Below are 72,089 nucleotides of genomic sequence, written 5' to 3'. Positions count from 1 at the left end.
AGTATGTCCTCATAATGTATACATTATTTCTTGTACAATGATATGAAATAATATGGGAAATATTCATGATAAATTATTAAGTAAACAGTGCAAGTTAAAAACAATAGTTTCATATTTTTTCCCCACCCCCCCTTTCCCGAGTCAGCACCTTCAAGTGTTACCACTCCCCAAACGGTGCAGAATGCACTCATTGTGTAGGCATACCCCCATCCCCTCCCCCACCCCCCACCTCAGTCTGATGTCCAATTGGTGTCGTTCCCAGATTTGTATTTAGGTGATGATCAGGGAAACCAATTTTCTGGTGAGTACATGTGATGCTTGTTTTTCCATTCTTGGGATACTTCACTTAATATAATGGGTTCCAACTCTCTCCAGGAGAACCATAGAGATGTCGTATCTTCATCATTCCTTATAGCTGAGTAATATTCCATGGCATACATATACCACAGTTTACTAATCCAATCATGTATTGATGGGCATTTGGGTTGTTTCCACATCTTTGCTATTGTGAATTGTGCTGCTATAAACATTTGGGTACATGTGCCTTTGTTACAGAATGACCTTTTTTCCTTTGGGTATATGCCCAGTAGTGGGATTGCTGGGTCAAATGGCAGGTCTACTTGAATCTGTTTAAGATACCTCCATAATGCTTTCCACAGGGGTTGCACTAGTTTGCAGTCCCACCAGCAGTGTATTAGTGTTCCTGTCTCTCCACACCCACGCCAACATGTGTTGTTTTGGGTTTTTTTGATAAAGGCCATTCTCACTGGGGTTAAGTGATATCTCATTGTGGTTTTGATTTGCATTTCCCTGATGATTAGAGATGTTGAACACTTTTTCATATGTTTGTTAGCCATTTTTATATCTTCTTTTGAAAAATTTCTATTCATGTCTTTTGCCCACTTTTTGATAGGGTTGCTTGATTTTTTCTTGCTGATTTTCCTGAGTTCTAAATAGATTCTTGTTATCAGTCCTTTATCTGATGTGTAGTATGCAAAAATTTTTTCCCATTCTATAGGTGGTCTGTTTATTCTCTGGACTGTTTCTTTGGCTGTGCAGAAGCTTTTTAATTTAATCATGTCTCATTCATTTATTTTTGTTGCTGCTGTGATTGCCTTGGGGGTCTTCTTCATAAATTCTTTGCCTAGGCCAATGTCTGTAGGAGTCTTTCCCACATTTTCTTCTAGAATTCTGATTGTATCATGCCTAAGGTTTAAGTCTGTTATCCACCGTGATTTGATTTTTGTGAGAGGTGAAAGCTGTGGGTCCTGTTTCAGTCTTCTACAAGTGGCTAACCAATTCTCCCAGCACCATTTGTTGAATAGGGATTCTTGTCCCCAGAGTATATTCTTTCCCGCTTTGTCAAAAATTAGGTGACTATATGAGGATGGTTCTATATTTGGATTTTCTGTTGTGTTCCACTGGTCTGTGTCCCTGCACTTGTGCCAATACCAGGCTGTTTTAAGATCCACGGGCTTGCAGTATTGTTTGAGGTCTGGCAAATTAATACCTCCCATTTTGTTTTTGTTGCTTAAAATTGCTTTTGCTATACGGGGTCTTCTTTGATTCCATCCAAAGTGTATAATTATTTTCTCTATGTCTGTAAAGAATGATGTTGGTAATTTAATAGGGATTGCATTGAATCTGTAGATCACTTTGGGTAGTATAGACATTTTAACAATGTTGATTCTTCCGATCCACGAGCATGGTATATTTTTCCACCTATTTGCAAGTTCTGCTATTTCTTTTCTCAGTGTTTCATAGTTTTCCTTATAGAGGTCCTTTACCTCTTTAGTTAGATATATACCTAGATATTTTATTTTCTTTGTTGCTATTTTGAAGGGCATTGAGTCTTTAATTTGGTTTTCCGATTGACTGTTATTGGCATATATAAATGCCTCTGATTTGTGTATATTAATTTTGTAGCCTGAGACTTTGCTGTATTCGTTAATCAATTCCAGGAGTCTCTTGGTTGAATCCTGGGGGTTTTCCAGATATAACATCATATCATCAGCAAAAAGTGAGAGTTTGATCTCTTCCTTCCCTATTTGGACTCCCTTGATTCTGCTCTCTTGCCTGATAGCTCTCGCAAGGACTTCCAATACTATGTTGAAAAGTAATGGAGACAATGGGCAGCCCTGTCTGGTTCCAGTTCTAAGTGGGAGTGCTTTCAGTTTTTCCCCATTCAGTATGATGTTGGCTGTGGGTTTGTCATATATGGCTTGTATCATTTTTAGGTAGGTTCCATCAATGCCTATTTTGTTAAGCGTTTTTATCATAAAAGGGTGTTGAATTTTGTCAAATGCTTTTTCTGCATCTAATGAGAGTATCATATGGTTTTTGTTTTTGCTTCTATTTATGTGGTGAATTACATTTATAGATTTACGTATGTTGAACCACCCCTGCATCTCTGGGATGAAGCCCACTTGGTCGTGGTGGATTACTTTTTTGATAAGTACTTGGATTCGATTTGCTAGTATTTTATTGAAAATTTTTGCATCTATATTCATGAGGGAAATTGGTCTGTAGTTCTCTATTTTTGTTGTGTCCTTTCCAGGTTTTGGTATTAATGTTATATTGGCTTGGTAGAACGTGTTGGGGAGAACTCCATCCTTCTCAATATTGGAGAATAGTTTATGTAGGATGGGCACCAGTTCTTCTTTGTATGTATGGTAAAATTCAGGTGTGAACCCATCTGGACCAGGGCTTTTCTTTTTGGGAAGGTTTTTTATTGCTGTTTCGATTTCAGATCTTGATATTGGTCTGTTCAGGTACTCTATTTCTTCCTGGTTGAGCCTGGGAAGACTATGTGTTTCTAAAAATTTGTCCATTTCCTTCACGTTCTCCAGTTTGTGTGCATAAAGATTTTTGTAGAATTCATAGATGATATCTTGTATCTCTGTAGCATCGGTTGTGATTTCTCCTTTCATGTTCCTAATGGAGGTTATTAGAGATTTTACTTTTGTGCTCTTGGTTAGTCTAGCCAGAGGTGTGTCTATTTTGTTTATCTTTTCAAAGAACCAACTTTTTGTTTTATTAATTTCCCTTATGGCTTCTTTGTTGTCCTTTTCATTTAGTTCTGATTTGATCTTAGTAATTTCTCGCCTTCTGCTGGGTTTGGGATTGTTCTGTTCTTCTTTCTCCAGCTCTTTGAGTCTATTCGTTAGGTTGTCTATTTGCATGTTTTCTGTGTTTTTGATATAGGCATTTATGGATATGAATTTTCCTCTCAGGACTGCTTTAGCTGCATCCCATAGATTTTGATAGGTTGTATCTCCATTGTCATTTAATTCAAAGAAATTTTTGATTTCCATCTTGATTTCTTCTTTTATAGAATAATTATTCAGGAGAAGGTTATTTAGCTTCCATGACTTTGAGTAAGAGTGAGAGTTTCTGTTTGTGATCATTGTTACTTTTATTCCACTGTGATCTGAGAAGATGCATGGTATAATTTCTATTTTTTTGAATTTTTGAAGACATGATTTATGTCCTAGGACATGGTCAATCTTAGAGAATGTCCCGTGAGCTGATGAGAAGAATGTATATTCTGTGGACTTTGGGTAGAATGTCCTATAGATGTCAGCCATGCTCATTTGTTCTAGCATTCTATTTAGGTCCATTATGTCTTTGTTTATTTTCTGTTTAGAGGATCTGTCCTGTACTGTCAGTGGGGTGTTAAAGTCTCCAGCTATTACAGTATTGTTATCTATCATTTGGTTGAGATCTAGTAGGGTTTGCTTTATGAATCTAGGTGCACCTAGGTTGGGTGTATATATATTGAGTATAGTCATGGCTTCTTGATGAATTGTGCCTTTAATCAGTATGTAGTAGCCATCTTTGTCTTTTATTATTTTTGTTGGTTTGAAAGCTAAGTTATTGGAAATTAAGATTGCCACACCAGCTTTCTTTTGGTTACCATTTGCTTGAAATATCGATTTCCATCCTTTTATTTTCAGTCTAAATGCATCTTTGCTGGTTAGGTGAGTTTCTTGAAGACAGCAGATAGTTGGATTGTATTTTTTTATCCATTGGGCCAGTCTATGTCTCTTGAGCGGGGAGTTCAAGCCATTCACATTTATTGAGAAAACTGATAAGTGAGACAGTTTTTTGTTCAGCTTGTTGGGTAGAACTTCATTGTGATGTTTTCTCTCCTGGGCCATTGTGGTATCTGGAATTTGATCTTTAGCTCTTGAGTAGTTTTACATTCGTGGATCTTTCTTGTGCTGATCCGTGTGTAATTCTCTTTTGAGTACTTCTTGGAGGGCTGTTCTGGTCTTGGTGAATTCCCTCAACCTTTGTTTATCTGAGAATGTCTTGATTTCTCCTTCGTATAGAAAACTTAGCTTAGCTGGGTACAAGATTCTAGGCTGGGCATTATTCTGTTTCAGAAGCGTGAAAATGGGGCCCCAACCTCTTCTTGCTTGTAAGGTTTCAGCTGAGAAATCTGGCGTAATTCTGATGGGTTTTCCTTTGTAAGTTACTTGTTTCTTTCTCCTTACAGCTCGGAGAAGGGACTCTTTAGTGGATATTTTGGTCAGCCTGATGACTACGTGGCGTGGTGTTTTCCTATTTGCTATGAATCTCCCAGGGGTCCTTTGAGCTTCTTGAATCTGTATGTCTAGAGTATTGGCAAGGCCTGGAAAATTTTCCTCCATTATGTCTTCAAATACCTTGTCCAACCCTTGCTTATTATCTTCTTCACCCTCAGGAATGCCAATAACTCTCAAGTTAGGTTTCTTCACATAATCCCACATTTCTTGAAGACTCAGATCATTTCTCTTACTTTTTCGATCTATCTCTGTGACTGACTTATTTAGTTGGAAGAAGTTATCTTCAATTTCTGAGATTCTTTCCTCTGTTTGATCTACCCTGCTCTTGAGACTTTCCACAGTGTTTTGTAGCTCTCTGAGTGAATTCTTCACTTCTAGGAGTTCAGTTTGGTTTTTCTTCAATATTTCAATTTCTTTAGTGAATTTTTCCTCCAAATCCTGTATTTTTTTTGTGTTTTCCTTGTGTTGTTTATCCATTGATTCTTGTATATTATTCAGCTTGTTTATAATCCATAATTGGAATTCTTCCTGTGACATGTTTTTGTTTTGAGTCTGGTTTGTGTCAAATGGTTGGGAGCTGGTATTTCTCTTTGGGGATGAGCTTTCCATTTGATTCTTTGTGCTCTCCGTGTTTTTTCGCTGGGCCCTTCCCATCTAGATTTATCGTTGGATCTTTACTTATAGATTTAGTCTGGTTAACAGGACTCTTTGTGCTCTATTCTTAGGCTGTGAAACAGTCTAGGTATGTTGCTTCTTTTGGCAAGAGGGGGAGACTGTTGTGTATTGTTTAGAGATTTTTCTGTTTCCGTTGGGGGACTGCTTCCGATGGGTCCAATCCTAGAGGATTGGAGTGATCCAAGACCGCTTTGGTGAGTTAGAACACTGTGTTGTGGTCTTTCAGAAGGCGGGCAGGGTCCACACTAATAGTAGACCGAAATTCTCTTTGTTTGTTTGTTTCCCTTTGGTTCTTCCTCTATAGGGAAGGTTTCTGACTCTATCTGCAGGCAAGATACTAGCTATGGGGAGAGGACGGTGACCTCGCTTGCTCAGCGCCCCAGTTGCTGTAGCTCCCACGGGCAAAAGTCTATCTTGGCCCAATGTCCCCAGGGATCAGGTTCCACACTCTCGCTTCTGGAGAAGTATGCAGTGTTTACACTTGGGCGGGGATCCTATATAAGGTCCGTGGACCAGGGGAGAGGGCCGTCCAGGGAGCCTCTTGGTACCCTATTGCTCCGTAGTGACTTCGCTGTGGGCCCTAGAATGGCGATTGTGTGCCCGCAGATCCCCGGCCCTGGGGGTGACTGCTCAGGATCCGGTATGTACCAGAGCCAGGGACCTGGCTCGTTCCGAAGCTCACCGTGGGTCCCCAGTTAGAAGGCGAAAAGAGAGGAGAAAGAGAAGGAAAAAGAAAAAAAAAAAAAAAGAAAAAAGAAAAAAGAAAAGGAAAGAAAGAAAAGAAAGAGGAGAAAACGAAAGAGAAAAGAAAAAAAAGAAGAAAAAGAAAGAAAAAGAAAAAAAAAAAAGAAAAGAAACGCAAAAAGCCAAACCAAAAAACACCAAAAACGCCAACAAAAATGAACAAAAACAAACTACATAGCACCTCACCACACCGCAAGGCAGAAAGATACACAAATCTGAAGTATATAATTCAGCGACTCAATGTTTTTTTGTTTGTTTGTTTGTTTTACGCCTTAGCACAGCTCCGCCCCTTCACTTCCGCTTGGCTGGGTCCGGAGCGGCCATTAGATGTTTTTGTTTTTACGCCTTAGCACAGCTGCGCCCCTTCACGCCCGCCCGGCTGGGTCCCGGGCGGTTTCGCAGTGGATTTCAAGATGGCGTCTGCGCGCCCGCACAGCTCCGAGGGTGGTGGGGATCCAACCTCCCCGCTCAAAAAGGCGCGGCAGCCAGAGGCCCAGAGGGCAAAGGTGCCCGCCGAGGCTGTCCGGCTCGTGAGCCGACGGAAAAAAAAAGAAAAAGAAAAGAAAAGGAAAAAAAAACAAAAAAACAAAAAAAACAAACACAAACACAAACAAACAAAACCCAGAAGAAATTTACCAAGAATAAAATATACAGTTCGGCGAGCCTATTCTTCTTGTTCGTGTTTTTTTTTTTTTTTTTTTTTTTGCCTTAGCGCAGCTCTGCCCCTTCACCCCGAGCGCGGCCCCGGCATATCCCGCACTCCTGGCGTTGGTTCAGAGACCAGCGGAGGGCGCTGGGCAGAGAGAGCCGCTCGGCACTTTATGGCTCCCTAGCGGTTTCGCCCTCGCTTTCAAGATCGCGCCTGCCGAGCTCCGGGGCTGGAGGGGGCCGGCTCCCCAGCAGGCAGAGACCGCCACTGCCCAAGGGCTGGCGAGCAAGGACACGCACCGGGGGGTCACCGGCTGGAGAACCGCCGAAAAAGGCAGCACGGGCAGAAAGAGCCGCTGGGCACTTTTTGGCTCCCGAGCCGTTTCACCCTCGCTTTCAAGATGGCGCCTGCCGAGCTCCGGGGCTGGAGGGGACCTGCTCCCCGGCAGGCAGAGACCGCCACTGCCCAGGGGCTGGCCAGCAAGGACACGCACCGGGGGTGACCGGCTGGAGAACTGCCGAAAAAGGCAGCACGGGGTACAACGCTATTTGCTGTCCGGGAGTCTTTTGTGTTTTTCCGCCCTGGGGCAGATCCATCCCTCCTCGCCAAGCGCTGTCTCAGCTGAGATCCCCCAGGTTCTAAGGTAATTTCGCAAAAAAGCCTCCTGTCTCCAATGTGCCACGTATCCCTCAGTGATTCTGTGCTGGCCTGGGTCAGAGCTCTATTCAATTGGGAGCAGAGGGCTAGCCGCTTTCCCGAGAGGCTGCACCCACCCCGGCTGGGGGCGGGTGTATCCGACCCGCGCTCTGCTGGCTAGTGTCTGTCCCGCATTCCCAATTTTCGTTCACCTCAGACCTCACTCGCTCTGTTTGTCCCACGCTGATTCTCCGTGGATTCACACCGCTGTTCCTGTGTGGGAGCGGTCCTCTAGCGTTGTGGTAGGTCCGGATCGATGCCTTCCTTCCCGGGAGCGCAGATTCAGGCCGTCACCACCACTCTGCCATCTTTGATCTCTCTGTCTACCAAACTTTCTTTCAGGAGAACTTCACTGGTCCATAAATGTAGATGACACTTGAGAATGCATGTTCTTATAAGTTCAAAGACGATTTCAGGCTCAGTATGACAGAGTTCTCCAAATACAAGTCTTGGTAGGCAAACAGGAATTGAAGAGGAATCAAGAAATAGAGACCAGCCAAGTTCTCTCTCAACTGAGATGCTGGAAAAACAGCATCAACCTTAATTTAGGCAGAGAAGGCCATAGAATATGTTTCTACAGAAGAGGTTAATATTCTTCTACTTAGGCTGAAACTTCAGCTGTCAATATTATGGTGGTACAGCCTTTCTGACAGTTTTCTTATCTTCACCAAAGCTTGAAATTTTCTGTGGCGCGGAAGTGCTCCCCAGCTCCTACTCCCTGAATCCTCCTCCTCCTCCCCTCCTCTTTCTCTCTCTCTCCCTCAGTCTGCCGGGCGCTCGCGGAACCGGCCGGGCCCGGCCCGACCCGAAAAAGAACGCCCCCTAGCTTTTTGAAACTATATATTATTGTTAACTACTGTCATTCTACAGTGCTATAGAACACTAGGGTGTATTCCTCCTATCTAGCTGTAATTTTGCATCCTTTAACAAATCTCTTCTTTCCCCCCTCCCCCCTACTCTTCCCAGCCTCTAGCATCCTCTGTTTTACTTTTTACATCTATGAGATCAACTTTTTTTAAGCTTCTACATATGAGAGAGAACACGTGGTGGTGTTTAACTTTCTGTTCCAGACTTGTTTGTTTTAACATAATATCCTCCAATTCCACCTATGTTGCTGCAAATGATAGGACTTCATTCTTTTTATGGCTGATTAGTATTCCATGGTGTATATATCCCACATTTTCTTTATCCACTCATCTGTTGTTGGACACCTAGGTTAATACCATGTCTTAGCTATTGTGAATAGTGCTGCAATAAACATGGGGGTGCAGATGTAAGACATTCCTTAATGTCTTTCTTTCTAGCTCCTTTATCCCTTCCCCTGAACCCCCCACACCATTTCACCACCACAACCTGCACTATCCCTTCTTTTTGAAAATGTCTGACGCTGCATAGAGAGCGCCTCAGAGAACACTGTGGCTGGGAATTCCAGGCACTCAACCTACAAATATAAAGGAACCAAGCATCAGAAGCTGGATTTGAAGGCACTATAAGGAAGGCATTTTTTTGCAGAGTAATCCATAGATGAAATTGAATCTCTAGGATGTGATGAACCTTGACCATTGAGTTTGTTGCAGCTGAGACTGGGAGTCCACTAGTAATATAAACAGGGGCTGAGGGGTGGATGATTGGTCAGATTATCATCTCTACTAGTTTGTAATTAGTTTCTAATCTGAATTTAAATTACAAAGGAAAGCAAAGGCTTTTCAGCAGAAAAATAAGTGTATCAACAGTGCCTACAAGTCCCAACAAGCCATTCCGTGTTTTATCTAAATCCCGTTTCCTTTAAGGAGCTGGAAAGTGCTACCAGACAAAGGAGGATGTTCTGTACCTCTGTGCCTTGAGGCTATAGACTCTTGTATTAGAAGAAATATGTGGTTAACCATCTAATCTTCCCTTTTTCCTGGAATCCAGGCTCTTCTTTCAGGATCACGTGACATTCTAGTTACTCTATAAAAATCTGCTAGCCTCCCTAATAAAGGTAAATAGATGAGATACAAATTCCTGGGAAGAAGAAGTTGCCCTTGAGCAGAAGGGAATGTGAAGACAGTCTGGGAAAGAGGCTGTGAACAAAAGACAAATCATCCATTTTCAGGAAGGACAGATAACATTACTGAACAAGGTAAGCTGGGAGAAGAGCTGCAGAAGAAGGATCAAAGTTCCATGGCTAGGCCTTGGGGGGGATGAGCAAGGGAGGGGACAGCTGTATATATTAAGGGAGGTGACTTACAGGGAGGGAGGTGATGGGTGTTTGCTGCTGTACCTGGAGCTGGCCAGCAGGTTTACAGACATGGACTTCAGCAGATTGATTCTGAAATCTCGGGGCAATGTTGTGAATTGATCCTTCCATCATGGTGGATGGATTTCAATGGGATGTATCATAGGAAAAAGTTCTTTTTCAGCCTAGAATGACATGATTCTCTGACTCTAAAAGTAGAAGTTAAAAAGCAAGTAAGAGTATTTGAGGCCCTCTAATAGCCCTGTTCTAGTCAAAATGGTAAATAGTACTTACCCTTCTCTTTGCATTCTCTTCAATAATAAGGTTTCTGGAAAAGATGAATTTTGCCGCTCATTTATGAGTCTTAAAGCACTAGGTCTGCAGCACATTCTTACTCGCCCACACCTTGCATAAGTCTACCCTTGGAGATTCTTTCAAGAGAAGGCACGACTGACTATAAGCTTTCTCTACAGCCCATTCTGGAAAACTTTTCTTCACTTCTAGTCAGAAGCTCTTAAAGCCTCCTTTTCTCGACTTTAATGATAGACTACAAATTTGGTTTTTGCTGAAGATATTTTGAGATTTTTATCTACAGAGCCAGTTCCACGGAAATAAATTAAATGTACCTTTGCTTTGGGACAGAAAGACACAAACTTGCATGTCACAGACTTGATTTTAAATCCTAGCTCCACTATTTATTGGCTGTGTTTGTACCTGAGGATTATTGTGCTTGCTGTTCCTTTTCTCCGAAATTTTGGCTGAATCTCTCCTGCATGTCATGTAGGTCTCCATCCACTCCCGAGTTTCCTACCCTGCTTAGTTTTCTTCATAGCTCTTAAAATAACCTATTGTATTATTTGCTGGTCTGGTTGTTTTTTTTCATGGGAGTATTCTTTCATTGTCTGTCCCTTCAGTAGAGTTATATCTGTCGTGGAGCAGGCAGTCAATAAATATTTATTAAATGGATGAATGAACGAATGAATGAATTAGTGAATTTGGGCAACTTAATTTCTCTGAAGATGTTGCTTTTTTTCCATTAAAAAAGGTAACTAAATTTTCCTCAAAGAGTTGCAGTAAAGATTAAATAACAGTATGTACAACACACCTAGTACAGTGCCTGCCACATAAAACTCATTCAGGACTTCTGGATTTTTCTTTTTGTGGGAATAAAGAATTCCTTTATAATATTCATCTAACGAATGCTTCGGGATCTGTACCATTGAGAGATAATAAAGTTGGTATCTGATGATTACAAAGGATGAAAAAAACCAATACTTTTAATGGGTTATGAGACAACAGGAGGAAAAGAACTTAATGAAAACTGACAAAGAATATTTTGTAAGACTTGATTGCCAGGGGAGAGCTTAAGGTCTTTGGATTTCTGCTCCTCCTGTTATGGATAAGATAAAAGAAGGATAGGGAGGGTGGGCCACTCATCCTGGTAACCATAGCAGAGCTGGGGCTGGAACCCAGACGTTTGAGTCTTGGTTTGTGCTCTAACCTCCTACACTTCACTTGCCTCCAAACACAAATTGGTTCAAACCAGTTTCAGAGTTTAGAGGCTCAACAAATGGAAACTATTAATCATTTTGGTTTCAGATTCTTGGCTGTTTTCTGGAAGTTAAGTAGCTTTCTAACTCTTTAGTTATAAATGTCTCTTAACCTTTGTCATAATAGCACTTTAATAAAAGTAAAGACATTTTTTTCTATCTTGCTAAATTTGGTGACCACTCCAAAAATTGCTTTGTCTCTAGGCCTAAAATTATATTGTAGAAAAGTTAATAAAGAAGACATACAAAAATAAAGGAAATGTATGCAAGATGAAAATAACAGACCAAATTGCTGGAAACACTTTAGGATCCTTGTCAAACTTAGTGTCAAATCAAAGACTAATAGCCTGAAAATACCAACACCAATCAGTAAATGTGAAAATATGAGGCAAAGCTATAAATATAACCTTAAACTGTGATAGAAAATAAGTTCAATAATTTAAAAAAAGTATCATTTAAAAATCTCACTTTCAATTTTTAGGCAGGGGCAATCTTGTAAGCAATTTGGTTTGTTTTATAATAAAAATTTATAAGATTTAAAATAATTAGATGTGTTTTATACTATATCACCTTTATAGAAAAATTAAAAATAACATATATATTAAACCATAGTTCCTATTCAGCCTTTTCTTTTTGAAATCATAACAGCTATTTTGATAACACCAGCTCTTAAGCAGCTAAATTTTTGTCTAATGGGCTTCTAATAACTTTGCTGGTTTAGTTACATTTTGATGGCATTCCCCAAGAACAAGTTTAGTCATTAATTTCTTCCCTCCCTTCTTTTCCTTTTCCCTTGATGACCTTGAAATTTTGTTTTGATGGATGCATGGGAATTAGAAGACAAGGATAAAGCCTAAGGTTGGTCTAAGGTGGGGATCTAATAAGAAACCCATACATAAAACTGGGATACCAAAGAGCTATGTCCTCAGTTTAAGGTTAAACTCGAAACAAATCTGTCCTGTAGAATGGGACAACCAGGAAACCCATCTGACTTGACCTAAGTGTTGAGTGGAAGGGAAAAAGTATCCTTTGAGAATTGAATAGCCAGAACCCAGTCCTCTCAGAGGTCTGAGCATGAATGGAAAATCTGAGATGCAAGAAGAAATGGTGAGAGAATATGTAATTAAATATAAGCAAACATTGACTCTGTAAAATAAAAACAATGATTATAATGCCTAATTGGTGGGAAAAATCAAAACAAGATAGAACCAAAACACTATACCGCTGTAGCTTACAAGTACACAAAGGGAATTACAACTCAGCGGAGAGCAACTGGGAGGGAGGGGGGTCAGGGAATAAACCAACCTAATGGATATTCTGAACACTATTTGGGTGACAAGTACACCTATAGCCAGGACTCACGCATTACAAAGTGGATCCATGTAACCTAAAACATTTGCACCCCCTTAATATTTTGAAATAAAAAAAAGTTTAGGGAGTGATACTGATTAGAGTTAAACATTCTAAGCTCCTTATAATGTCTGAGAGAAGGGTAAAAAATGTTTATGGAATTTAGAGCTTGTTAAGTATGCATGCTAAGAAAAACTATTAATAGGTTAACCACTAAAAGACTAGACATAACAAGCTTTCCCTTTCCTAAATATCTTTTGAGTTCTTCTCAGGTATGATGACTTGCAACTTAAGTAGCATTATGCAAGTCCCTGCAGTTAGGTCATAAAGGGAGGTAAAATTTTTACAATATAAAATATTCACTAATGAACTGGCTAATAATGAAGTTAGTTCTCACAAAAACATCTTCCCCATCTTTTCCAAGTCCATTTGAGTGCAAAATAAATTCAGTAATGAGTAAAATTGCAAATCTTGCAAGAGTCAAGATATGAGGAAGTCAATGAAATATAATTGGAGGAATGCTTAAATTACGTTTAAAGCTTTTGAAAAAGGAGGCTCTGGCAGATTCAGATCAGTTAACAACTTAAGAAGAGAGAATCAACAAAGATGACAACATGATTAGATGGTTCAAAGGAGGATGACTTTGAAACACAAAGATAAAGAGAGCCCTTGAGAAGACTGATGAATCTTTGTCTAATTGTATTAATTATATTAATAGAAAAAGCTAAGGTGCTGAAAAAGAGACTCCGAAATTCAGTGACTTAAAGAAGACAGGAGTTTATGTCTTTCTTATGTAACCATCTAGCTCTGTGAGGTCAATCATGGGTCTAGGTTTCTCATGTCTCTACCTTCTCCTAGGGAATGATGCTCATCTGCATAATCGAAGCCAAATCATGTGGCATACCCATGTTTTAGTTCAAAGGAAGGGAAAAGAGAGGAAGTCTAGGGCAAGCAATTTCCTTTTGAGAAGATGAGATAGAAGGTGTAGACATATCACTTCCCCTCACACTGCACTGGAGAGATATAAATCACGTGACCACATCTAACTGCCAGTGGATCTGGGCAATGTAGTTTCTACGACCATTGAATGACAAAGGGCCTAAGAATATGAGAATAGGTTTTGAGGGACAACTAATAATCTGCCCCAAGATTATTTACAAAAAATTAATTGTTTAATCATGTTTTAAAAAAAATGAAGAAAAGGATGACGTACATATAATTAGGTCTGATAAATTATGCCCACCCAAATCAATACCTGATTCATTCTTTAACTTAAGAGAGATCCCACATATCATTATTCACATTTTGTAAATTCAGATAAAATAAATTTATTTTTAAAAATACATAAAGCAAAGTGAGGGTTTACTAGATTATTACAAGGTGCTTAATTGCCTTTGTTTTGTGCTTTTGTGTTCTAGTCAATGGCTAGAAAATTCTCATTTCTCTTCCACATCTGTAGTAGATATGATTCTCCATCCATGATCTCTGTGTTCAAGAATTATAACCAACCTAATTTCATCTTTCTATTTCTATTTTTAATCTCCACGTATTTTGGCCTGAGTGGTAGCAATTTCACTCCAATTCATGGTTCCTCTTTTTACTCAGGTTGCACCTAAGTTCTGGGGGCTTACATAGCACTTAGGAATTATTAGGGGGAAGCTAGTCCTCAGTACTATTTGTCGAACCTAGTATTTGCTGAGATAGCCATTAGAAATTTGGGCTTTATTTATGTAAAGAATAATTAAAACACCTACATATGCCAGGCACTGAGAATTGAGTGTTGGTCAAGAGAAACGCTTCAGTCTCTCCTCCTGTGGAACCTAACAGCAAGTGAACTTTGGAGCGTTGCAAAGAATCCTGGCTCAAGAGCAAGGTCGATCATGCACATGTGTAGAGAGAGAAAAGTCATTTTAAAAGTTTGTTTTGAAATGAGGAGGAAGAAAATTAATTACCAAAGGAGAATTTGTAAATTTTTTATGATTTTCCATTTTTAATGAAATTTTTATTTCATCATAACCTATGAAAATTGAGAGTTGGTGATATTTAGGAGTCAGAAAAGACTTAGAGAAGATGTGTATGTGTGAGAAAGAGTAACTTCTGTTTCTCCTGAGTAATTCCTCTTTCCGTGTTAGGGTAGGGGGAGGAGGGCCTCTGTAAACATTCATCCTAATCCAGTAGTAGTTAACCAACCTCTTACCGCACAGCCTTCACTTCCTGGTTGCTGTGGATAAGGGGAGTAAGAGCTATAGTTCTGAACGTTGCTTAGAGTCTCTATGCAAAGAAAAATTATAACCAGGACAAGTAGGAAACAGAACTGTACTAATAAAACACTGTGGCAGAAATAAAGCCAAATCATGAAGAAGACTAGTTTGTGGGTAGACAGAGAGGAAGGGGAGATGATTGTAAGATGGGAGAGCAGTGTGGTCAATTAATTGCAAAGATGTGGCAAAGAACATGGTGGGCAGAGGGTGTGGGTGGTGGGGGGGGGGGGACAGGCTTGGCTGGAGCCAAGGTTTGGGTGGGCAAGTTTGCTCCTGTGGCCATGCTCTCTCCATCCGCTCACCCTGCCCAGCATCTCGAGTCCGCTGCCATGCACCTGGTGTAATCGCATTCCTCTTCACTACAGCCTAATGAGTGAGAACTCTGGCTTTGTAGCCAGACACACCTGAGTTTGAATTTTGGCCCTGCTACTTACTAGTGTCTCACCTTGGGGAAGTTACTTAACTTCTCTGAACTTCAGTTTACTCATTGTCTTGCAGGTTTTTGATGATTTAATGAGCTACCATATACAAAGTGTTCAGCAAGAGTTTTCAAAGCACTCAGTAAGAGGCGCTATTATCATTATGGCCTCCTCATGAGGAGATGAGTGCTGGAACCAGGGTGGTGGCATGGGGCACAAAAAAAATGATGTGTTTTAGCTTCAGTCAGCCCTGAGTTCACATCCCAGTGACATCACTTCTCCTCAAATTAAATGAGATCATGAATGTCAAGTGCTCAACACAGGCTGGTATACTGATAGTGCTTTTTAAAAAACATGTTTGTTTCCTTCCGGATCACTTATTCACCTTTGTTTGTTTCTTTGTTCCCAGCATACATCTAGTCTTCTAGTATTGTGTTTCTGCATAGGGCAGGGCAACAGACACTGACTGTGGTGTCTTGGATATTCTGGTGTAGCCTTTTGGCTCAGCATTATTATAAATAATCTTCCCTTTCACTCTCAAGCTGTTCTGGGTTTGGACAATAAATTACCCTAGTACTGCTTAGGGCTTTCTACCCTCTAGTTTAGTGGTCTGGTGTGATCCCAGGCTGCCTTTTCTGAGGAGGAAATCACCTGGGGGCTTTGGGATGGAGCTTGCCCTTGCAGAGTCACCATGGGGGACGCGGGGGACAGGCATCCCCCAGGCAACCCCCTCGTTTATGTCTTCTTCATCATCTGGGGGTCCCCAGGATTAACTGGCCTGCTCTCTGCTCTTGGCCACCACCTATTCTTTCCCCTGGGATTTCTCTCCTCTGCCTGGAGCTCTTTCTGAGACAAGATACAGACATGATAGAGTTTCCCTTTGCTATCTGTGTTATATACAACAATACACTGTTTTTCTGGTTGTCTAGGTTTCTAGGATATGTCTGGAAAAAGGAGGACAGGAGAACAAAATAATAAACAAGGGGAAGTCACAACTCTTTATGACGTATAAAAGTTATCCTGACCTCCACAGGCATTTGAATAGAAGTAGGACTGGCCTTTCTCAGCCCTCTTTACTGATTCATCTCTTCCAGTGAACTAAAATCTGCCTATACCTAATCTTCTTCTTCTTCTTCTTCTTCTTCTTCTTCTTCTTCTTCTTCTTCTTCTTCTCTCTCTCTCTCTCTCTCTTCATTTTTGGAACTTTATGCCATGGTTTCCTTCACTATTTTCTTTAGCTAACATTTTTTTGGGGACTTAGGTACTCAGCAAATATTCTTTTCTAGAGTGGTGGTAAGCAACAGAAATGGATTGCAATGGAACAAAGTTGTGACTGAGAGTTGTAAAAAGAAGTTCAAGCCCCCTAAGAAAGAAACCCTGGTCTAACCAGAAGGAAACTCCAGATGGTAATGTAACAAGAGTAAATGCTTGTTCAGAGCTGTGTGCCAGGTACTATACGTGCATTATCTCGTCATCTCACGGCAACCTTGTGAAGTTAGGTATCAGATACAGTCATTGTACTCTTTTCCACATTTATTAATGAGGAAACCAAGGCTTTAAAAAGTTAAATAAGTTGCCCAGTTACTCCAACACTTTTTCCATTGTGGCCAAAAAGCTTGAGGCAAGCTGGGATTCTGATTCAGGCAGCCTGACACCAGAGCTCTTGCTCTTAACCATTATGTTAGACGACCTCCCCGGCCTGCAGGAGCCGGAGACTCCACTTCCTCCATGGCAGGAAGCCTGCTGGCACTGAGCTGAGTTTGGGGTGGCCATGGGCCCTGCATTTCTGAAAGGAGGCATTACACTCTGATGATCCATGTCTGCGTGCCTCACCACGGACTTGCTTTTACTGTTTCCTCTGATAGCTTTTCATACCAGTTTTAATGATATTCTCATATTACCTTTAAATGTTATTGAAAAGGCACCATTTTGGTGACTGTTCAGAAGGATCATTCTCCCCCCAGCCTTGGTTGGCATTGATTTTTTTCTTTATTTTTATAGTTTAGGGTGCAGATTTGTTACACTGTCGTTCATTCTTACCCACAGATACACCACGACAGAGAAGGGGCTTGATCACTAAAGGTGTACACCTTAAGGTGTACTTTAGCATGATGGAGGAGGCTGCTGCTGCACCTGTGTGGGCTCAGGAAAGGAATTCTCCAGGCATGTAAGCTAAAACCTCTCAACCTTCCTCTCAGTCTTGCTAATGTTGAACCAGTTCTTCCTCTGATGTCAGTCTAGGGGCAATGCTCTTGAGTACTCCTCACCTTTGGTTTTCCAGTATCAGGATCTCAATTGCCTGATTGTATTGTATGTGTCTTTTTTTTTTTAATTGATGCAACTAATCCCTGATTAAGCTTGGGACTTTTTCTCTTTGGTCATTTCAGATCCTCTTGATGAAGTTTTGTATCTTGTCTTTTGCCTCTGATCTTTCCTTTATTTAGTCAGGCTTTATTTCAGGTTTCACTTAGTACTCCCCTCCCACCCACCCATCATAGGCAGTCGGGTTCTCATTCTGGTCTGCAGTCCTAACAATGAGAAATAAGACTAGGACCACATGTTGGAGGCCAATTGGAAAGAGAAAATACACATCTCCTACGTGGGTTCTTGTAGTTGGAGTTATTCCAGGATCATAATGCCACTGTATTACTAGCGTTGGAGATGACCAACTGTACTAATAGCTACCATTTATTGAACATTTATTGTATGCTATGTCATGCATGTTGCCTACCTTGTCTCACTGGACTCTCACATAAACCCTGAGGAGGAAAATCAAAGCTTAGAGAAATTAAGTGCATTGTCAAAGGGTCACACAACTAGTAAATGGTGGTCCTGAGGTTAGAATTCAGCAATCTTAACCTCTACGCTGCTGTGTAAAGGAAAATATCACACGGAATGAGTTAGCTAAGGGACCTTGGCCAAGTTGCATAACCTCTCTGTGTTTTAGTTTCCTTGTCTGTAAAATGGGGAAAAGAAAATGATTCTTGCAGAATTATGGTGGTGCTTAAATGAGGAGCTGTGCAAAACAGAGCTCTGGATTTGCAAACTGCCTCTCCCTGTCTGCCCCTCCTCAGTCTTCCCTTTAATCTCAGTAATGGCACCACCACATAGCCTTTGATTCCTTGATTTCCTTCACTGGCCATATCTAATCCAGCAGGTCTTATTGCTCTACCTCCAAAGCATATCTCAAATTTGATAATTTATCACCATCTCTGTCACCACACCCTAGAAGTCAAAGCACTTTACATATCATCTGGACTACTGTGACAGACTCTTAACTTGTCTCCCTGCTTTAATTCCTGCACCGCTGGGGTCTGTTTGCCACACAAACCAGGGTCAGCCAGCTTTTCAAAATGCAAATCTGGTATCACTTGTCTATTTGAAATCACTGCCCTGTTGCAAACTTTCCAATGGATTTCCATGAAATCCATGATGGAAGTGCTCTATTCAGTCTAGCCCCTGACTACCTGTTAATGCTATGATCTTTCAGTCGCTTGCCATTCAGACCTGCCTTACTTTGCCATAGTCACTTTCTTTTCTTCAGGCATGCCAAACTTGCTTTTATCTTGGGGCTTTTAGACTTACAGGTACTGCTGCTTAGAGTGCACTTCCCCTGGCTCTTTCCATGGCTGACCCATGTGGAGGATTTGCTCAACCATCACCTCCTTGGCAGGCCTTTAATGGCACCATTGCCAAAGCGATGCCTCTTCTTGTTGCTGTCTATATCATCATCCTGTGGGTTTGGGGGTTTTTTGGTGTGTGTGTGTATGTGGGTCACAGCATTTAGTCACTACCTAAATGTCTTAGTTCAGGCTGCTATAGCAGACTACCATAGACTGGGTGGTTTAAACAATAAACATTTATTTCTCATAATTCTGGAGACTGAGAAGTCCAAGATCAAGGTGCCAGCAAATTCATTGTCTGGTGAGGGCCCTCGTCCTGGTTTGCAGATGGCCACCTTCTTGCTGTATTCCCACAAGGTCTAGGGATATCTTTCTTTTGTCTCTTCTTATGAGGGCACTAATCCCATCATGGGGGTTCCACCCTCATGACCTAATTACCTAAGGTTCCACCTCCAAATACCATCAAATTGGGGATTAAAGCTTCAATATATGAATTTTGGGAGGATATAAACATACACTCCATAGCGCTAAAATTATTTACTATGTCTATGCACACATTTATTATCTGTTTTCTTCAACAGGAATATAAAGTATAAGAGGGCAGAAACTGTATATGCTCTTTACTAGGAACTAAATAAATAGTTTATAAGAATGAATACATTTGTAAATGAGCAAAGCAAGCAAAATTCAAATTGTGTGCAGCACCTACCTTATGTTTTAATTTTCTTTATCTTTTATCTATTCTTTGGGTTTTTGCTAAAAGGAATATTGAGTTCTGAGATCCAATCCAGGTAAAGAAGTTTTATCTGGGTGTCCAATGTAGCAGAAGAAATTTTGCTTTTTTTTTTAAACTTTATTTTCCCTAAGAGAACAATATTTGAAGGTTTCTGGCAGTTTCTTCTGCAAAGAAGAGTCAATTTGAAGGAAACCCCTTTGTTTTGGGTAACCAGATGGTCTTCAAAGGTACGTAGTCACTAATTTACTTCGGGAAACCCAAGTGTTGTGAAATGGTCTAAAAAGAAATATTTCTTAGTGGGCTCTTGAGGATTCTATTTAAGTCATTAAAACCCTGAGGTAACTACCCTTATGCAGTGATAAAGGATTTGGTTATAATACAACTGGCTCCCAATCCTTATTGCCCAGGGAACCTGTGCAGCTAAAGTTCTTATCTTTTGGTGGGAGGGGAAGAAGGAGGGAGGTTAGAAAGTGTTTACTTGGGACTTCCTCAGTTTAGTATATGGTCTATTATATATGTTATATGTTTCTTACTGCTTATATAAGTTTTTAGTGTTAATCAATCTCCTATATAAGTAACAAAAGAAATAAAATCTTCTCCCTTTTATTTTTCTAAGCAGTAACTAAAAGACCAATGAAAAAATAATATTAATAATTATTATTATTTTTTTTTGCTAACCTGGCAATAACCCTGCATTTTATACATCATGGAGGAGCTTCAACATAATGTAAGGGTTAGAGGTAACGGCAGCTGGGAAACATCAAAGGGAGGGTTTTCCTTTTCTTAAGTTAGAGGAATTTTGTCCCTTATGTCTGGGCCGGGGATAGAAGATTGAGTCTTAGTAACTGGAGAGAGAGGGTAAAATAAGTGGGCAGTGACCCTGGAAATGGTATGTTGGGCTCTTGGGTGCTGAAAGTAGTTATTTCTAGTAGTGGTGGAAAAGACCTAACCCACAGCAAACAGGAACAGGCAAACTGAGAGGTCAGTTAGGTGTGTCAGGCTATTGCATCATGCAAGCAGCCGGGAGACTCAGGAAGAACAATGGTTCAGAGAGAGAACTGCTGACAGCTATGGCAAGCATCAGCCTGGACTAACCTGAGGAACCTGTGAGCTCTCCCAGGGGATCTCATTGAGAGGTGTGACGGGATTGTCCTACCACATGGGTTAGGATCTATCTGGCCCAGCACTGTCCAATATAAATATTACAATGTAATGTAAACAGTTTTAGCAGTCACATAACAAAAACTAAAAAGAAACAGGCAAAATTAATGTTAGTAATGTTTTATTTACTTACTAGATCCAAAATATTATCATTTCAATATGTGCCACTAGCCTAGTCATGCACTGATAAAGTAGCTTTCTCAAAAAAGTCTCAATCTGTTGTGTTTACCAATTTCCATGGTGGAAATACTTTCACTATGGTCAATTTCAATCTATGATAATGATACTAATAATAACTAACAATTATTGAATGCTAATATGTATCAGACACTGTTTCTTTCTCTCTCTCTGTGTTATCTATCTTCTACCTATCTATCATTTAAAGTAGATGACTAAATGAAGGATTTGAGGTTAAATAACTTGTCTAATGAAAAGCAGCAAAGCTTTGATTTGCAGACAGATTCTTTTGACTTTTGCCCAGAGTGTCAAGAATAAATGCAAGATGGGATCAAAGAAGAGTGGGGAGCCATGGAGCTGGAAGGGCAGAAGAGAAAGATAGAAACTCTGAAGAAAACTGGAATAAATTTATTGCCCACAATCCAGTCTGATTCTGTTCATGTATTGAGCACGGCCATGGATCAGTGCTGGGGATGAGCAGGGGCATATGAAGATGGATGGGGCTTGGAGTCTCTCCACTAAGGGGTGGCGGGCACATATGTGCATAACCTGGCACAGGGGAGAATGTGATCTGTGCTAGGAGAAGGGCCTGATCCATCTTCCCCAGACTGAGCCTAGAGCAGACCGAAGGTGGTGTGGTGGAGAACAGGGTTGAATATTGGGGAGAAGGATTTGAGGGACCTGGAGTCCCTCTAGGCAACTCCTAGAAGGACATCCTTTGGGACTTCTGGGTCAGTGATGAAGCAGGAAACTGAGATCTCTTTGAAGTTTAACCAGGACAAGTTGAAAACTTTGAGCCAATATAGGAAGAATAAAGGTAAGAACAGCAGGAAGCACCAAGGAATGTAGAAGAAAGTAGGAAGGAGAAGCCTAGAAGAATTCCCTGAGCCAGTTTGTATAAAGCTGCAGGGTGTTTGTGTGTGTGTGATATTTGTAGAGAGCACATACCCCAAAGATGTCTAAGCACAGTTTTGGGAGGTAGAAATGAGTGAACAAACCATATACATCAGTCCTGAGTGGGGAAATAGGGAATACTACCTGAAAAAAGAGGGAGGAAAAAATCATGGCTCGTTGGTCTCCATCTGTCCTCAGTCTCTGATCATAAGGAACCATTTCATGGGGTTCTTTATGTGGTAGGGAAATATTTAAAATTAATAATCTATTTTTTCCTGACTGTTTCCTTTTACTTCCTGCCTCCATTTAGTTAGCTTGTCTATGTTAATTACCTTGGGGGAAGGAATGTGGTGGCACAAAGCAGAGAAAATGATTCCTCTGACTTTTGAGTTTTGACAGCTCAGGCCTGGAGGGGAGCAGAAAATACCTGATGAGTTAGTGGAAAGCTTTCTTGCCACCCAGATGAAGTAAAGGTCTCCTGGATGAGAGAAAGATGGGGACTAAGGGGATGAGTTGGCTGCATAGATGAAGGTAGATCCTTGAATAAGGGGAGATCTGTCCCTGCTGAAGCCTGGGGTGGGGATGGGGTTTGGCCAGACCCCAGGTATGTTTTAAGATGTAAGATGTTGTTCTGGAAGGAAGTTTCTAGTGGCTTGCTAGGGGCCTGCCCTCAGCCTTCTTATTCTTCATCAATTCTCTCTCTTTTCTCTTTCTTTCTGTTAATGCTTTAGCTAAGTGTAGATTTCATGTAGATACTAATCTTCTTAAAATACAGATTGTGGGCCGGGCACGGTGGCTCATGCCTGTAATCCTAGCACTCTGGGAGGCCGAGGCGGGTGGATCGCTCGAGGTCAGGAGTTCGAGACCAGCCTGAGCAAGAGTGAGACCCCGTCTCTACTAAAAATAGAAAGAAATTATATGGACAACTAAAATATATATATACAAAAAATTAGCCGGGCATGGTGGCGCATGTCTGTAGTCCCAGCTACTCGGGAGGCTGAGGCAGTAGGATCGCTTAAGCCCAGGAGTTTGAGGTTGCTGTGAGCTAGACTGACGCCACGGCACTCACTCTAGCCCGGGCAACAGAGTGAGACTCTGTCTCAAAAAAAAAAAAAAAAAAAAATACAGATTGTGAATCTGTAGGTCTGAGGTGGGGCCCAGGATTCTGCTTTTCTGACAAGCTCCTGGGTGAAGGTGATGCTGCCAGTCCACAGACCACATTTCTTATTGGGCACCTTCTGTGTAAGACACAGTGCTGACAGTGTAAGCATTTCCCCACATAAACCCTGTAGCAACCCTGAGAGGTAAATCTCATTGCCCCATTTAAAATTGAGGAAATTAAATCTGATTGAGGTTCAGTGTCTCATCCTATGATTTGGATAAGGGTATTGATGACTGCTGATTGGAACTGCAGAAGGCTTCAAGAGATGGTTAATGCAACATGTCAGTGAAAGGGTAAACCCCGAAAAGGCTTTACAGGTTTTTAAAAAGCAATAACACAATAACATTTGCTTAGAGCCTACTCTGTCAAGACATATTGCTTGTTATATTATATATTGATAGATTATTTTATTCTAGTTCCAAAATTGGCAAGACATTTTTTTAAAAAAAAGAACCTTTTGAAGACATTGAAGATGACACAATAAAACTCATATAATCACAGACTGGATATATCTGAAGGTGGAAACAAGAGAGAGTTCAAGAAACAATGCTCTTTCGGTACAACTTTTATAATTTCCAGCTGTCTTAGTCTTTTTGGGCTTCGGTAACACAATACCATAGACTTAGTGCTTAAACAACAAGAATTTATTTTCTCACAGTTCTGGAGGCTGGAGCTCTGAGTTCAGGATGCCAGCCAGGTCAGAGCCTGGCGAGGGCTCTCTTCCTGTCTTGCAAATGGCCACCTTCTTGCTGTGTCCTCCCTTGGCGGAGAGATAGGCAGTGCAAAGTCTCTGGTGTGTCTTTCTATAAAGGCACTAAATCCTGCCAGACCAGGGCTTTGCTCTCATGACCTAATTACTTCCCAAAGTCCCCATCTCCAAATACAATCACATTGGAGGTAGGGCTTCAACATATGAATTTGGGGTGGGGAGGACCCAGACATTCAGTTCATAACATCAGCTTTTGGGTGCTTTGGTACAGTTAAACAAACAGACAAACCCAGATGATCTTGGTTTAAATCCCAACACTTGTGGTTAAGTTACTCTGAGATTCTGGTTCCTTGTGTTAAAGATGTGGTTAGTAATAACCACACACAGTGCTCCCGGGAGGATTGAATGAAAGAAGGCTTTTGTGCCTGGCACACAGAAGGCACGCAATAAGGGAAGGATAGATTCCCATTCACCAATAATTTGGAAAAAATAAAAAGATCTAATTGAAAGAAGAAAGTTATTTTCTCTTATTGGATTAGTAGCTGTGTGCATTTGTCATGTTGCTATCTGCTTAGATGAGTTGACTGTTGACTGGGAGTCTAGACCAGAGAGAGAGCTGATAGTTTCATTAACAAAGAATCAACAGTATCAAACAGTTTAAGAACAGACTCTGGAGTAACAGAAGCTGGAGTCAGTTCTGTTATGCCTTAATTGGATGACCTTAGCCAAGTTAACTCATCTCTCTAAGCCTCTGTTTCTCTCAACTATAAAGTGGGGAGAAAAATAATATCCTTCTCATGGTTTGGTTGTAGAGCAGTGGAGAGAGATTTCAGACAGGACAGTAAGCATATTCAAAGACTCAGAGAGTGAATATTGTATTTTCTCATTCCTGGTCAATTATGTGCATGGATGCATCTATACCAGGGTTTCTCAACCTCAGCGCTATTGACATTTTAAGATGGTAATCTTTTGTTGGTTGGTGCAGGGGGGGGGCTTATTCTGTGTGTCCTGTGTGGGATGCTTATTAACAGCTCTAGCCTCTATTCACTAGATACTAATAGCACCCTACCCCTTAGACAAGACAACGAAAAATGTCTCTAGATATTTCCAAATGAACCCTGGGGGGAAAATCCACCCACAGTTGAGAACTACTAGTTTACACCATTCCAATTTATTCTCAATTAAATATATTTTAGAAAGAAGAGGGTATTAGTGTCTCAGGTACTCAGTAAAGATGTGCTTTTGGAAGGATTTTCATTTAAAGAAAATTATCTTTTGAAGATGAAGAAAGGTTCTATATCTTGATTGTGATGGTGGTTTCATGAGTGTATACAACTGTCAAACTCATCAAATTGTACACTTTAAATAGATGCAGTTTGTTGTCTAGAATTATACTTCAATAAAGTTGATTTTTTAAAAAGTAAAATTTCTTATATTCTATTATGAATTGAAAAATCTAGTCGGTCTAGATATTTGCTTTCCGTAATATTGTGGTTCTTCATGTGCATAGTTCCATACAGAGAAAAATTTCTGTGGCTGTTTCATGCCACTAAGTTTTAGAATCTGTCATTATGCCTTGAAATAACTGCCAGTGGTCAAATCAGGATTTAAAAAAAGTACCCAGCAACATAAAAATTAAAAGGGAAAATTGGGACTAGAAGAAGAGGGGTTGACAAGTGTGGGATTAATGAGTCTGAAACCTAAATAGAAGGTTATCATACGAATTCACATTTGTATTTGAACTAATGGTGTATATCCAGTTTCAATGAAAACTACACATTTCAGGTTTTCTAATCTTTCACATCTAAAATCAAAGTCCAGCTACCAGAAGACTTCTGTATTTAATAGTGCATTTAATAGTGAGTTTTACTCTGTTAGTTCTGCCAGAGCTGGTCGAGTAGCCTGAGGCCCTCACCAGATGCAGATGTCCAATCCTGAATGTTCCAGCCATCAGAATCATGAGTCAAATGATTTTTTTTCTTTATAAATTACACATTGGTATTTATAGCAATAGGAAACCAGACTAGGACACCTACCAAATAAGAATTTCTAGAGTGAAAACATTAGGAATCTGAATCTTTCAAAAGCTCTTCTAGTGATTCTGATGATCAATGAAGCTTTGGGAACCACTGATCCTAGCAGACTTCTACTCAGTGGTGGAATTTCCTGAACAGTATTTCTTCAAAGTTCTTCTCTAGCATCTTCTGGAATACTGCAAGCTCATTACCTCACAAGGCAGACCTTCATGGGGAAGTGGGCAGTGTGTAGGGTTTCAATGGTCAGAGGTGGAGGGTAAGGATATTTGAGGCAGTGTGAATATTAGAAATAATCAGGAAATGGAGATACATTTCAAGAGGAAACTTGGGCTCCATCATGCAGTGACTTAAGTGTCCAGCTAAAGAATTTCAGTGTTATCCTCTATGTGATGGAAGCCCTTGGTGGGATCATGATCTCATTGAGTTTGAAGTCTGCCCAATGGATTGGAGATCAAAGGGAATGGAAATAGGGAGAACAGCTGGAAGTTTAATTCAAGAGTACAAGTGGGGAGTCATAAGGACTTGGATCAGCAGCAGCAGGAAAGGCAAAGAGGAGGAAAGTATGAGCTGCATTGCAGGGCTAGCCCTATGCAGTTTGCTCATTGGTGCAAGGAAGAGTCCAGGTTAATTCTAGAGTTTTGAGGTCCTGTGGAGGCAAAAATATTTAGCCTGTCAATATTAGCATAGTGACATTAGGACCAAGAATAGATTGAGAAGGCAGGTGGCAAATCAGATTTTTGACATTTGAAAATGCATTTGTTTCCATCACCTCCCACATCATTCTGTCCCAGGGCAGAGCTCAGCTATGACTCCCTGTTTATGCTCAGAGATTGGCACAGAGTGTACCCTCACAATGTTTGGTGACTGAAGAGCCACTGTAAATATCCTCTTCTCTCTTCATCCTTCCTGATTTAGTTTAGGACCTTATTATTTTTCATTGGAATAATTGCAAGACCAAAGGCCCTAGCTCATACCACTGTCTTTGAGAGTTTTAGCACAAGGAACACTCTCTGGATTTATGAATTAGAAAAAGAGCCTTTATCTTCATGAATGCAGCCATTTGTTCAGGGCTTGGGAAGCAAAGCACACCTTTGGGGGAGGATAAAGCTGCCCCTTCCTGAAGGAGGAAACCTCCCACACCAGGATGAAGGGCTTGGAGAGCTGAGTGTAGAGGTGGGATTTTAGACTTCACTCATTTCCTCAGCGGGCACAGAGCACCTTGAAATGTCTCCCAACTGGTCACCTTGATCCCATCCTGCCATTTCTATTGCACTCAGAGTGATTTTTTCTAAAACGTAATCATAATTACATTCTGCTTCAAACCTTGCCATGTTTCCCTACTGCCTGCAGGATGAAGTCCAAAATCCTCAACTTGTAACACAAGTCCAATCGTGACAGCTTCTTCTCAGCCTCCTCCCCAGTGGCCACTCTCCTTCACCATCCTCTGCTCTAGCTGCAGCTCCCTGAATGGACACTGTACAAGCAGGCTTTGATCAAGCTTCATTGCCCTCATTCTTGTCCTAGCAACTGCTGCCCCACCCTGATCTCCCAGATGGCCAGATTGTTTCTAATTTCTCCAAGATTAACTTGGCTCATCTCAAGGAAACTGTCTCTGGCCTTTCTAATTCCAGTCTAGACTAGAACCTGTCCCCGTGCAACCTTCCCTCCTGCACTAAAACCTAGGACTTTCCAGGGTGTGGACATCCTGCCTTCCTATCTGTGACATCCTTGAGGACTAAGCATATGTTTCATCTATGTTTTTTTCCCCCAGCATCTGGCTCAGGCTCATTCAATGGACAAATGACAACTTGACTTAGAGATGAATGAAAAGTGCAGATTTTACCACCAAAAAACCCAAACCCAAACTCAAAAAATGAACAAAACCAAACAACAATAAAACCCCCCAGGCCAAAAAATAAACCCCAAAAGTTTTTGTGTCTTTTTGAACACAAGTTATTCCATCAGTGGTCAAAAAACATTTTTCTTTTCCACACTTTTCTGTAATCTTGAAATGGTTATCTATTTAGGAAGTTAATGATCTGTGAGATGATAATTATTTTGATTTATTTTGCTTCCTATGGCTTTATTCCAAGGCCAGTGTGTTCTGGTGTGTGTATGTAGTTGATATTTGTGAGATACTTTAAGAAAAATTGTCCATAGATTTGGTGATATGCTTGAACCTTTTAAAAACATTTCAACTTTGTTTTTTAGAAACATTTTCAGAATGGAGGACACTGCCCATTTGTCTGAGACTGAAATGCCATCAGTGATATCTCTGATGGTGATTTCATTCATCCAAATGCTAGACCAGCCCAATAGCGAACTTTGAAATACTTATATAGCCTATCAAGAGATCTCCCCCAGAACTTCCAGCCCAATTTGTGTGTGTGTGTGTGTGTGTGTGTGTGTGTGTGTCCATGTGCATATCTTCTCTTCCTACAAAGAATGTAAAGAAGCTGTAAGAATGTGTTCAAAGAAAAAGAAACAATTAAGTGTAAAATATCACTTAAACTTCAGCAAAAATTACAATTAGGCAAAATGTGGTAGTAGGAGGCCAAGACAAGGAAAATGAGAGACGTGCCGTCAATGTGCAGGCCTAAATGTGGGTAGAGTTGGCTCTGTGCAGAGATTTTTCTTCCTAAAAGCCATGATGTTAACAGTGAGAAGGAATGCCGCTCATGGCACATGTTATTTATAAATGTTTATTTTTTTTCATTCCTTTGACAGTCATTTAAAAATATTCTCTATGATTTTCAGTGTGCATAGTTTTTACTGTTTCTAATTTATTTCTAGTTTCCAATAGTATTAATGGTCTTTTTGGCTGACTTTTTGGGTCATTTTTTCAAAATAGATGAGTAAATAGTTACTGATTTTAATGCCCATCTATTACATAAGAATTGGGCTTTACACACTGATTTTTCTTTCAGTTATTTTTCTCCACACCCTGTATATAACACATTTTTTGTGCATGGGAATAACTATTACAGATAAGCTTCGATGGAAATTGAATTCTTGTTTTGCCTTGAAGTCTATGATATTGTGCCTTAGTTACCTTATCTTTCAGGTAAAAACTTGACCTTCTGAAGACCCATGTGTTCTCTAAATGCAAGGCATAATTACTGTAATGAAGGTATTGAATCATAGTTTAATTGATTGATACTCTAATAAATGTACTTTCCATTTCCCACAAACTGTTTCTCTTTTGAATATGCCTCATATCCATGTTCTGTAAAATGAAGTTGCACATGACATCTTATATTGGTGATATTCAAAATATTCCTCCTACCCTTCATGGAGCACTCAGAGAGACATACTTGCCCACAGAAGAGACAGAATTCTGTCTCAAACAGATCCTCCCAGCATTCCTATGGCATCCGTACAGCACCAGGCTCATATTATGTACTCAGTAACTATTTGCCAACTCGAACTTGACATTATAAATAATTTTGTCATTTATTTCATTTTGTTGATTTCTGTGGTAAAGGAGAACTAATAAAGGGTACTCTTACTTTCAAGTTCTGAGTCCAGCCATGACCTCAAAGAAAGGAACAACCTTTAAGGCTATTTGAATCTATTCATTTGTTCATTCATGAAAAAACTATGTATGGGGAAAATGTAAAGTAGAAGGAAGAAGAGAAAGCTGGTATACTTTTCTGTATCTTTTCTGGTATGTAGAAAATGAATCATGTGCACATTTACTGAATTTACCCAAAAATGAGAAAAAGATCACATAGCAAGATTGTCTAAACACAGTGTCTGACACAGTAGATGCTCAAAAATGATAGTTTATTTATTTTAATGTCACGGATTATGACTAGAGGGCCTCATGCCTTTATTTCTACATGATCCACCATCCTATTTTCTTTTTTATCTTTTTCACTTCAAGGATGGTCTGTGTGTGCTTTATTTCTGAATCTAGAAAAGGGGTTCAATGTTAGTTACATAATAAAGTGCAGACAAGAACCTTAGGCCAACATTTTCCTTAATTGTCTCCTGTGATTTATGACACCTTGGAGACGGGGTCTATGAGCTCCTACATCAACGGATGATGACTTTTTATCTTTATCAAGTGACCCACAATTTGTTACTGGTGCAATGAGAAATTAAGAAAATAGCACACTTTTATGACTGTCATTTCACAGTCACTCAAATCAGAACTGGAATGCCACAAAAACAACTCCCTGTTAGCCCAGAGAAAAAAAAAGAAAGAAAGTAAAGGGGAAATTCAGATTAGTCACAAAGAAGTTCCCCCGCCTGCCTGCAAAAGTTGCAGCGTTAAAACTGAGAGAGTCCGCTGTGCTCTTTCAATTGCCTTTTATCTCTGGTCCTGGGACCTTTGCCTATTTTCTAATTAATAGGCTTTGTTTTGCCTTTATCTCCTCCTTTGTGGGGAAGACTAACGTCTTCCCCCAGGTTTCCCTTTGCGGCATCTTCATCTCCCCTGCATACAGACTGTGAAGATGGAAGGGGTCCAACCCCTGGACCAGAATGTGGGAAACACACCCAGGCCAAGATTCGAGAAGAACAAGCTATTGCTGGTGTCCTCTGCAATCCAGGGACTGGGGCTGCTCCTGTGCCTCACATATATCTGCCTGCACTTGTTTGCTCCTCAGGTAAGATGCACCACTGGGCGCTTTTTTCCTTTCAGCTCATGCTGATGGCAGCTGCAACTGTTGCAAACAGTCACTTGGAAATAATCTGATGCCATTATTGTTTAGCTTCCCATACCCCCTTCTGCCCCCCAGAGATTGTAAAGTGTGGTTAAACACCCTTCTGTCTCTCCTTTCCTTCCTTCTTTTCAGCAGTAGCGGAGGTGGGGCAGAGTGGAGGTAGGGCAGAGGCACTGCTTCTAGATTTTTTTCTTTTTCTTTGCAATGCAAGAATCCTGGTAGTCCTTTATGAGCCGTCCCTTTGAAGCGTTGAGTCCCTGGTATACTTCTATCCATCCTGCTAGTCATGTGTCTGATCAGAGAATTAATATAAAAAGGAAATAGGAAAGAGACCAGTTCCACTTTCCCTTCATATTCATAAACTCTATAGACATACAAAGAGATTTGCTTTTTAAAGAATGCTGAAGGTATCAATATTAAGTTCTTTTAAAATAGCTAACCTTGCATTTTAAGGGCAGCAATGTGTGTGTGCACGTGTGTAAGGCTGTGTGTCCATCCACTTACCCCAATGATTTACTCAGATATTGGTTCTCATAGTGTGTTCCTACCAAACATAACTTAAAGACATCACTTTGTCTTTTCCCCACTATATTCAATACATCATGTAGTAGGTGATCATCTTTCTAGTCTTTTCCCCACTTCATTAAAATATTCTTTCCAGTTTTTGTTCTCTTTATTCTTCTCCCACGGCTTTCTCTTTTACATTTTTTTTTCTTATTCACTTGCTCAGATATACAAACATGGTTAGGTGTTTAAGGATATTCTTCACTGCAGGAGATGCCACTGAGAAGAAAATAAGTCTATACTCTCCCAGCATTCCTGTGTTGGTGCTAATCTGATTCTTGTTTTCCTGGCTGGTTGCTTTGGGTTAGAAAAAGCTCTCCCTGATAATGATCAGATAGTAGGAACTTTTATTTCTGATGGCCATTTCAGAGACTGGGTACCTCAAGTTAAACCAGGATGAATAGTCCTGGCAAATGCCTGGGCTTGTTTCTGCCTACAGGAAATAGGGGTTTTTGGTGCAGGGAGGCTGGTGGGAGTGTGTGTGGTTGTGATCACTGTACCGCAGAGAGTAGTCGTGTCCCCAAATTCCAGAAGTGTAGCTGGTGTCACGCTCAGGTCTGCAGACCAGTTAGTACAACAACACACCCATCCTCCCCTCCCCACATCACAAGTTCGCTTCTCCATGCAGAACCCTTTGGGTGAAATTAAAGTAGGCGATTTGGGGAGAGGAGGTGGGGGCGGAGTAACGTGTCCATGGCAGGATGCCCAAGACATAGAAGAGAATTAGGCTCTTCCAAGAAGAAAACAAAGAAAGTAACCAAAAATAGAACTGTTGAGTGCATTCACCACATCTGGGATCCCTGAGAGTGCTTTTTCAAACAACCACAGTGTTACATATTTCCTTACACTGTAGGATGATAAAAAGACAGAACACATGGTCCCAGTCAAGGCCAACCAATTGCACAAGGGCTCTGAGGAGGAGACAGCAAAAGGCGAAACAGAAATGTTTCTAAGGCTGGGGCCACCTTAGACTGTCAATACCCAAGGGGTGTTGAGAAGAGGGGTCCTTTCTGGAAAGTCACCCAGCAACTCTGGGACAGAAGGAAAGCTGTGGGAAGGAAAGCTCAGTGCTGGTTTCTAGGACTCGGACTCACAGTGAGCTGATCTCTGGGAGAGAATTAGCTTTCTGTAGTCCTAGAGCAAAAATAGAAGCAAAGACATAAAAGGTATGTTCGAGCTGTTTGCTTGAGAAACATGCTCCCATATACTCTGGATACAGAAACTTTGTTTGGCTCAAATATTTGAAATTCTTTACTTGACATTAATTTTATTTCTTTTCTTATTTATAGCTAGACTATTTTAGCTAATGTAATCTCTTATATTGTTGTAAGACCTGGGACAGCACAATGGGTCCTTACATTTAATTTTATATTTATTATTTACACTTTATTATGGGAAGGATAGCATAGACAGGTTGTGGGTTGTGTGTGTTTTCCCCAGAACCTGATCAAATAGTGTTTGTGGTAGTGGTGGCAGTGGCATGTGTCTGTGTGTCAGAGAGAGAGAGAGAGAGAGAGAGAGAGAGAGACAAGGTTGTAGAGTAGCTATTGAAAAAGTGGACATAGACTAGGAACTTTTTAGAACTCATCTACAAGAATATTTGGAATTATTATTGAAGGATAGGGTAGGTGTTGATGTGTTGATGCAAAATGGGTATTGAAGGTGAAATAGAGCTGAAATGCTTATCATTTATTCAGGTAAATGGGATCTCTTCTATTGCAAGAGAAAGGTATTTGGAAGCTAATCACACTTTTTTCCTTGTTTCTTAGATTTAATTTTTAGCTTTATAAAATAAGTGCATGGATGGCTCTGTAAATACAGACATAGCTATTAAACTTCTTTGGCAGTCAACTTTCCCTTCATTCTAGTTTATTTAGTAGCCTCTGTTTTCTCACCACTGGGTTAAGTCTTGAAAAGTATAAGCTTTTGTTTTTGAGATGCTAGGGAAAAAAGACCTTACCCACTCCTTATATAATTCACTTTCCTCTTTGGGCCTTGATTTTCTTGTCTGTAACATGAGGCAGTTGCATCAGATGATCATAAGATCTCTTCCAGCTGAATATTCCTTGAGTATGTAGTTTATAAATTCATAGAATGGGTATGAAGACTTGAGAAACAAAATGTGAGCTAACGGATTTTTATATTTAAGCTTATGGATTTCCTGCTCGTAAGAAGGGAGTCATGGAAATCACATTTACACATATATACTTATATACTCTATACATATATAAATAACCTATTCTGTGCTATTTAGCAAAATATGTTATTTAGAAAGGGGAAAAATGAATGCTCTAGAAGAATATTCATGACACAGTTGTAAAATTGATTGCTTCGGGCACCAAAACCAATACATGCCGTTTGGATATGTTGGGACTGCCACTTAGAGTGTCAGGTGTCCAGTCTTACCTGGAACTTCACCTAGGGAAAAATGGCAGAAAAATGCTGACCTCGAAGGTGAGAAGCTTTACTGAAGCCTGGCTCTTTCAAGATCTGTATCACCTTTATCACAGCCCTTAATTGTATGAGGGCTTTTAGTGACATGTTTCTAGCAAATCTCACTGTGAAAGGTCTAGACAGTGATTTGACCAGTTCTGTATCAACAGGAGCCAGAATTAGGATTCACAGTTTCTTAATGAAGTTTCAGGCTATAACCTGAACTTTTCATTGTATCGTTTAGTAAGAGAAAGAGGAGTTTGCCTGAAAAATCTTATTTCAGATTAGCTAAATTTAAATGTCTTCATGCAGTCTAACAAGTTTTTAGAAATTCTTTTCATTACGACAGACATGCAAATAAGATAATTTCAAATGCATTTGAGTTTGCTTTTTATAAGCAAATCTTTGAGAATTAAAAGGAAACATCTGAAGTATTGAACTGATTTGTTATAAGGTATTTTGAGGCTCTTAAAGGAGATATTGGTAAAAATATAAAGAATCACTGGATTTTTGAGCAGGTATTAGACAGTCTGTTTACAGATAAGAAAAGAGAAAGCCAGAGAGGGAGGTGAATTGCTCATGATCATTTAGCTAATTAACCAGAAACTCCTGACTCTTTGACTAGGGTTCTTTCTACTGTCAATCAAAGCATCCTTACTCAAATTCATTCCAATGAGTGTTTACTTGTGCCAGGTACCATTTGAGGCACTGGAGATACAAACATTCATTGGAGAAGGTTTTTGAACTCCTTGAGCTCACAGTCAAGATGCAAGGTGGGGGCAAAATAGTGACAGACCTGTAGAGACACACTCAAGGGACAATGGGAAGACGAGAGGAGGAGGAGGGCTGCCTCAGCCTTCTGGGGAGTCAGTTAAACCTGGGAAGAGGTACTGCTTCCGCTGGTGTTAGAAGGAGTAGAAATTCTATAAACAGATGAGAGGGCGGGGGGGGGGGGGGGGGGGGCGGAACTGCGAGTTCAGAATAGCTCAAATTGAGCGTTCATGCGGGAAAGCGGCCGCCATGAGGCTGCAAATCCAGGCAGGGGCAGGTCGCAAAGGGTCTTGTGAATTACGCTGAGGGAACATACTTCATTCCATTCCATGCCAAAGAAAATGCAGGAACAATTACAAAATTGTTGCTCCTCCTATGTGGTCTATATATTGGCAAATATAGAAAGTGAGTCTAGTCTCATCGGCAGTAGGGGGCACCACAGTAAAACTAACCGTTCTCCCATGTCTTTTCAAGAGAGTTTAGCCTCTTTTCCTGAAGAGTCAAGATTACGAAACTGTTCTCAGGCAGTCAAGCGCTCATCCACATATCAGGGAATGAACAATATCAGGTGGCCTAATGTTGTTCACTATTTAAACAGTGAGATTTTCTAAAGGAAAAATTCAGATACATGTTCTGACCCACGTACTCAAAATAGGGCAGAATGATTTGAATGGGGGTCGTGCTGGAAAATATCACAACACGTAAGCACACACAGACACAAATACACACTGAGGAGAGCTGGGAAATGAACAGAAAGGTGTCGGTATCGGCCTTGGGACACAACCTCCTCGTCCCTCCCCGTGACCCCGCTTGCCGAGGGGCTGGCCGCTCTGCGCCTCCAATTCTCTTCTTCAGCGGGAGCTACTTTTGTGCCCTTCACTCTCAGGAACCGCAGCTCTCTCCCCACTTCAGGGGTTCTCCATTCACGGAAAACTAACGTTAATCTGGAGTCATTTGGGTTAGAGGAGCCATGTACAGTGTTGTTATTACTATTTAACAAGTGAAAAAAAAAACACATGGTAGAAAGATTTATTTCCCCACAGTCGCAGATGAAATACGTGGTAGAGTTGGATTGAAACTGAATTCTCCAACATCCTATGCGTTGTATGTTACCTTTGTGGTCACCCGTACTTTTGATAGCCACAGCTTTTCATATGAGGGAATTAAAACACTTCCTTCCACAAAATACAAAACATCAGTTTCAGGTTTTGAGGGGGTCATTGAGACGTAAAAGAGAGTGCTCTGGGCCAGGAACCAGAAGACTGGTTCAGTCCAGACTTTTAGCTCTGTAACTCTGAGGAAATTCCCTGAGCGTCAGTTTAATCATTTCCAAAATTGGAATTTGGCTTTTGTGAGGATTAAATGATACAGAGCTTTGTAAATGCTAAAATTATTATTATTATTTATGTACATGCTTCCATAAGCATAGTGCCACTAAAATGTTTACTAGCACACGTGTGTGCATGCACACATACACACCCCTACTCTAATTTTTAGAATTAAGAAAATCCACCTTATTTTTGAACATAGATTTCTAATTAAGAGGTCATGGCTGCATTGGAGAGCAAATAAAGAAGGGGAGAATTTATGAGGGTATGAAGTGTTAAGTAGTTCAGTGCCTTTCTTAAAGTGGTTTAGAGAGCTAAAATTACACACAGCACATGGCCCAGACTGGTTCTCTTTGCCCTCACTTGGATATATTTCATCCAATTCTCTAGTGACTTGGCTGCTAAATAAGGAAGAAAAGATTTATAAGATGCATGTTGTCTGGTTTACACTACTAGAAACATTGCAGGTATGACTGGCATGACTAAATCTTTTTTGTTTCTTTTCAGTAGACCTTTCATTCTGAAATGCACCTTAGGTGGATTATTAATTTGCATACATTTGTCTAGCTTTGATAAAATGCAAACACCATTTAAGAACACATGCTAACAGAAAGATGGACAAACAGACCTAAACTTTAATTCTTCTAATATTAATTTAATAAAAGCTTATGACTAGAAAGCCCTCATTTCCAAAGTATTGCGTAGGTCAGGAAGTGAGGGCTCCAGGGAATTGAAGTGACATGCCCCCGGGGTGGGCTCCCTGCAGACAGCCAGAGCATGAGCCTAGAAAGTCTGTGAAACAATGTCAAACAAAGATCAGGATGGAAATGACAATTAATATGACAAAAATTTTTAAAGAAGCCTCAAAACAGTCATCAAGGGAAAATATAAAAACCTTGCTGGGTTATAAAATAAGTTGTAAAGTGTCTTTTTTACAGTTTACTGATGTAAAACATATTTTGAATTACTTGTGAGCAGTCAAGATTATCACTGGTGTTGTGTGTGCAATGAAGCTCTGAGCTTCAACTATGGGATGCTAGATAATCCTCAGCATGTGCTTGGATACAAACTGAGTCTGATGACTGGCCAGTTCCTTAAAGAACAGCAGTGAGATGAGGATGATGAATTTCATTTAAGGAGATCAGTCATATTGGACTTAGGGCTCACCTAACTAATTAACTAATTACATCTGCAAAGACCCTATTTCCAAATAAGGTCACATTCTGAAGTTCCACGTGGACATGAATTTTGGGGGGACACTATTCACCCCACTGCAAATTATTTATTCATTTATATATTCAACAATATTTATAGAACATCCATTACCTATTCAGCACTGAGAACACAAAGGTGAGCAAAACAGATTTTGCCCTCCTTACCCTTCCAGGGTGTGCAACCCAATAGGGAAAGGAGGCAGTTAAACAAGCAATAGAGTATGATAAGCCCTGGATAACCAAGTATAGCACGTTTTCCAATAAGAAGTTTCATGGAAACTTCTTCACCTGTTTCAATACTTAATTTCTCAATTGGGATTATAAAATGAACATACTTCTCTTTTGCATTAGGTGCTTGGCTTCTATTCCATTAATTAATAGGCAGCCTTTAGTTTAAAATGATATTGTTATTGTTTCCACCACCATCATTCTCATCTCGCTGCTGTTCTGTGAGGAATTGACCAGTCATCAGTTTCAGTTGGTATCAGAGCACATGCTGAGGATTATCTAGCATCCCATAGTTGAGGCTCGGAGCTTCATTGCACACACAACACTAGTGATAATCTTGATTGCTCGTTAACCTCAGAGGGAGGCACTTGGGGAGCAGGAGTCCTGCTGCTTTTGTTACAGCAAAGGGGTCTATTATGTTGAAAAGATCTTCTGTTCAGAAGGGCTTCTTATCACTCAATTCTTGAGATTTATCTTTTGAATATTGTGATTTGCGTAATCTCTGAAATAGAAATAGAAATATCCTTAGACACTTTATTTCAATCATCTTAATTGAGGTTGAACATCAAGATGAGGATATTAGAAGCTGAGGAAGGGAAAGGACTTCTTCTGGCCCAAGAACAGAACGTAGGTATCCCCACTCTCAGCCCAATTCCTTGTTCACTCTACGAGGTTGACTTCTCAAGACAATATTCCCTCCTTTTCCTATGCCAAATGAGATGGGGAATGAGTGATTTCAAATAGACAGATATTGACCATAATAATTCTGCTACTTTCTTTGTATTCAAGGATGAATGGGACAATTTAAAAAAAAACTTGAGCAATATATGGTGTTGACTAGAGCCAGTGTCAGATATTATGTGATCATGCAGCCACTGGTGAAGGTCTGGACATGGCTTAAGGGACCAAGTTCCACCTTAAATCCTGCAAACATTTATTTACTGAGTGCCATTAGTTTTGGACGTGGTAGGAGGTATGGTAATGCAGTGGGTACATTGTAAACTTACCCTTCTAGTTTAGAAGACTAGTTGCTTAGTGACTAAGCTGATATGGGCACATTATGGGGGAGACTTACCCAATCACTGAGATAAGGGAGGGAGTTCTCACAAATGCTTTGGTAGATCCCTCTGTCAGTGTACTTTAAGGACTTCCTCAGTTAATGTGGAAAGGGAAACTCAGGTATAAGAAAATCTTCCCCTTGAAAATATAAAGAGTTGGTGTATTAGGTTAAACACATAATTTTGAAGGTGTGTTCAGGTCACATGGATGCTTTTGGTTGATTTGGTTGTTTACCTAAGTATCTGAGATGCCTCTTAGATATCTGTCAAATTGCTCAGTATTGGGGATAATAAAACTATAGTTGATGTTCTCTGAGATAGATGGTGGGGGAGCCTTTCTGAGGGAAGACTTATACAGCCATTACTAAGGATATTTGTCAAGAAGAGTAGAAATGGTTAGAGAGAGGAGGCTGTTGGAATATGACACAGGCTGTGTAGTGGGGAGAAAGGTGGAGGGTAAGAGAGAGATTGCAGGGAAAAGGTGCCAGCAAAGACAGTGGGGGGGGGGGGGCATGGAGAAAGAGAAGGTTTTAGATTACAAGTGAAATGGCTTCTCTTTGTGTTCATTAAATCCCAATAAACTCTTTATTCAACAAGGATTTCAAGCCACACTTCTTTATTTCTAAGAAATGTAACTTTTGGGATAAGTTTTTTTGAATATGGAAGACTCCTTGGCCAAAAAACCAGTTTTTGCCCATTTTTCCTCTTCTTCTCTCTGGGTGGGGTTCTGAATGTCTCTGATCAGAAGTAGAGGTGCATCCTTTTGTAAGGGGGCTGTTTCCACTGAGTACATATCACATCTACCAGGATGAAGGTCCACCCTCTCAATCTACTGTAGTGGGCAAATGTGAAAAATTCCACCTTCTTTTTCTGAGATCCCTTGAGCCACACCCTGAGAGTTTGTGAGGTCATGCCTTCATGATCTCTCAGATCGCTGATTGACATGAGACTCAAGGTGGAGGGAGGAGAGGTTCAGGTCCAGTGGAGGTGGTGTGGTGAACTAGAGAGTCCCCATCACTGGTCTGTTTCCCCACCCTCCTCCACTGGCTCACAGCCCACCCCTACTCTCCACCAGAATCTTGACATTGTGGTTTGGTATCAAGTGAGGATGGCAAGGCCCACATAGTGAATGCAGAGCCCACTTCCTGGTGTCATGCTTGATGAGTATCATTCACTCCTGCCACGGATACTCCTCTCCAGGACAAATGCCAAATGAGTATAAGGTAAAAGCCCCATGCCACATCCTAGTGAGTCAGAATTAGAGGTTCACACTCTCCAAAGATGAGCTCTTGAAACAAGTATCACCTTCTTAAAAACACAGTACAGGCTGCTGGATAAACACCAGATAGATATCAGATACTTTGCATCTATGTCTTTGGACAGCCCAGTGTTCAAAGTACTGAGAGCAACCAGTAGAGGACCTAATTCTGACCCTTCTTTGCAGTGTGGCTTGCAGAACCTACTTTGTGCTTGTCCATGGCCTGCATCTGCAGCACCTTGCCAGGACAGTTGCACCTAAGCAGAGCACAACTAATGAATTTGCCAACCTGGCCTATACAGAAAATCCTGTAGGGTTGGTTGAGGAGCTCTTTCTAGAGAAGAATTTCTGGGTATTTTGAGATATATACAAATTTTGACAACTATACAAAAATCAGTATTTAATATTATTCAGTATTAATGAAAATAATTCAAATTCATCTTGGACCCTCAGATAAATGCTTTCCTTGGTGTTCTTTACTCTTAAGATAACATAGGATAAAGAGAAATTATCATGACCCTGGTAGTCAATTAAACTCAGATTAATACATGTGTGTTCCTGAGCAAGTTTTAAACAGCACTGATTGTCATTGTGCTACCTGTAAAATACGGGTAATTATTATCCTTAATTCGTAGGATTATTTTGAGCAGCAAATGAGGTAATGAATTTGAAACAGTGTGTGGCATGTTGTAAGGTCTCAATAAGGTTTTATTATTTTTCTTGAATACACAAAGAATGACCCTGTTTCTAGACCTTTCCTTCAGCTAATTATAGAATGTCTTTTGCTTACTTGAGTCTTCTCTTTCTTTCAAGTCCTAAGTCTATATGTCTTTCCTCCTTGTGCTGCCAAAGCCTACATTGATTTTTCTGTTCTTTGGAACCTTATGACATACATTGCCTGTTGGTGTTTACTCAAACTTTTATACAGAGGAACTATGCATATTTTCCTGACTGACATACAAGTTTGTCAAAAATAAGGATTGTGTGTTCCATCCCTTTATGTTCTGAGGGTTGAGTGTAATGCCTGCTGCATAGTAGGTACTCAGTAATTGTTGATGCTATTTCTAATCGAACCACCAAATAATATGACAAGCACATTATTCATTCAACTACTGAATAATACGGACAGTGGAGCAAATGTTTCTTGAGCAGCAGCTTTGGGACAAGCACGTGTTTTGCACAGGGCATGGTTGGAGATACATTCTCTGTATTTAGCTCTTCAGACATTCACATGCAGTGCTTTTCAAGTTTGAAATTTGGATGCTTGTATTATAAAAATATAGATTCCTGGATCCACCCAGACCTTTTCAATCAGAGTTTTTGGAATAAGCTGGTTGGCCATTTGTACTTTTTTTTTTTTTTAATAACAAATTTCTCTGGAGATTGTAATGCACGTTAGAGTTTAAGAATCACTGGGCTTGCAGACCTTCCTGCTGCATCACGATACTTGTACAGTATTCAGTCAGTTATTCAAATAGTCCATATTTGCCAAGTGGGTACTCAGTTGTTCCTGTTTTTTTTTTTTTTTTTTTTCACTTCACTTGTGGCAGCCCTGAAACCCAGAAGGGAAGTCTGAATGCTGGGCTCTCCCTGTGTGTTCTCATGATGAGGTCATTGCCAATCTGCTGTGTGGCAACTTCTCTTTTCCAAGGATAGTACTGAAGTGGATACAAGGAATGGAATATTAATGAAGTCTTCATACCAGTTTCTCCTAACTTAAAATTCACATGGGAGAAAAAAATTACCTGTGTGGTATAATGAAAATTATACTAGAATTTTATAATCCCTTCACTTCTGTGGGTCTTAATTTCCTCATCTGTAAGACATAATGTTCCAGTAGAAGATAACTTCTTTTATACTCTTTCATGCCTCTAAGACCATTTCATTCAGATTTCATGGATGTACTTCCATTGTGACATGGATACTTACGGGAGTTTGCATTCCACCTTTGAGGATGGTGTGGGCTCTTCAAGCTTTCCCGATTGAAGAAGCTTTATTCTATAGACTGTGCTTACATGGAAACCTCCTGATCCTTTGATGTTTTCTATTTTAGTATCTGGAGAAGATCTGGGGATTTTGCTTTTGCTGATATGGAAAACACTGAGTTTGTGTATGTGAGGAGACTAAATATCTTCTGATTGTTTTCTGGCAACCTTTCTCATGTAGCCCAGATTCTTTTGTATTGTTTCTCTGGGATACTGAGAGTCAGAAAGCTGATTTGATGATTCTGTTAGTCTTTGTTTTTTTTCTTTTATTCATTCCTTTATTGTGCTGTCATATATAAAGCTTACATAGTAGTACATAGAGTAAATTATAAACACAACACGAATGTTGTCTTCCATGCACATCCAAAAGTAATAGCTGACATTTGTCCATTCCTGACAACGTTCCATGCCAGGTGCTGATCATTCATGTACATTATCTCATTCAGACTTTTCAGATTCATTCACCTACTGAAGGACATCTTGGCTGTTCCCAAGTTTTGACAATTATGAACAAATCTGCTATAGACAGCTGTGTGAAGAGTGATTTTTTAAACACTTCCTATGGGAGTACAGAAACAAAAAATCAAGGATGTGATTTAGGCCTTGAAGGTGGTAAGATTCTGATGGGCAGAAACAGATGGAGAGAGACATTCTTGGTGGACAGAACGAGGGAAGTTAGCATTTTTCTGAACACCTACCATGTGTCAGGCAAACTGCTGGGTGCTTTAAGTTATCCTAGCTAAACTTCTCAGTCATCTCCTGGAATATTCCAATGATAGTATTATGCCTTATTTGCACAAGTATGAAAGCTAAAGCTAAGAAATGCTATAAGTTTTCCAAATTTGCAAAACCAGAGAAGTCAAAGTTTGAACTGAATTTGACTCCAAAGCCTACACTCCTTGTCTTATCCTACTGGGCTCTCTGCCCAAGGGCAAGGAGATTAGAGCGAACAGTTGGCTAGATCATAAGATGAAGGAAGGACGCCTATGGTAATAAAGCTTGACAAGGAGGTTGGAGCCAGGCGGTGCAGGGCTTTGACTCGGGCACTGTGGGGGTGTCTCTGGGCAGTGGAGTGTCAGCATGATGTAATCAGGTATGGAGGATGAGGGGGAAGATGGTGGAAAGGCAGGGAGCAAGAGGAAGGACCATCTTTTCCAGTGTACAACATTGCCTAAACTGGACGGTATTGATGCTAGTTAGAGACTTCTGAGAATATGCAAATTTCTACCCCTGGGTGACCTTCAGGAGAAGGAACAGGATGCCTGAGTCTGGGGCTTCCAGTAGATCAACCTGAAGAAAGTTGATCTACTGAAACTCCAGACTCAGGCAGAGGGGAAGTCACATGTGTTTTCTCCCTGCCTGTCAGCGTCTTGGTCCTAGAGGATGTCTGCTTGGTCACTACCACCCCTACTTCTTTATCAGATCACTTCAAAAAGTTGAGAAATTTTTTCAATTTGTAGGCAGCTTTTGGAGATTTTTGCAAAGTCAGTCGAAATAATCAAATCACAAGGGCTCTTAAATCACGGAGCTTGAAGGAGGAAGCATCATGTTTTCTCTCTCTCTCCCTTTTTTTTTTTTTTTTTGAGACAGAGTCTTGCTCTGTCACCCTGGGTAGAATGTAGTGGCATCATTGCAGCTGACTGCAACCTCAAACTCCTGGGCTCAAGAGATCCTCCTGCCCCAGCATCCCAAATAGCTGGGACTACAGGCTAATTTTTTCTATTTTTAGTAGAGACAGGGTCTCGCTTTTCTTCAGGCTGGTCTCGAACTCCTGACCTCAAGTCATCCTCCCACCTCTGCCTCCCAGAATGCTAGATTTACATGCATGAGCCACCGTGCCTGGCCTTTTTCTCTTTTATTAAAATTGACTGAAAGTTGCAACTTTTAAAATCTAAATCATGGAAAGTTAGTGCTGAATGGGATGCCTGCAATATTCGAGTGATTTTTAAAGATGAGAAATTGACATCTAGGGAGATTATGAAACTTGCTCAAGATAACACAGCACCTGCCTGCTCGGCATTAGAACCCAGGTCGCTGCATGCTGAGCCCTGTGCTCCTTGTGCTGCGCCACAGACTGCTCCTAACTCCTGCAGCTGGCAATTCATGCTGGCACAACTGGCCCAGAGAGCGGGGGGGACACTTGTTTACCCAGGCGATTATGGTTACAGGGTAATCTGCCTTTTGACAGGTCTCCTTCCAGATCATTGCCTTAAGCACGAAGGACACTAATTTAGCTGCCACAAACAGTACACAGAGCAGAGACAGCTACACAATCCCCTTTGTACCCCAAAACAACACTCCTCTCCATGTGCTCAGCACATTGAACTAACAATATTGCTTCTGCAGTCTAGCCACTGGCAGGACTCAGAAAGGCTTTCCCTTCTTCCCACGCTGCCTGTTGTTTTCAGCTTGGTAAGGCTTGTGATTATATTAATACCTGTAAGGGAAAGAAGGGAGTCCTCAGGTGTGTGGGCAGTGCCCAGTGCAATCCACTTGACTAAGGCTACTGGTGCTCGAGGAGAGCTGGGATGGGTGGGGGGGAGCAGGATTTCCACCACCCAGGGCATGAAAACAAATTCCCACCCCCTCATCCCCACACCTTTGGTCAGGAGATCTTGCCAAAACTGAGAGCTGTTGTTCTTGGCAGGCATGATAGGCATTTTTTTCTATTTCCTTTTTTAGTAGGTAACACAATAATATGGTACAAAATTAATTTAAAAAAGTAGACCATGAAGAGTAAGGGTCCCTTCTACTCCTGACCTCAGATTTTCAATTCCTTTCTCCAGAGGCAACATTTGCAGCTGCGTGGATTCTTTCAGATATAGTCAATGCCCAAACAAGCATTATTACATTTTTTTAGCACAATTGGCAATGTATTTTATGTATGGTTCTGCTCTTTTTTTTTTTTTTTTTAACTTAATAGATCTTGGAATTGGCTTCCTGTTGAATTTCTTTGGTCTTTTAACTGCCAAATTACTATGAACATTTTATCCACCAGACTTCCTCTCTTCACTGTTTTACTTCTTTTCTTGCTATTAAATACTGACTTGGTTCAATTTAGGTTTTTCGAGCTGTTGTAGAGAAGGGAAAGACTAATTGTTAAAAAACAAAACAAATAAACAAAAAAACCCCCAAAACTACACCCAAATCTATTGAACTCTGAAGGATTAGAGGAGTTTTTATTGGCTTTGTCCCCTGAAAATAGGAGATGCTCTTAACTCCTGTATTACAGGGAAAGAACAAGCATGCAGGAAGCTTCCTGAACTCACTCCTAGTGCATTCAGGAATCTGTGCCCATGAAGGATTGATTGGTCACAGCATTCTTTATGAAGGAATCTCTACAAATGGAAGGGGCATCATTAACAAGATGACCGTTAAGTGCTCTGTTATCCAAGATGGGAAATTTGGACTCAGTGAGTAAAAACAACATACAAAAGAAGAGTTTGGCAGAAATGAAGCCATATCTCAGATGCTTGCATGAAAGGGCAGAATAGTCTTCATTTATCTTAAGAGATGCTATGGAAAAGCAGGGGGCCAGGTAGGAAGTGTGGGTCCACTCCGCACAGAAACAGCCAACTCTTTCCTCCAGTCTTTCTCTCTACAGGCCTTGTTGGACATGCTTGCCAATTCCGTTTGTTCACTTTTTTTTGTTCTAAAAATATGTCTTTTTTCCTCCCTCAGGTGCCCCCTCCAATTCAAAGTATCAAAGTGCAATTTACCAGTAAGTATTGTCAAAAGTTTAATTGATTCATATTTTTGAAAGAGTCTTCTCTTCAGTCTCTCAACTTCCTCCAGAACCCAGATCTCTCCTTTTCCTTAGGGAAGGAATTAAATTTCAATTGAATCCCAGAATTGTTGCAGCTTGCATATTATTTTCATTAGGGACAAAGGCTTATAAAGAAGAAAGGGGGAGTAATTAGTTACCATATATGTGCTTCTTTCTGTACTAATTACTTTATGTGTCTCACTTAGTCCTCCTAGGAACCCTTTGAGTAGGAATTATTCTCATTTTCCAGCTAAGGAAATTAAAGCTTTACCTCTTACAAGTCTATCTGATTCTAAGAGACACATTATCTCCTGTCAAGTCTATTCTGGGACAAAATTATACCTTAATGAGGGTTGGGGGAGGTCGTTGGTAGGAAGAAAAGGGGTTTCTATATGAATATGCATATTTAAATTAAGTTCTCCTGAGCCTGAAGGGAAGTATCTCTTGCCTTCCATAAGTGGTCCTCATTTTCAATTCAAAGTATGCTCCCTGGAACTGGTATAAGATGAGGATTAACGAATTGTGGCCAACAATGAGGACCAATTCCTTCCCATCACCAAGGAACGTGGGCCAGAATAAGATGTGTCCAAGACTTGGTGGCTTGGCCATTCCGGATGATATTGGGGCTGATATGGAAGTAAAACTAATTTAGGCTCTTTCACTCACATTGAGAATGGTCCTGCACAAAGCTACCAAAGCTATTACTTTGCCTCCTCTTCTTCCTTCTTTTCTTTCTCCTGGGACAGCAACTCTTCCCAAGGTACCTTCCAGAAAAATTAGCAATAGGAGATAGAAGGGAGAAGCAAGTCTATGTGTCCTTGAGCTCTTCTGCCTGCATCTTACTGAGCCCACAGACATTTTGTGCTACGTTGCATTATTAAGCTTAAATGACTGCTGGCAAAGGCCAGTAGTAAATGCTGTTGGTAAATCCAATGCCTGGGAGCATGTGGAAAATTTGCATTTCAGGGTCAGCTGGAGAGAGGATAGGGAACAGTTAAAAGCAGTTACTTTGAGTCAAGCTTCAAAGTGGAGGTAGTGTACAGGACCAGGGCAAGGGGCACTGCTGCCACCCTTTGCCATGGTCCATCACTGAGCAAGAAAGGAAGCACTGAAGTTGCCAACCCCTCCCTGTTCTGATAAATTAGGGAAACCCTGAAGCTACCTTTCCTGCCATAGGTCTGTTGTGACAATTGCTATAACCTCTCAGCTCCTGAATCCCAGCCCATGTGAGACTCTCTTGGCCACTGTTAGTTTTGCTTCTTGCATTCCACTGGTAAAGCAGACTCTACGCCACAGGTAGAAACACAGCACTCTTGTGCTTTTACTCTCTTCAAAGTGTCTTCCTGTCACTCTCTCTTCACGATTTCAGAAGTATTGGAAGATTGTTGCCCAGTGCTGTGCTTAGGAATCACTTTTGTCTTTTTTTTAAATTCTTGCCCTACCCTTCCTAGAGTATGAGAAGGAGAAAGGTTTCATCCTTACATCCCAAAACGAGGATGACATCATCAAGGTGCAAAACAACTCAATCATCATCAACTGCGATGGGTTTTATCTCATCTCCCTGAAGGCTTACTTCTCCCAGGAGGTCAACATCAGCCTTCATTACCGGAAGGGTCAGAGACCCCTCCTGGTCCTGAGCAAGATCAGGTCTGTCAACTCCGTCATGGTGGCCTCACTGGCTTTCAAAGACAAAGTCTACTTGAATGTGACAACTCACAGTTCCTTCTATAACAGCCTCCATGCGAATGGTGGGGAACTGATTCTCATCCATCAAAATCCTGGTGAATTCTGTGTGCACTGAGGGTCTGATGACAGTACCTTAAACCAGGCACCAGCATGAGCACCAAGCTGGGGGTGGACAGGACATGGACTCTTCCTTGTGAGTGAAGGAGTTGTCCCAGCTCAGTCACATGGGATGTGACCAGAAGCAGATCCTGCCCACGCCCCCCACCTCCTCAGGGATATTTAAAACTTATCTTACATACTACTTAACCTTATTTATCCTTATATCTTCTAAATTACCTAACCCTCGTCCCCCATGATTGCCTCAAGCCCACTAGGCAGCTTTGTGAGAAAGAGAAGATAGGTGCCTCTTTTTTAAGACACATTGTTTCTATTGGTCAGGTAATTGTCATAATAAACTTATCATTGAAAATGGCACTTGACTACCATTTGCTGGAAATTTAACATGTGTGTGGCATTGTCAAAATGAAGAGGAGCGCAAGAAGGGGTTATGAATCTGCCAACGGTGGTGTGAACCCTTGGAAGCTAAGCTGCCTCTTCAAGGTTGGTTGGTTGGTTGCAGTTTGCATATTGCCTAAATTTAACTCCCTCATCAGGTGGGAGTTCAAAAGGAAAATCAGCTTGTGAAAATCAGGAGCTGAAGACAGTCGTCCAAGAAATACTGTGCACTCTGGGCTTTGTTCTTTACAACTCTGCTTTTCTGGCCTCCAAACATACTTAAAAGAAATTTACCTTCAAAGAACCATCCTGGGGATATGATGCTGTGAAAAATCTAATGAGTGACTTAAGGAAAACTGAGAGAGATTTTTCTATACAGGGAGAGTGAGATAATTTATTGTGAGGCTTATCTTTATTGCGCAGGATAGCAGTGAACTGGACCTCTCAGGGTAAAAGTCAATAAGGATTTTAACAGTCTGGGGAGGAGAACACATTCTTTGCCACAGACAGGCAAAGCACACATGCTCATCCTCCTGCCTGTGCTGAGGCACACACTCAGCACTCTGTCTTTTATACATGTACCACCTTGCCAGTTTCAAGAAATGAAGTCATTCTATTATCAAATACAATTTATTGTCAAATGGTACTAAGAAGCTATTGTGCCTTATGAAAAATAATGATCGCAGTCTAGAAATGCCATAATACCACCTATAATCTAACACTGATAACTGAGACTAGAAGGACCTAGGGCCAGCCAATACCAAGGCTTCGAGAGAAAAGGATTTTCTTATGTTTAGTTTAAATGTACCCCCTTAACTTGATATAATGTATCATGCTTACGGCATTGTGGACAAATGTGATTTTTCATGTCAAATTTCCAGATAATTTGTAGCTTCTCTATGCCAAAACTTTTACAAATGTAAATTTTTGATAATTTAAGAAAAAACTGTAAAACATGTTTCCTTGCCATTTTAAATAGAGGACACAACATGTCATAGAATCTTTCTGGATGATTCTGTGTCACCACAGGAATTGTTCTGTGCTGTAATACGGTGATTATCTCTAGGACCTCGAGAGGTGGGGGGCCGTTCACCCTTATACCAAATGGTCTCCATTCCATTTGGATTTTTTTTCTGTCTGTTTGATACAGTTTTCTATTTCCTCTTAAGTATCTATCTCCAACTACATTCCCACCCCTCTATTTTAATCTGTTATGGAAAGAAGCTAAATAAAATCGCTAAATAAAAGAAATTGTGCATAAGGTAAGAGTAATTAAGCTCTGAGTGGCTGCCAAGCCACTCACACAATTGTAATCGTAGTTAAACATTTATGGAGCACCTATTGTGGACCAGGCACTGGGCTAAATGCTTTACATGAATTATTTTGAGCAAGATATTATGTGATATCTGTTTTGGCTACTCATAAGATTTATGTGTGTGTGTGTAGTTTACTTTTTTGTTTTTGACTATGATCTGCAAAGCTGTAGTTAGGAGTGATAGCTAAAAAAATAAATGCTTATGACTATAAGTAATATTTAAAAATGCATGTTTACTTTTTTAAGTTTGGAATTTCTGTCTATATTTCTCATAGATGTGCAGCACACATGCCAGGCCTAAGCATAATTGTTGTGTGGGTTGCTTGTTTTCAGTGCCAGGGCCCTTCCTCACAGGTGGCCAAGTGGGTACACCTGGCCTGCTCTTCCCTTGCTGGCCTCCTTCAGCCACACAGGGATATTTCTGCCATGCACCAGCCTCCCTCCTCCACCTTCCTCCCATCAAAATGAATGTTTGCTGTGTCTCAATCCCTTTAAGTCTTGTCTTTCAAAGGAATAATTAACCCTTCTCCATACAGGACAGAGTTTTGTGGAAAGAGAACTGAGTGAAAAGTCAGGAGATCAGAATTCTAAATTTGATTCAGTCATTAACTAGCCGAGTGACCTCAACAAATAATTCCCCATTTCTGGATCCTGCTTTCCTCTCTTGTTAAATGAGAGGAATTTTAAATGTCTAACAGTTTAGAATCTTATGCTTATAGTGTTAGCTGTGAATGCACGTATGAAATGTCTACGTACTGGTTGCTATGAGTTAGGAGATGTAACCTTCTCTTTTACTTTTTGGAATTTATTTTTGCCTGAACAAACTAACATCTTCCCTCAACCTTTTTGGTGATTCCTTCAAGAGCAATGATCAACTGCTACCTAGTAATTTTCTAGTTAGAGAATGCTTAAAAGACTCCAATTTTGATCCAAATCACAATTTGTTCTTAAGCATACTGGGCAGGTCCCTTATTTTAAGTCATAATTTTGTATTTAGTGCTTTTCTGGCTCTCAGAGAGTATTAATATTGATATTAATAATATAGCTAATAATAATATTAATATTTACATGGAAACAAATAAAATGTCTCAGAATTCACTACTGGTTAGAGTGTTGGAGTTTTTATTTATCCTTCTCTTCTTCTCCATGTTCTGATTAGTTAATCCCCTGATGAGGGGAGGATGGGGCAAGCTTTCAGGTTTCCTACCTGCCTCCAATTTTAGCCATCAGAGCTACGTCCAAGGGTGGTTGAGCTTGCAGAGTCCATCTTTGCTTTCAAAAAGATTCTCTCTGGAAGTTCTCAGAGCCCCTCTTCCTGGTTCAAGAGACTGATCCAAATAGAGTTCTACCACATACTGTTTTTCCTTCCCTCAAGACATCATTTCTAACCCTGAGAGGATCTCTTATGTCCCCTCTCCTTAGTAATAATTACATCTGCTGTCTCAACAAGAGGTCACAACTACTAATGTGTTTGTGTGGCATGGTCTGGCCAGAGTGATCCCTGTGCTACCTTTGATGGTGTCGATGACTCTCTCCTCCCTGAAATGCTCCTCTTCCCTGGCTTCTTTGACCTAAGCCTTTTCTGGTCTTCTCTTTCCCTCTCTGTTCTCTAACTTTTTTGGTCTTCATCACCCCTCTTCTTTCTCTGCCCACCCTTTAATGCCTGTGTTCTGCAGGGCTCTACGTTCAGCCTTCTTCTTTCTCTACATCAGACCCATAGTCTGGCCACCAGTCAGCCACAGTCTGGCCCATGTGTGTGTTTTCTTGCTAAGTTGAATGTAGTTGATGACATTTAAACACTGGGAAATCCCTGGCTTCTTTTGAATACAAAAAGCGAGATCTGGTGATGCTGGGCCTAATTTTGGCATGGCAGCAACCATGGCAAGCAGCATGGCAGCTTCCCTCTTCAGGGAGACTGCACTGTCCATTTTCCCAGAGTTCCCACCATCCACACCATATGCAAATATGTTTACACCAACTCTCTCCATCCATTGGCTGCCTGGTCCAGGAGCATTTGAGTTGTAATCTCTGCTCTATACCTTTGCCAATCTCATTGATTCTTATGCCTTCAACCACTGCTCATATACCAGCTATATCTAAGATCATTTTCCAGCCCAGACGTCTTCCACTCCAGTGCCACATTTATTGTAATAATTTGTGTAAAATACCCAATTATTGAGTGCTCACCCCATGCCAGGTATTGTATTAGCCATTTTATATAAATTGTTTAGTTCCATTCCTCCAACAACTCTTTGAGGTAGGTATTATTATTCGTATTGTACATAAAAGAACTTGAAACTCTGAGAGGTAAACTTATCCAAAGGCATGCAGCTACTAAGTGGTGGGGCTTAGATTCAAGACCAAGTATAGTTGACACCGAAGACTATGCTCTTAAGCACTGCCACCCTGTCTCTGGGTAGCTCCACGTGGATGCAGTGGGCACTTCTACTCAGTATGCTCGCAGTAGAACAACCTATCTTCCTTGCCAAGCCCCTCCTCCTGGTTCATGATGTTGTTTAAAGGCCTCACAACCATTCCTGAAACCAGAAGCCCCAGTCTCCCTACTTTTCTCCTTCATCTGGTCCCACTCATGAGCCTGTAGACCAGGGGAAGGGAATCTGCAGCCTCAAGGACACATGTGGCCCTCCAGATCTCTGAATGTGTCCCTTCGACTGAATCCAAACTTCACAGAACAAATCCCTTTATTAAAAGGATTTGTTCTATAAAATTTGGATTCAGTCAAAAGGTGGCACTCAAGGATCCAGAAGGCCACATGTGTAGACTATGGCTTCACTGACTGTCCTCATTACTCTCCTTCATGCTATTGCAGTAGGCTCCCATCAGGCCTACTTGCCTCAGTGAGTTCTTGTCTTATTAAGATGATTCGTATTAGTTCAATGAATGAGTGAAATGAACAAACAAAATTGGGCAGCGTGTCAGGGTGGAAAAATAATGGTCTTGGGACCCTAGTTTTAAATCCTGGCTCTGCCATTCACTAGCTGAGTGGCCTTGGCAATTTTTTTTTAAACCTTAAGAAGGAAGGAGAACATAGCAGGAAAAGAACAGTATGTGCAAAAGCCCACAGGTAGGAATTCTCATGCTGTATTCTGGGGGCAAGGAGTCTCCACTGTGGTTACAGCAATCATTCAATTATTCTGTTATTTGAGCATAGTCTATTTTCCAAGAAGGAAATTTGTGTTTGGTCATATTTGGAGATAAGGATTAATGGGTAGTTTGAGGATAAAATATTGGAAACACTAAAGGTGCAACTAAGAATTTTGGACCGTATCTTGCCAAAGGAGACACTGAAAGTTTTGAAAAAGGAGAATTTATCATGATTTGGGTAATGACTCTAAGTTCTTGACAATACGATTTTTCATTTTGACTGAATTCATATGAATACTTTTTTTTCCTGTCCATTGAACAAAGCACTTTGAGCCACTTTTACTAAAGGACAAGAGGAAAAAGAAACGTTATAAGAGTCAAATTTATAGTACTTTCATTAAGAGATAAACACAGAGCTTCTTATTAAATGTCAATGTTTAATAAAGTCCATAGTGGATGGTTTTCAGTAGCATTTTAAAATATAAAATGGAATGTTATGAGTGCTAAAAAATAATCCCTGAGTTCAACCGCTCTATACATGCATTGTTCATTACTTAAATATATCCTATTCCTAAAATTTCTTGGCAGCCCTTTGGAATTTTTTTTCCTGGATTAGCCTTCTTTACAGAGTGTATGGGTGGCTTGGAGCCTTCCCTAAAAGCATCTCTAGTAACTAGACATGGTAGCTATTATAGCCACTCATTCACTTCATGACACCAAAGCAAGGAAAGGTGTTGTTAAAATGTAAATGTAAATGTTAACTAGGAGAGCTGGCACATGAAGCCTATTAATGCTTTTCATGCTCTCCCAAGCCCCCCAAAAGCAGGTCAGGTGGTCCATTCCGATGCTGAAGTCATGGGATATGAGGGCCTTTAGTTCTGACTGAGGGCCTGGGGAACAGCTGGGACAGCATCCAATCTAGAAACAGACAGGGAGTTGCCTTAGGAAGAGGAGGCTGAACACTCAGAATTTTCTACCATTGTGCCACAGCCCTTGAGAAATCTGGAGCCACTGTCTCACGAGCACGGCTAGACATGAGCCTTAATCGGTCTTTTGGTTAATGGAAGTGGCTGACTTTGTTCATATTCTTGTGACCTGTCTATGGGAGGGAATAGGGGGAGTTTAGGAGTTGAAACACAAACTTTTAGCATTTGAGTTTCCTTGGAGTCCTGCCAAGGCTGAAAAAATACTTTTACTTTCATATACATTTGCTTTATTGCTGATGGATATAAAAGACCTTTCATTTTTCTCTTGACTTATGTGGTCTTGACCTTCTTTGGTTTTGAGGCTTGAGGTTAAAAGAAGAATAATAACAACAAAATATAAAAGTAATCAATGGGAAAATTAGTAGAAATATTAGCAGGAAGTAACCTCTAAAGGTCATTTCAGTCTAGCACTCTACTTTTATTTAGGATAAACTGTTTATTAATAAGGAAATATAGCATCTTAGTAATTTTTAGATTGTGACAATCTACATCTTCCCCTTATGATCAGTTTGAAGATGTAACATTTTATAATCCTATGACCATTCCTTAAGGCAACTTGAATTTTCCAATTTATGAAAATCTCATTTACTTTTACTAATAATCAATAATCAGGCAATCAACATAACTTTGTTCTTCTCCTACTAGATGCCCGGCATTGTGCTAGGCTCGTAGTGTCACTTTATTTCCTTGAGGGGAATGAAAATTGGCTGTTGTTCTCGATCTCCTTTTATTCTCCAGCCCCCAAATACTTGCTGCTATTAAGTCTATTGCCCATCCTATCCCTAATAGACATACATTACCCAGATGCACTTCAAAATACTACCCCATTTATAAGTAGCATTGATAAAAAGTATGAAATTATTTTTATACTTTTCGTTAATACTATTTCTACCCCCTTAATCATGTTCATATTATTTTAAGCTCTCGAACACTGATGCAAACACACTTCTCCTATATGAGTAATAAACAATTCTCATTCCTAAATAAAGAAGAAACAACAAACAAATATATAATTTGAAAGAAAAAATCAGAATGCTATGAGAAAAAAATAATGAGGTGGTTTACTTGAAATTGGGATGAAACAAGGCCTCTTTGGGGAGATGACATTTAAGGCAAGATCTGAAAATTGGAAGAAACCACCTCTGTGCAATGCTGGCAGAAAGGCCAATAAGGAGGGGGTGGACAGTGGAAAAAGGAAGTTCAAAATACCATCTATGACTACGTGAACAATTTTGGAAATGAAAACTAATAGTTATTGGTGTTTCTTCCTTATTTTGGTATGACTGTAGTTATCTATGTATGAATCAATGTTTTCCTTCCACTCTCACATTCCTCTGCCATCTAACGTAATCTGTGTTGATGGTACTAAACTTCACATCTTACATTTTAAGTTAGATGATAGTAAAGAGAGAGTATGACTCAGCTAGAAGAGGAATGAACACCATCCAAAGATAGATAAAGGAACTTTGTATCTTTTCTGGGGGAGGAGGGCTGCTAACATGTTTTTGGTTATAGAATGGATATATGCATGGCTGGGTGGAAGTATCATTTTACTATTGTTTTTTTTTTTGGAGGTGAGGTGTGATTAAAGAGGTGAGTATGGAGGTCAGGTTGACAAGGGGTGAAATGTGATAGGTTTGTCATAGAAGTTAGCTATGCTAGGAGTATAATTCCTAGAATTCTTTTCCCTGTATAGCAACAGGGAGAAGTTTGCATGAGATCTAGAAGGTGGAAGTGAAGGGACAGCCTTTGTACATTCTAGAGGCTGGACTGCAATGCCACACACTGTGCAACTCATGCCTGCTGCCACTAATCTGCTGGCTCACCGTGTTGCTGTGGGCGAACATCCAGACCCATGGCTCATCTAGCTCCTCCAGATCTCTTTCTTCAGCTTCTCCAAGTCCCGTGCCAGGCGTGTATGTAGCTTTGTGGCAAAGAGACCTAATTTCTCCTGCAAGTCACCACTGTCCTCAAAGTTGGCAGAGTTCAGAGATCTATATGGGTTCCGGCTTGTCTACATGGGTTCGTGTTCAAAAGAAAGTGAAAGTATTGAAAATAGGCAAAGAAGACTTACTATATGAGACAATAGGAGTCACTGAAGAAGAAAATAAATACAGCAAATAGAAGAAATGCTATAATTAAAACTATAATTAAAAAAACTTTTCTGAAATAAAAAAAGAATTGGGAGGAAAAAAGATGGCGGAGTGGAGGTGACCTCCTGGATTCATGCTCCCAGAGAGGAAGGCATGGATCTCGGCCTGCCACAACGCTAGAGGTTCGCTCCCCTGCAAGAACGGCGGTGTGAATCCATGGAGAATCAGCGTGGGACACAGAGAGCAAGAAAAGTCTGAGGTGAACGGGAAATAAGATCGTGAAAATCTGGAGAGTGCGGGACGGACAATAGAGAGGGGAGCATGGGACGGCTCTACCCACCTCACCAGAGAGTGGGGTAGGTTCAGCCCCACAGGAAAGCGGCTTGTTCCCCCACTGACCTCCACACCCACTCATTTGGGGATCTGCCTGAAGTCGGTGCAGAATCGCCACGGGAGACGTGGGGCTCTGTGGAGAGGAGACATTAGTGGGAGGCATTTTGGACCCCAGAGCACTGTGTGCGGACTGCGAAAGGCTGCAGCCACAGGCGCCTAGCGGATGCTGAACTGTCTCCTATATGCGGGCAGCTGGGCTCCTCCGGCCACTGCAATCAACCCCAGCACCAGTGATCTGAAGACGGATGGCCGCCATTGTCGGGATCCACAGCCTAAACGCTGCAGAGCGATTGGGTACCGGACGACTCCCTGGGCGGCTCCCTCCCCTAGTCCGTGGACCCCCACTAGGAGCTCTGCCTTTGTGTGAACACTGAGTGCTTCCCCAGTCGTGAGAGAGTGGAGCGTGGACCTTGCGGACATTGGGGCGGGGCGGACCATCACTCGTGGGTGCTGCAGCGGCTAGGGCGCTGGGCGAAGGAGGGCACCGGCCCCTCCTCCAACCCACTGTCTTTTGCGTAGAGAGAGGCGGAAACCACCTTGGGAGAGGAAGAGGAGCAGCCCCCCCAGCGGAGGTAGCAAAATCCTGAACAACACGCTAAGGGCTCCCCCTAGCGACAGAGAAGGCAGCTTACCTGGTGCGTACAGCGTGCCCCTATCCAGACTAAAGCTGAAAGAAGGGATCTTAATTCATCCAGTGGGAAGGGCTCAGCGAAAGAACTCTGGGAGTATAAAGAATCAAGCTGAAAACTTGCCCTCAAAGAGGATTACTAGTTCTCCACCAATTGACACAAACCAGATTCAAAATAGCAACATGTCACAGGAAGAATTTCAAACATGGATCATAAATAAGCTGAACATTATGCAAGAAAAAAATGGATAACCAACACAAAGAAACCACAAAAAAGATCCAGGACTTGGAAGAAAAAATCACTAAAGAAATTGAAATATTGAAGAAAAATCAAACTGAACTCCTGGAAATGAAGAATTTATTCAGGGAGCTACAAAACACAGTGGAAAGTCTCAAGAGCAGGGTAGATCAAACAGAAGAAAGAATCTCAGAGATTGAAGATAACACTTTCCAATTAAATAAGTCAGTCACAGAGATAGAGCAAAGAAACAAGAGAAAAGACCAGAGTCTACAAGAAATGTGGGATTATGTGAAGAAGCCTAACGTGAGAGTTATAGGCATTCCTGAGGGTGAAGAAGACAATAAGCAAGGGTTGGATAAACTATTTGAAGATATAATTGAGGAAAATTTCCCAGGCCTTGCTAAATCTCTAGATATACAGGTTCAAGAAGCTCAAAGAACCCCTGGGAGATTCATACCAAATAGGAGGACACCACGTCATGCAGTTATCAGACTGACCTAAATATCCACTAAAGAGGCCCTTCTTCGAGCTGTAAGGAAAAAGAAACAAGTAACATACAAAGGAAAGTCCATCCGAATCATGCCAGATTTCTCAACTGAAACCTTACAGCAAGAAGAGATTGGGGCCCCATTCTCACTCTTCTGAAACAGAGTAATGTCCAGCCTAGAATCCTGTACCCAGCTAAGCTCAGTTTTATATATGAAGGTGAAATTAAGACATTCTCAGATAAACAAAAACTCAGAGAATTCACCAAGACAAGACCAGCTCTCCAAGAAGTACTCAAAACAGAGTTACACATGGTTCAGCACAAGAAAGACCCACGAATGTAAAACTACTCAAGAGATAAAGATAAAAATCCAGTTATCACAATGGCTCAAGAGAGAAAACAGATCAATGAAATTCAACCCAATATGAGGAACAGCAATCTGTCTCACTTACCAGTTCTCTCATTAAATGTGAATGGATTGAATTCCCCACTCAAGAGACATAGACTGGCCCAATGGATAAAAACATATAAGCCAAGTATCTGCTGTCTTCAGGAAACTCATCTAACCTGCAAGGATACATTTAGACTGAAAATAAAAGGGTGGAAATCGATATTTCAAGCAAATGGAAGCCAAAAGAAAGCTGGTGTGGTGGTTTTAATCTCCGATAACTTAGTTTTTAAATCAACAAAAGTAAGGAAAGACAAAGATGGTTACTATATACTAGTGAAGGGTACAATTCAACAAGAAGACATAACTATACTTAATATATATGCACCCAACTTAGGTGCACCCAGATTCATAAAGCAAACCCTACTTGATCTGAACCAAATGATAGATAACAACACTTTAATAGCCGGAGACTTTAACACGCTGCTGACAGTACAGGACAGATCTTCCAAACAAAAAATAAACAAAGAAATAATGGACTTAAATAGAATGCTAGAACAAATGGGCCTGACTGACATCTACAGGACATTCTACCCAAAAACCACTGAATATACTTTCTTCTCATCAGCTCATGGGACATTCTCCAAGATTGACCATATCCTAGGACATAAAGCATGTCTTAAAAAATTTAAAAATATAGAAATTATACCATGCATCTTCTCAGATCACAGTGGAATAAAAGTAACAATGAACCCTAACAGAAATTCTCATTTCTACTCAAAGTCATGGAAGCTAAATAACCTTCTCCTGAATAATCATTTTATAAATGAAGAAATCAAGTCAGAAATCAAAAAATTCTTTGAATTAAACGACAAAGGAGATACAACTTATCAAAATATGTGGGACATAGCTAAAGCAGTCCTGAGAGGAAAATTTATTTCCATAAATGCCTATACCAAAAAGACAGAAAACTTACAAATAGACAATCTAATGAATAGACTCAAAGAGCTGGAGAAGGAAGAACAGACTAACCCCAAACCCAGCAGAAGGAGAGAAATTATTAAGATTAAATTAGAACTAAATGAAAAGGACAATAATCAAACCATAAGGGAGATTAATAAAACAAAAAGTTGGTTCTTTGGAAAAATAAACAAAATTGACACACCTCTGGCTAGACTAACCAAGAGCAGAAAAGAAAAAACTCTTAAAACCTCCATCAGGAACATGAAAGGAGAAATCATGACTGAAGCCACAGAGATACATGATATCATCTATGAATTCTACAAAAATCTTTATGCACACAAATTAGAAAACCTGGAGGAAATGGAAAAATTTTTAGAAACACACAGCCTTCCCAGGCTCAACCAACAAGAAATAGAATTCCTGAATAGACTGATATCTAGATCTGAAATCGAAACAGCAATAAAAAACCTTCCTCCTCCAAAAAACTCTGGACCAGATGGGTTCACACCTGAATTTTACCATACTTACAAAGAAGAACTGGTGCCCATCCTACATAAACTATTCTCCATTATCAAGAAGGATGGGATTCTCCCCAACACTTTTTACCAAGCCAACATAATCCTGATACCAAAACCAGGAAAGGAAGCAACAAAAAAAGAGAACTACAGACCAATATCCCTTATGAATATACATGCAAAAATTCTCAATAAAATCCTAGCAAATCGAATCCAAGTGCTTATCAAAAAAATAATCCATCATGACCAAGTGGGCTTCATCCCAGAGATGCAGGGATGGTTTAACATACGCAAATCTATAAATGTAATTCACCACATAAATAGAAGCAAAAATGAAGATATATGATCCTCTCAATAGATGCAGAAAAAGCATTTGACAAAATTCAACACCCTTTTATGATAAGAACACTTAACAACATAGGCATAGATGGGGCCTATCTAAAAATGATACAAGCCATATATGACAAACCCACAGCCAACATCATACTGAATGGGGAAAAACTGAAAGCATTACCACTCAGAACTGGAACCAGACAGGGCTGCCCACTATCCTCATTACTTTTCAACATAGTATTGGAAGTCCTTGCAAGAGCTATCAGGCAAGAGAGCAGAATCAAGGGAGTCCAAATAGGGACAGAAGAGATCAAACTCTCACTCTTTGCTGATGATATGATGTTATATCTGGAAAACCCCAAGGATTCAACCAAGAGACTCCTGGAATTGATTAATGAATACAGTAAAGTCTCAGGTTACAAAATCAATACACACAAATCAGAGGCATTCATGTATTCCAATAACAGTCAATCAGAGAACCAAATTAAGGACTCAATACCCTTCAAAATAGCAACAAAGAAAATAAAATATCTAGGAATATATTTAACTAAAGAGTTAAAGGACCTCTATAGAGAGAACTATGAAACACTGAGGAAGGAAATAGCAGAACATGTAAATAGGTGGAAAACTATACCATGCTCGTGGATTGGAAGAATCAACATTGTTAAAACGTCTATACTACCCAAAGTGATCTACAGATTCAATGCAATCCCTATTAAACTACCAACATCATTCTTCACAGATATAGAAAAAATAATTTTATGCTTTGTATGGAACCAGAAAAGACCCCGTTTAGCAAAAGCAATTTTAAACAACAAAAACAAAATGGGAGGTATTAATTTGTCAGACTTCAAGCTATACTACAATGCTGTGATTATAAAAACTGCTTGGTATTGGCACAAGTGCAGGGACACAAACCAGTTGAACAGAACAGAAAATCCAAATATAAAATCATCCTCATATAACCATCTAATCTTTGACAAAGCAGACAAAAACATACTCTGGGGAAAAGATTCCTTACTTATAAATGGTGCTGGGAAAACTGGATAGCCACATGTAGAAGACTGAAACAGGACACACAGCTTTCACCTCTCACAAAAATCAAATCACGGTGGATAACAGACTTAAACCTTAGATCGGAAACTATTAGAATTCTAGAAGAAAACGTAGGAAAGACTCTTACAGACATTGGCCTAGGCAAAGAATTTATGAAGAAGACCCCTAAGGCAATCACAGCAACAACAAAAATAAATAAATGGGACCTGATTAAATTAAAAAGCTTCTGCACAGCCAAAGAAACAGTCATGAGAGTAAACAGACAACCTACAGAATGGGAAAAAATTTTCACATACTACACATCAGATAAAGGACTGATAACAAGAATCTATTTAGAACTCAGGAAAATCAGTAAGAAAAAGTCAAACAACCCTATCAAAAAGTGGGCAAAGGACATGAATAGAAATTTTCCAAAAGAAGATATAAGAATGGCTAACAACTATATGAAAAAGTGTTCAACATCTCTAATCATCAGGGAAATGCAAATCAAAACCACAATGAGATATCACTTAACTCCAGTGAGAATGGCCTTTATCAAAAAATCCCATAACAACACATGTTGGCGTGGATGTGGAGAGACAGGAACACTCATACACTGCTGGTGGGACTGCAAACTAGTGCAACCCCTGTGGAAAGCAATATGGAGATACCTTAAACAGATTCAAGTAGACCTACCATTCGATCCAGCAATCCCATTATTGGGCATATACCCAAAGGAAAAAAGGTCATTCTATAACAAAGACACATGTACCTGAATGTTTATAGCAGCACAATTCACAATAGCAAAGATGTGGAAACAACCCAAATGCCCATCAATTCATGAATGGATTAGCAAAATGTGGTATATGTATACCATGGAATATTACTCAGCTATTAGAAATAATGGCGATATGGCATCTCTTTGGTTCTCCTGGAGAGAGTTGGAACCCATTCTATTAAGTGAAGTATCCCAAGAATGGAAAAATAAGCACCACATATACTCACCAGCAAACTGGTTTCCCTGAGTGCACATTTGGGAATAACACCAATTGGGTATCGGACAGAGGTGGGGGCTGGGGGGAAGGGATGGGTGTATACCTACTTGATGAGTGCGATGCGCACTGCCTGGGGAATGGACACGCTTGAAGTTCTGACTGGGGGGGATGGGGGTGGAGGGAGGGGATGGGTGCATACCTACATGATGAGTGCGATGTGCACTGTCTAGGGAATGGACACACTTGAAGCTCAGACTTGGGGGGATGGGGAGGCATGGGCAATATATATATAACCTGAACTTTTGTACCCCCATAATGAGCTGAAAAAATAAATAAATAAAAAAAGAATCGAAGCCACATATTGAAAAAGCATAGTACATTCCTGAGAGTACTGACCCTGAATGAGCAATACCAAGGCATAGTATAGTAAAACTTAACTTAAAAAAAGAAAAAAAGAATTCTATGGACAAGTAGGCAAAAATATCTTTATCAGAATCTTTGAGTCTAACACTATATTATTTTCCTATTTCTGCTAAAACAAGTTACCACAAACTAAGTGGCGTAAAACAACAACATTTATTCTCTTACAGTTCTGAAGGCCAGAAGTCTGAAATGAGTCTTGGGGGCAAAATCAAGCTGTCAGCAGAACTGATTCCTTCCAGAGACTCTTAGGAGAATCCTTTCCTTGCCATTTCCCGCTTATAAAGGCTGTTCTCATTCTTTGATTAATTGCCCCAAATCACATCACAGTTTCTCCTCTTGCTTTAATCATCAAATCTTCCTCCACCTTCCTCTCCTAAGAAAGTGGTTACATTTAAGAATCCCTGGATAATTCAGGATAATCTTCCTATCTCAAGATCCTTAATCACATGTGCAAAGTCTCACTTGCCACATAAGATAACATTCACAGGTTCCCAACATTAGGACATGGATATCTTTGGGGGCCAGTATTCAGCCTGCCACAAACATTTTAGGCCATAAGAAAATGGAATAATGTGTTTAAAATACTCTAGGAAAGAAAATATAAGCCAAGGATTTTATATCCAGCAAAACTGATATTCAACTTTTAGAAACTTAGGGAATATTGTTCCCATGAACCCTTACTGAAGAATCTATTAGAAAATGAGCTCCAGAAAAATACAGTAACCAGACAGACATTGACCTAAGGACTTGTGGTGACCATGAAACATCTAATTTTTACCGAAACAAGGTTTAAGAGGAAGAGATTATGGTTTATGATGGCTATATTCTCTGACAATGTGGATATACTATAAGTCTAAAAAACAGGTTGGGGAGAATGGGGAGAGTATACTAAAAATATATTTTAAAGTGTTCTCACTAATTATATTAATGGTGATTATATTAGTATTGCTACTCTGAAACTGTGGTATTACAATATGGAACAAAGTAAATGTGTAACCATCATTGAAGGCTCAACTCAAAACAACTCCATGAGGCCTTCTTTAATTCCACTAAGAAGAATAAATTTTTTGTTTTCTTTGAGTTCCTCTTATATACTGTATCATTCTTTTATGACACATTACTTTCTATTTTGCATTATAGTGATTTGATGCAAGTTTTTTCTTGAGCACCATGATAATGAGTTTGTCTCCTTAGCACAGTGCTAAGCACATAAAGTTGGCCAATAAATATTTGTTTGTGAATAAAGAAATGATTTACCTTGAAGAAACTTAGCAGATATGGATATACAACATTGAAATTGCTAATAAAATTCCCATAGAGGGCCCACATTTTTTCTTTCCCAAAGTGATGCAACATCTCAATGATAGAGTGTTCTTGTTATTAATGCTTCCTCAGTAAATAGCGAAATATTCCTTCTATAAGTCCAGTCCTGCCCTTGGTAATTTTTTTTTTTTTGTCTATACAGGTAGTATGGAAATTGCTCCCCAAGGACTCATATTTTTGCTGTTTCCTGAAGGTAGTTAGTTTTTATGGATACAAGTTGTCAGGCAAACCTTATAAACCATAATTATGTACTCACAAAAGAGCATTTACACCATTACTAACTACCTGCCCACAACTTCCTTGTACACAGATCAGGGTACCTTGTACAGGATGTAAGCAAGCTGTCACATTCATTCTGAGTCTGGGCCTCAGTCACGTGCTTACCAGCAGAAGACGTTTGTGAGAGGAGGCTTCAGCCAGCTGGTCTTAGACCAGAAAAAAAAAGGCCTGACTTCCTGCTGCTTTGACAGACTACTCTGTTATTTTAGTGTTAATTGAAAATGTAACTTTTGTGTTATTCAGCAGAAGTTTTTCTAGGAGAGAAATGAAACTTAGTTAAGGAGCCTGGGGAAAAAATAGTGTCCTACGTTAAGTCTAGATGTGCAGACAGTTGGGTCTAGATCCGTATTAGACAAGAAGTTCTGGTCTAAACTAATTGTTCTTCTCATAAAGTCAAATAAGGCAGGAACCTCTCTCAAATTACAATAAATCATGCTTTTCATAAGATTTTTGCCAGAAATTCCCAAGTGGCTGAGTGGCATCACAAGGAGCCCTGCAACTTCCTAAACAAAAGCTTCCTTCTCAGGGGGGCTGAGATGGTCCTGAAAAGCACCAGGAAAGAAACGAGGGGACACAGGTGAAGGGAAAGCAAAAATAAAGCAGGTATGGAGAAGAAAATAAATCAAGGAAGGGGTATTGTAAGTGCCCTTCAAGAATACAGATTTACACTAGAGATTTAGCAAATTCAAGGGTATACAAGATTCAATCCAATTCATTTAAACAAATATTTTTCAATTTCTTTTACAAGGTACCTGGCACTGTGCTAGGTGTTCTGGAGAACCTGAGAGAAGTAGAAAGGCAGTGGAATAATATGGTAGGCATAAAGCATGCAAGATTTGGAATCCATGGAGGCTTGTGTTCAAGCTGGGATTTTAACAACACTTATCAGCTATATTCTTGGATTAATTACTTAATCGTAGGTCTCCTAATTCATTGCCTCCCCTGCCCTGTCATCATACAAATAGGGATAAGGAAACCTATCTCATAGGATTTTTGTGAGGATTAAATAAAGCACCAAGCACAGGTCACAGGTCACAGATCATGACATTTTCAAGGTATTTAATAATTTTTAATTACTATTTGTAGAAATCTCAGTCCTGCCCTATAGGATCTTACTTCACAGAAGCCAAAGATATAAAAGCCTATAAAAGAAGTAGAGAAAGATGGAAACTTACAGGTTTTCAAGAAAGATAAATGAGATAAATTGTATATCTTACATTTATCAAATGGTGCAGAGTTTATGATCTTTATGAAGGGCAAGGCCTGTAGCTTTTTGTTTTATTATTGAAAATACTATGGAAATGGCATTGACCAGATGGCAGATACCAGTTTCATCCCCCTTCATACACAGACACACACACACACACACACACACACACACGCACAATGATACAGCAATCCACAAAGGAAAATAGCACTGGGAGGGCTGAAGGGTCTAATTAAGAACCTGCAGCAACACAGTGAAGCAAAATACAGAGAATAACCACAAAGGAAGAATTATTGGGAAGATTAGCATACCTGAGATATCTGGAGATGACTAGGAACAATTAACAATGGAGAAGGGCAGGGAATATCAGTATCAGCCACACAGTGGGTGCCTTTGTAGTCCCCAGTGACATGCTTTGCAAAGAACGTTGGCAGCATTTGCCACTGAGGTAACTAACAGCCACTACCACAGTGAACCCCTTGGAGAGGGAGATAATTGTGTCCCTTCAAAAGAAGCTACTGTTGTGCTTCCCTTGGACTGAGGCCAAAACCTCCCCAAGCCTTGTGAAATCCAGATCCCAGCTTTGTGGATGCATCAAGCACACCTGCACCTCAGACACCAGAGCAGCCAGCATAGTGATCTAGCTAGCTTGCAGCCTGGACCCTGGAGCCACTGTTGCTCCAAACATGTTCACGTTTCAGACCCTGGCTCTATGGCCACTCTAATACTGGAGCCACCACCGCAGCAGTCATGTTAGCAGCCTCATCCTTGAAGCATTGGTAGCCCTGCATATGCCTGCACACCAGACCCCAGCTGCACGGCCACTTCATGAACAGCTGTGCCTCATATTAATACATTCTTACTAATGCAGCAGTGGGGGCCCTGGCACCCCAAACATTGGTGCCACTGATGCCTTGAATCCCCAAGCCATGGTCCATTCATATAAGACTGTATTCCAGACCCTGGCTCCATGGTCACTCCTTGGGTGCCATGTATTAGACACTGGTGCCATGACCACCACAAGTGCACCCAAAAGTAAGACTTTGTGCCAAAAGGGATCCCCTCAGCCACAACTTCCCCAGTGAAGGAAAAGGAAATTATAACTACACTAGTAGTCCTAGTCATGACTGTACACATCCACAGCCTTGGCTGCAGAGAACCACTGCAATCTTCATCAATGCCAACCTCAGCTGATAGAGCTGTATGGAGACTATCTCACCACACCCTCTTTAGAGCCAGAATCATTGCACTTTATCTACCAAGTGCCTTTGCACATACCTATAGGTGAAGGTCTTTTCTCACTGAAATCAGCCTGTGAAGTCTGGAAGAGATGACTGCTCCATCAAATGCACAGACATCAATACAAGTCAACAAGAAACATGAAAAACCAAAAAGAAAAAAAAAGTTAGCAAAGGTACACAATAATTTTCCAGTAATCAATGCCAAAAAAAAAAAAAAAATAGAGATCTATGAATTTCCCAACAAAGAATTCAAAATAGTTGTGTTAAGGAGGCCCAGGAAGCTACAAGAGAATACAGATATACAACTTAACAAAACTCAGGAAAACAATACATGAATAAAATGAGAAGTTCAACAGAGAGAAATAATAAAAAAGAACCAAAAAAATTCTGGAGAAGTAAAATACAGTGATGAAATAAAAAATGCAAAGAGAAAAAGAATGGAAAGAAATAAAGAAAGCCTATGAGATTTATGGGACACCAACAAGAAAGGTTACTTTTGCATTATAGTATTTATAGAAGGAGAAGACAGAGAAAAAAGGACAGAAGGTTTATTTAAAGAAACAACAGCTAAAAATTTCCCAAATATGGGAAAAAAATGAGTATCCAGGTACATTAAGCTTAAAGATCTCCAATCAGGTTCATCCCAAAGAAGACTTCAACAAGACACATTATAATCAAACTCTCAGAAGTCAAAGAAAAAGAGAGAATTGTGAAAGAATCAAGGGTATAGAGGTTTCTCATGTACAAATAACCCCCTATAAGGCTATAAGCAGCTCTCTCAGCAAAAACTTTGCAGCTTTCTCAGCAAAAACTTTGCAGCTTTCTCAGCAAAACTTTGCAGCTTAGGAAAGAGTGGGATGATATTTTCAAAGTTCTAAAAAAAAAAAAAAAACACAACAACAACAACAAAAAACCAAACCACTGCCAACCAAGAATACTTTACTGAGAAATCTGTCTTTCAGAAATGAAGGAGAGATAAAGGCTTTCCCAGACAAATAAAACCTGAAGGTTCATCACTCCCTAGATATACCTTATAAGAAATGATAAAGGGAATTCTTTAGTTCTTCAAGCTGAAACAAAAGGATACTAGTTAGTAACATGAAAACATATGAAAGTATTAAACTCACTGGTAAAAGTACATAGTCAAATTCAGAATACTCTAATACTGTAATGATGGTGTATAAATTACTTATATCCATAGTATAAAAAAGATAAAACTTAAAAATGACTATAGCTACAATAATTTGTTAATGGATACACACTATGAAAAGATGTAAATTGTGACATCAAATGTAAAATATGATGGGGGAGTAAAGGTGTAGAGTTTTTTTTAATGTGATTTAAGAAGTAAAATAGACTGCTATAACTATAACATATTATACATAAGGCTTATGGTAACTGGAAGCAAAAACCTATAGTAGATACACAAAAAATAAAGAGAAAGTAATCAAAGCATACCACTATAGAAAATGATCAAATCATAAAGGAAGACATTAACAGAGGAAGAAAGGAACAAAGGATCCATAAAACAGTAAAGAAAATGACAATAATTAAGTCCACACTTATTAATAATTACCTTGAATGAAAATGGGTTAAATTTTCCAATTAATAGAAATAAAGTTGCTGAATTGACTAAAGAAAAAGAAGAAAACAAATATCATACTATATTCTGCTACAAGAGGCTGACTTCAGCTTCAAGGGCACACATAGACTGAAAGTGAAGGGATCGAAAAAGAAATTCCATGCAAATAGAAACAAAGAGTAGGTATAGCTATATTTATATAAGACAAAGTAGACTTTAAGTCAAAACTGTAAAAAAAAAAAAACAAAAACCAAAGGAGGTCAATATATAATGATAAAGGGGTCAATATATCAAGAGAACATAAAAATTGTAAATATGTATCTACCCAATATCAGAGCACATATATATATAGATATATAAAACAAATATTAATATATCTGAAGGAAGAGATAGACAATCATACAATAATAGTAGGGGATGTCAATGTCCCACTGTCACCAACGAATAGATCATGCAGACAAGAAATCAATAAGGAAACATTGAGTTTGGACCTTACTTTAGGGCAAATGGACCTAACAGACATATACAAAAATTCCATACAACACATTCTTCTCAAGAACACACAGAACATTTTCCAGAACAGATTATATGTTAGGCGAAAAATAAGTCTTTTTAAAAATTGATACATAATGTTTGTATATATTTATGGGGTACATGTGATATTTTGTTACATGCATAGAATGTGTAATGATCAAGTGAGGGTATTTGAGGTATCCATGTCCTTGAGTATTTATCATTTCTATGTGTTGGAAATATTTTAAGTCCTCTCTACTAGCTATTTTGAAATATACAATACATTGCTGTTAGCTATAGTCACCCTACTCTGCTATTGAACATTAGAACTTATTCCTTCTATCTAACCACATATTTGTACCCATTAACCAATTTCTATCCATCCCTCCCTACACCTTTCCCAGCCTCTGGCGTCTATCATTCTACTCTCTACTGTGATGAGATCAACTTTTTAAGCTTCCACATGTGAGTGAGAACATGTGATATTTATCTTTCTGTGCCTGGCTTATTTCACTTAACATAATAACCTCCAATTCCATCCATGTTGCTGTAAATGACGATTTTATTTTTTATGGCCACATAGTATTCCATTGTGTATATATACCACAAATTCATCTGCTGGTGGACATGTACTTTGAGTCCACATCTCGGCTATTGTGAATAGCGCTGTAATAAACATGATATCCCTTTAATATGTTGATTTCCTTCCCTTTGGATAAATATCCAGTAGTGGGATTGCTGGCTTATGTGGTAGCTCAACTTTTACTTTTTGAGAAACCTCCATACTGTTTTCTATAGTGGCTGTATTAATTTATATTTCCACAAATAGTGTATAAGTGTTCCTTTTCCCAGCATCCCACCAGCATCTGTTTTTTGTTTTGTTTTGTTTTGTCTGGTCTTTTTGATAATGGCTGTTCTAACTGAAGTAACATGATTGTGGCTATGATTTGAATTTCTCTGATGATTAGTGATGTTGAGCATTTTTAAAAAACTCTATTGGCTATTGATATATCTTCTTTTGAGAAATGTCTATTCATATCCTTTGCCCAATTTTTGATGGGATGATTTGTTTTTTTTACTGTTGAATTCCTTGTATATTGTGGCTATTACTCCCTTATCAGATGAATAGTTTGCAAGTATTTGCTTCCATTCAACAGGCTGTTTCTTCATTCTGTTGGTTGTTTCCTTTGCTGTGTAGAAGCTTCTCAGTTTAACATATTTTTGTTAGTGCTAAAAAACAAGTCTTAACAACTTCAAGAAGATTAAAATCATAGCAAGCATGTTTTCTGATCACAACAGTATGAAACTAGAAATTAATAATAGGAGGAAAACTGTAAAATTCACAAATATGTGGAAATTAAACAACACATTTGTAAACAACAAATGGGCTATAGAAAAAATCAAAAGGAAAATTAAAAAAAAATCTAGAGACAATGAAAATGAAAACATAATATACCAAAACTCATAGGATGCAGCAAAAATAGTTCTAAGAGGGAAGTTTATAGCAATAAATGCATACATTAAAAAAGAAGAAAGATCTCAAATAAATAATATAATGTTATACCTCAGGCAATTAGGAAAACAAAAAACCAAACTAAGCCCAAATTAGTAGAAAGAAGAAAATAACAAAGATCAGAGATAAAATGGAGACTAGAAAAACAACAGAAAATGAAAATACCAAAGCTAAGAGTTTTTCAAAGATAAAATTGACAAATATTTGGCTAGCTAAACTAAGGAAAAAAGATAGAAGGCTAAAAACAAATGAAGTCAGAAATGAAAGGGGAGACAACTGATAATACAAAAATACAAAGGATCATAAGAGACTATTATGAACAATTATACCCCAAGAAATTGGATAACCTAGAAGAAATGGATAAATTCCTGGAAACATATAGCCCCCAACACAGAACCATAAAGAAATAAAATATCTGAACAGATGAATAATGAGTAAGGAGACTGAACCAGTAATCAAAAATCCCCCATCAAAGAAAAGCCCAGGACAAGATTGCTTCACTACTGAATTCTATTAAACATTTAAAAAATAATTAATACCAATGCTTCTCAAACTCTTCCAAAAAATTTAAGAGGAGAGGGAATGCTTCCAAGGTCATTTTATGAGGCTATCATTACCCTGATATCAAAGCCAAAGGCACTACAAGAAAAGAAAATTACAGTCCATTATCTCTGATGAACATAGTTACAAAATTTCTTAAAAACAACAACAACAACAACAACAAAAACAACAACAACAAAACAACTGGCAAACTGAATGCAACAACACATTAAAAATATCATACAAAATTATCAAATGAGATTTATCCTAGGGATGCAAGGATAGCTCAACGTATGCAAATCTATAAATGTGATACACCACATTAATAGAATGAAGGACAAAAACCATATGATCATCTTAAAAGATGCAGAAAAAATACTTGACAAAATTTAACATCTTTAATGATAAAAACTTTCAACAAATTAGGAATACAACAAATGTATCTCAACATATTAAAGGTGACATATGATAAACCCACAGCTAACATTATACTGAACAGTGAAGAGTTAAAAGCTTTTCCTGAAATATTAGGAATTAAACAAGGATGCCCATTTTCACCATTTCTATACAACATAGTACTGAAATCTTGGGTAGAGCAACCAGGCCAAAAAAAAAAAAAAAAAAAAAAAAGCAAATTGGAAAGAAGTAAAATTGTCTTTGCTTTCAGATGAGATAATCTTACATATCTTAAAACTCTAAGGACTCATGATTCTACCTAAAAACTGTTAGAACTAATAACTAAATTCAGCAAAGTTGCATGCTACAAAACTAACATACAGAAATGAGCTGCATTTCTATTTACTAAGGAGGAACTATCAGAAAAAAAAAATTAAGAAAACAATCTCATTTAAAATAGCATCAAAAAATACTTAGGAATAAATTTAACCCAGGAGGTGAAAGATCTATACACTGAAAACTATAAAGTATTGATGAAAGAAATTGAAGAAGACACAAATAAATGAAAAGATATCCCACGTTCATGGATCTGAGGAATAAATATTATCAAAATGTCCATACTACCTAAAGCAATCTACAGATTCAATGCAATCTCTATCAAAATTCCAATGATTTTTTTTTCACAGAAATACAAAAAACAATTCTAAAATTCATATGTAAACACAAAAGATTGCAAATAACTAAAGCAATCTTGAACAAGAACAAAGTTGTAGCCATCACACTTCTTGATTTCAAATTATACTTCAAAGTTATCGTACTCAAAACAATATGGTACTGGCATAAAAACAGACACACAAACCAATGGAACAGAATAGAAAGCCAGAAATAAATCCACACATATGTAGTCAACTATTCTTTGACACAGGTTCCTAGAATACATAATGGGGAAACGATAGTCTCTTCAACAAATGTGTTCGGAAAACTGCATATCCACCTGCAAAAAATGAAATTGAATCCTTACATCATACACTCTAAATGGATTAAAGATTTAAATATAAGACCTGAAATTGTAAACCTACTAAAAGGAAACACAGGGGAAAAGTTCCATGACATTGGTTTTGGCAATAATTTTTTGTATATGACACCAAAAGCATAGGTAAGAAAAGGAAAAATAAACAAGTGTGATTACATCGAATTGAAAAGCAAAGGAAAAAAATCAACAAAATAAAAAGGCAACTGGCTGGGCATGGTGGCTCATGCCTATAATCCCAGTACTCTGGGAGGCTGAAGAGGCGTGATCACTTGAGCCTAGGAATTTGAGACCAGCCTAAGCAACATAGCAAGACCCTGTCTCTACAAAAAATAAAAAAGAATTAGCCAGGCATGGTGGCATGTGCTTGTAGTCCCAGCTACTTGGGAGGCTGAGGCAGAGAGATTGCTTAAGCCCTAATTTTGACGTTGCAGGGAGCTATGATAGTGCAGCCTGGGCAACAGAGCAAGACTGTCTCTGGAAAAAAAAAGGCAAAAATGGGAAAAAATATTTGCAAATCATATATCTGATATGGAGTTGATGTCCAAAATATAAAAGAACTCAAATAACTCAATAGTAAAAAAAGCAAATAATCCAATTAAAACTGGGCAAACGACCTGAATAAACATTTTTATAAGGAAAAAATACAAATGGCCAACTGGTATATGAAAAGGCGTTCAGTATCATTAGTCATCAGGGAAATGCAAATCAAAAACACAATGAGATGTCACCTCACATCTGTTAGGATGGCTACTATCAAAAGTCAGAGATAATAAGTGTTGGCAAGGATGTGAAGAAAAGGAAATTCTTATACATTGTTACTTGGGATGTAAATTGGTACAGCCATTATGGAAAACCATATGGAGTTTTCTCAAATAATTAAAAATAGAACCATCATATGATCCAGCAAACCCACTACTGGGTATATGTTCAAGGGAAATAAAATCAATATCTTGAAGAGATCTATGTCTATCCATGTTCACTGCAGCATTATTCACAATAGCCAAAATATGGAAACAACCTCCATGTCTGTTGTTGGATGAATAAAGACGTTATGGTAAATGTAATTATATATGGATAATTATATACATATAAAATGAAATATTATTCAGCCTTAAAAAGAAAGGATATCCTGCCATCTCTAACAGCATAGTTGAAGTTGGAAGACATTATGCTAAGTGAAATAAGCCAGACACAAAAAGTCAAATACTATATGATCTCACTTTTATGTGGAATCTAAAAAAGTGGAATCCATAGAAACAGAGGATAAGGGTTCCCAGGGGTCAGGTGGGATGGGGTGGGGAAAATGGGGAGATGTTGGTCATAGGGTATATACTTGCAGTCATGAGATGAATAATTTCTGGAGACCTAATATATAGCACGGTGACTATAGTTGATAATAATGTATTGTATGTTTGAAATTCACTAAGAGTATTTTCACCACAAAAAAAGATACTATGTGAGGTGATGGATAATTTAAGTAGCTTGATTGTGGAAAT

The 72,089-nt window shown here is 39.6% G+C and overlaps 1 protein-coding gene across 1 annotated transcript; it reads left to right on the top strand.

Moving 5' to 3' along the window:
- Window positions 1–30,070: 30,070 nt before the first annotated feature.
- Window positions 30,071–46,686, top strand: TNFSF4 (TNF superfamily member 4). The gene is made up of 3 exons (XM_069479195.1): window positions 30,071–30,223; window positions 44,801–44,840; window positions 46,337–46,686. Exons 1-3 carry the CDS (start codon window positions 30,071–30,073, stop codon window positions 46,684–46,686), a joined length of 543 nt encoding a protein of 180 aa, XP_069335296.1.
- Window positions 46,687–72,089: the final 25,403 nt, after the last annotated feature.

This window comes from Eulemur rufifrons, chromosome 8 (assembly GCF_041146395.1).
Source record: "Eulemur rufifrons isolate Redbay chromosome 8, OSU_ERuf_1, whole genome shotgun sequence".
In the NCBI taxonomy this organism is placed as follows: domain Eukaryota; kingdom Metazoa; phylum Chordata; class Mammalia; order Primates; family Lemuridae; genus Eulemur; species Eulemur rufifrons.
Note: the sequence above shows the minus strand (reverse complement) of the source record. Positions and strands in the feature narration are given on the sequence as shown.

Excerpts from the sequence above, each read along its gene's own strand:
- TNFSF4 (XM_069479195.1), top strand. The coding sequence starts at position 30,071 with ATGGAAGGGGTCCAACCCCTGGACCAGAATGTGGGAAACACACCCAGG. Across the intron at positions 30,224-44,800 it reads TGCACTTGTTTGCTCCTCAG|GTGCCCCCTCCAATTCAAAG; the intron begins GTAAGATGCACC and ends TTCCTCCCTCAG. Across the intron at positions 44,841-46,336 it reads TATCAAAGTGCAATTTACCA|AGTATGAGAAGGAGAAAGGT; the intron begins GTAAGTATTGTC and ends TACCCTTCCTAG.